The 72089-nt window shown below is 30.9% G+C and overlaps 4 protein-coding genes across 7 annotated transcripts; 1 reads left to right on the top strand and 3 right to left on the bottom strand.

Moving 5' to 3' along the window:
• Positions 1–2304: 2304 nt before the first annotated feature.
• On the top strand, positions 2305–7396 carry LOC129907676 (uncharacterized). Its single transcript, XM_055983995.1, has 4 exons — positions 2305–2987; positions 3057–3206; positions 3268–3417; positions 6849–7396. The coding sequence occupies exons 1-4, from the start codon at positions 2801–2803 to the stop codon at positions 7031–7033; spliced, it is 672 nt and encodes a 223-aa protein (XP_055839970.1). The 5' UTR covers positions 2305–2800; the 3' UTR covers positions 7034–7396.
• Positions 7397–26513: 19117 nt separating this feature from the next.
• On the bottom strand, positions 26514–58166 carry LOC129907673 (uncharacterized). Of its 4 annotated transcripts, XM_055983992.1 has the most exons (4): positions 57252–58156; positions 57041–57190; positions 50637–50749; positions 50292–50583 (listed from the first exon to the last, which is right to left on the bottom strand). In XM_055983992.1, the coding sequence occupies exons 1-4, from the start codon at positions 57298–57300 to the stop codon at positions 50560–50562; spliced, it is 336 nt and encodes a 111-aa protein (XP_055839967.1). In that variant the 5' UTR covers positions 57301–58156; the 3' UTR covers positions 50292–50559. The 4 variants fall into 4 exon arrangements, with proteins under 4 accessions (XP_055839965.1, XP_055839964.1, XP_055839966.1 ...); XM_055983990.1 differs by lacking the exons at positions 50292–50583; positions 50637–50749 and adding an exon at positions 26514–27760 and having other exon boundaries at positions 57252–57942; XM_055983989.1 differs by lacking the exons at positions 50292–50583; positions 50637–50749; positions 57041–57190; positions 57252–58156 and adding exons at positions 26514–27760; positions 28305–28454; positions 28516–28615.
• LOC129907675 (uncharacterized) lies at positions 32513–40661 on the bottom strand. Its single transcript, XM_055983993.1, has 4 exons — positions 40319–40661; positions 40131–40253; positions 39920–40069; positions 32513–34135 (listed from the first exon to the last, which is right to left on the bottom strand). The coding sequence occupies exons 1-4, from the start codon at positions 40602–40604 to the stop codon at positions 33744–33746; spliced, it is 951 nt and encodes a 316-aa protein (XP_055839968.1). The 5' UTR covers positions 40605–40661; the 3' UTR covers positions 32513–33743.
• Positions 58167–58931: 765 nt separating the features above from the next.
• LOC129907678 (uncharacterized) lies at positions 58932–60059 on the bottom strand. Its single transcript, XM_055983997.1, has 3 exons — positions 59691–60059; positions 59338–59629; positions 58932–59158 (listed from the first exon to the last, which is right to left on the bottom strand). The coding sequence occupies exons 1-2, from the start codon at positions 59893–59895 to the stop codon at positions 59361–59363; spliced, it is 474 nt and encodes a 157-aa protein (XP_055839972.1). The 5' UTR covers positions 59896–60059; the 3' UTR covers positions 58932–59158; positions 59338–59360.
• Between the last annotated feature and the right edge of the window lie 12030 nt (positions 60060–72089).

Below are 72089 nucleotides of genomic sequence, written 5' to 3' on the forward strand. Positions count from 1 at the left end.
CCATTACGTAGAATTTTAAATGAAGTCGTTCGTTGTCTTTTTTCAAATTGTTTTTCACAGAATTAACTTCGAAATAATCTATGAATTTGTAATGTGTACCATCTAAATAGTACACTTCACATTTTTCTAGTTCTGACAAGCTTATGTTGTATTTACTTGCACTACAGATTTGACTGAGGATAGCAATAATTATTGCTAATAATAATAATTGATATTTAATGTTCATCTTTTTTACCCCGACACGATCTTGACTAATATGAGACTGATCTTGAATGGCTACTTTCGAATTGGACTAACATTGGGTTTTGCAAGAACTTCTTATAGATATGAAATTTATTTTCGTGTTCTCTTGATAATAATAAATAAAATATTCTTTTGGGTTATTTGCGGTCAACTAATAATCTACATACAATGTAGATTATGATGTTTCGAATGATAGTTTTTTTTTTTTTTGTTTACATTGATAGTCTTCCAATGTCATCCAATTAAAATTGTTTCTATACTTCTTTCTATTTACTACTAAATTAGTAGATTAGATTTATTACCAGAGCCGGCTATTTATTGCCTATTGCCAATTAGGCTATTTGAACATTTCACTCGCAACTCACTCCTTAAAATTTTGTTTTCCGATTTATCAAAATTTGGTTCTTTTATTCTAGAACTTGATGGTGATCAGTGAGCATAAAATCCAGTATACCTTTATCAACAAAATGAAAAACAAATAATTATACTTGAAGACTTATAACCAAAAATGATCTGAAAATTTAAAAAAAAAAAAAACAAAAATATTATTCCAAAAAAATTTGTTTGCGTCTTTTTGCCATCTGAGACCTTTGTAAATAGAGAATATTTTACTCTTAAACCTATAAGAAAAAAGAACATGATAAATATGATAAAAAAAAAAGTAATGTACATCGCCTCAAATATTATTATACAAGCTCTCCAGTCCTGTTCAACATGTCCAGAGAAGATAATTATAACTGAACATATTGAAATCTTGACATTGTCAACCAAAAATATTTGATTTAAAGAAACTTTATATACCTACAAATTATTCATTTTGTTGTAGATTGTAGGTCTCCAAGTTGTGTGTGAATTAGAACGTAAGAAAAAAAAAAAGACATTTGATAACTTTCGAAACTTTAGTTTCTACAGCGCCAGATGATGAAAATACAAAAATAAATTAAGTTGTGATATAATTTTAAAAATAAAAATTTTATCAAGTTATGTATTTACATATTTAAATGTCTGTTTTATTTACGTTCTAATTCCCACGCAACAATTTTAATCGGAAGACAAAGAAGAGACATCACTCGAAACATTATAATCAATTTATTTAACACTAGGTATCGGTGTTGCCAGAATAATTTGGAATCAAGGAGCTGATTTTGAAAAATCTTGGAGCCAAAAATAGCCGCTTTCAAAACTTATCCCAAAAAACGCAAACAATTTTTTTTTTTGGTATGAGATTTTTGTTTGTTTGTGATAACCAGAATATATTGACAAAATGAAATACAAATAAAATTAAACTTGAAGTCTGCTTAGCTAAAGTTATCTGAAAATTAAAAAAAAAAAAAAACAAACAAACATTTTATTAAAACACATTGATTGCTAATTTTATTCATTGAATATTATATATAAACATTGTATTTGAGTGAAAATTTTATTGGTTTTTTTGCTAATTTGTTCAAAATAAACCAAATTTTGAAAAAAGTTCGATGGGGATAAGTGTGCGCAAATCTTTGGAGGCAAGTGTGCGCACACTTTCACTTGGAATGACACTTGGAATAAGAATAAGAAGTAAACTCTGTCAAAAATATATTTTTGTGGGTAAAGTCTTAAAAGGCTAACGACAAATGATTTTTTTTCTTTGGTTTAAGATCATTTTTATTTAAAATACAGTTACAACAAGTATTAAAAGTGTCCTCCTTGATTTTGTGTCTATGACAACGCCCGTCTTTGGAGTTTCAGAACTTTTAGTGTGATAAAAAAATATATTTACATTCAAAACTATATATGAAATTCGATTTTGCGGTTTCTATATGAAATAAACTATTTATGTAGTTTTTAATTACTAATAAATAAAACCTTGTAAAATTAGTGTCAAATTGCGTTCGTACACTTACCCCAACCCATGCGTGCACTTACCCCTATGTAGGGGCTTGCTTTCGTTTTTCATTAATAATGTAATTAAAATGAAAAAATAATACAGTTTTTTTTATGTAATGAGTAGCCAAAATATGCAGCTTTGCAATTTGATAACGCTCTGTATTATTATCTTCTATATTTCGCTTGGAGTCGTGCTTCAAAATCGAAAGTGCGCACACTTACCCCGTCCGACTCTACGCAAATTGGATGTCTCTATTCCCATCTCTGGTGGATTTTTGTTGTAAAATGCTTGGATTTGAAAGGAGCTTTTAATCAAAATTTTAAGGAGCGAGTAAAATGTTTAAGGAGCCTGTTTGTCGATAAAAAAGCCGGCTCTGGCAACACTGCTAGATATGTTTATTTATATCGCAACTTGACCTAATTAGCTAAACTTATCAACAGAACATGAAATCGAATATCATATCTGTAGCATTCAAAAGCAACCATTGACGATCAGTCGATCACGATTTAGTCAAGAATACGGTTGAAAATATGAACTTTAACTACCATCATAGCAATCATTGCTATTCTTAGTCAGTTTTGTAGTGCAAGTGAATTCGATATTAGTCGGTCCGATTTGGAAACTTGTGATTCCCACAATATAGAATATTATAGATTGTATGGTTACAGAGATTTTTTCGAAGTTAATTCTATGAAAACGAATTTGAAAAATGACAACGAACGATTGCATTTGAAATTCTACGTAAAAGCTTCGATGGAGGCTCACATATTGCTATCAGAAAATAATAGTTACAAGTGGAAATTTCCTGCTTTTAATTTTCAAATTGGTTATTTTCAGTTTTCTTTCGGGAAGAATCCTGGTCGTGGTTATGAAATCGGTAACATATTAAACTCATCTTTAACAAATTTCTTAAAAAAAAATTCACAAATTCTTTAAATTGTTACAGTTATTGGTGGCCTTAGAAATACGATTTCTTGGATAAGTGCTGGAAGAGATATAGGTGTTAGATTAAAAAGGGCTAGAAATACTAAAGTTGATTCTCCCAACATCTTATCGTCCTCGGATCCAATACCAATTGAAATAATTCAAACCAATGGTAAAAGTGATTCACTTAAATAAAAATGTTTGAATTTAATTGTGTGTGATTTTATTTACAGATGGTGAACTTATTGTAAATATACCCGGCTATTCAGTACCCTTTTTGAAATATTGGGATACAGATCCCGTAAATATCAATTATTTTAGTTTTGCTACTTATGGAGGAAATTCAGCTGAATGGTTCTTCAACTGTCCATTCGATGTTATTTGTGAGTAAAGAGTGATTTCGATTTTAATAAGATCTTTATGTACAAATGTAGTTCGTATAATTGGAATTATTTCAAAAGGGGGACATGTTTTAAATTTGATGCTATTATTAATTACACAGGTCAACGAAGTTTTTGCCACAAGAACCAAAATAAATTTTTCTATAGGTTTTTGATGTGCAGAATTCGAATCTGAAACCGTTTATGAAATATTTCTGTTAGAAAATGCCAAAAAACGTCATTTTGGCTGTTTTCCAGGTTATGTTTTTATGTGAAGTAATTCATTAAGAAAAATTTTTTAAAGATGCCTATAAGAACTGGTTTTATTCTTTCAATCTTTCCGATATCTTTTTTACTGCCCGAAATATTTAAAATCTAAGAAGCGGAGCGGTCTTTGACTCAGAAACAGCACTGGCCAACCAAATTAAATTTTTTTTTGGCACAAGAACCAAAATATACTTTTCTAGAGGTTTTTTTGGGTTGTGAAATTGAATCCGCAATCAGAAAAATTCTACAAGAATTTTAGATAACGTTATAAACTGCAAAAAAGGATTTTTTTACAATGGTTATATTTCAAGAACGGAGGCCAATAGAATTTTTCTGATTGCGGATTCGAGTTCAGCAACCCCAAAACCTCTAGAGAAGTATATTTTCGTTCTTGTGGCAAAAATTCTGTGATAAGTGACTTGAACTTTATATAAAGTTTAGTTTCTCTTTGGCTTATTAAGGGGGGAAATCCATCGGGACGACAGCTTTTTCAATAATTTTTTTTGGAAAACTGAAAGCATTTATTGAAATTTGGGAAAGTATTTGATATTATTGACATTATAAAGTATTGATACAATTTTTTTGAAGTACAAAAAAAAACAAAATATCGGTTCTACAGCTCTTTAAAGTTGACGCCTCGAGTTTGCGCCGTGCAATGTCCAGGTCCAGAAAATTATTTATAATCAAAAAAGACATTTTTTCCAATAAAATATATTTATACGCATTGCATGAACCTAAATTTAGTAAAAAAAAGTGTAAAATAAAAATTAGAGACTAAAAAAACGAAAAAACACAATGTTTTTTTATAAACAAATTGTTAAAAAAAATTTGTATTGTCAAAATTTTGTTGAACTTTTAGGTTCATGCAATGGCCAATAATTAGGGTTGCCAGGCGTCCGGGTTTTCCCGGACATGTACTCTTTTTTGGCTGTGTGGGGGACGTCCGGGATAGTTTCTATCAATTGTCCGGGATTGTACTTTTTTCAGCCTTTAAGTATCTCACTACTTGTATGCTACTCTTAATTCATTTAGCCCTAATTTTTCAATCGTCAGTTAGACTATTATAAGAATAAATGTCAATATAAAAAAAAAACTTTTATTCCTAGGAATAAGCTCTGAGGTTTATCTGACTATTGAAAAATTGGCCCTTATTATTCAAAAAACGAGCGAGGCGTTTTTGTTTTGGTTTATTATCTGCTCAATTCTGTTTTGTATTCTGTTCCAATATAATCAAAACTCAAAAATATAGAATATGGCAAAATTTTAAACGATTAAGGAAAATCTAAAGCCACTTAAGTAAGTTGCTAAGTCAAAAAGACCATTTCTTTACTTAGTAACTTACTAAAAATTTTATTTGCATTTAACTAAATCGTTTAAAATTTTGCACTGGAATTGCATTTCAACTTTTGTAGTATTATAGCTCAAATGTTTATTATAATACTATACCGAGAAGGCCAAACTTTGTCTCAGAGTTTTTTATTTATTTTTTTTTTGTGAAAAAATAAGACAAAAATGCTACGGGAACAAGGGTTAAAAATGTGATTTTTAGTAAAAAGGATTGTTCGGTTATTTTTTTTTTTTATAAAATTATGCATTTTTTTGTCCTAGTTTTGTACTCTTTTTTGTGTCCTTATTTGTCCGGGAAAGTCCGGGATTTTGCATCTCGATTACTAGTTTCGTCTAAATATATCTGGCAACCCTACCAATAATTTAAAGAGTAATTTGCAATTTATTTCAAGTCGATAGCTTCATTAGTTTTTGAGTTACGTTGCACGGCGCGGAAATAAGCGCGTTTTGAGGAAAAAGCGTTTAAAGTTTTCGTTTTCGTACTGAGGTAGGTTGAATGGGCATGGGTTTCGGGACTATCTTGGGGCATTTGAGGCTTCATTTAAGGCTTAGACCACTGAAAATAGTTTCTTCGGTTGATAAATGAATTTATAAAGCAAAACAAAATTAATGCAAAAATAAAAATTTCCAGAGTTATTTCCCCCCTTAATTGAAACTTAAGATAAGATATCTCGAGCAATAAGAGAGATATCGGCAAAATTTAAAAACAGAGGAGAATATCTGTTCATATAATCATCGTTACAAATAATAGAACCTCGAAAACAGCCAAAGTGACGTTTTTTAGCATTAATATTAATAATAACGGTAATATTTCAAAAACAGAGGCCAATCAAATTGTTCTGATTTCAGATTCGAGTTCAGCACATCAAAAACCTCTAGAAAAGTATATATTGGTTCTTGTGTCAAAAAAAAAGTTCAATTTTGTTGACCAGTGTTATAAGAACATTTAGGAAATTTTTCGTCCTCTATCGTCTTAAGCATTTAACTACAGAGGGTCAAAACTTTAAAACAAAATATTTTCTATCAATTTATTTTAAACGATTTAGGTGGGGAAATGCTGCAGAAATGCGGCAATGGAGACAGAGGCGCATGTTGAACTACCGGGGCCCCAGGGCAAACGATTTTTTTCTTTTAAGCAACTGACAAAGGTCTCTTTAAGTTTTATCCATAACTGCATATTTTCAAAAAAAAAAAAAAAAAAAATTTAAAAAAAAATATATTTAAAGAAAACTTTCCATATTTATCGAGTGACACATGAAAACAAAGGTTTCTTTAAGCTCTATTCATAGCTGAAAACCAAGAATTTTTATTCGAGATCTGGTTGCAGAGTTATATTTTATTTAATAAAAAGGTTTTTATCACTACATCATTTCTCGAGCGTCCTAAGCATCCGTTGGGGGCTCTGGGGCAACGCCCCTTTTTCCCCAACATGGCATATATGTTTACGCCCCTGGAAGGAGAAAACGATAGTTTATATTTTTATGGAGAACCGGTGTTTGCAATCCAATATTATGACCTAAATTCTGAATATGAATCAAAAATTCTACATGAACATAATTTTGTATTCCACAATTCTGAGTTTCTAGAATTCTGTAAAAGTTTCACAATTGGAAATGAAAACTAATATCGATTTTGATAAACTTTAAATTCGTTGTTTTTTTTTTTGCCTTGGAAAACAAAACTTTGGAATACATAGTTGAAATCAATTTTTTTAGTTGCAGTATAAGTCTTTTAAAAGAAACAGAAACTTTTTCAAAGTTCAAAGTTTAGTAATAAATTAATAGCATTATAATGAGTGTGTGTGTCTTCTTCCATTTCAGCTCACATAAAACCCCAAAAGATGATTGATCCACGACCAAAAGAAGAACAACAGTTGTTGCTAACACTTTTAGCTAAAATAAATGATTTGGAAACAAAACTTAAGCAAGTACCTCAAACTACAACTCCAACTCCAACTACAACAACTACAGTAAAGCCGAAGATAGATATACGAATTGGAAAGTGAAGAATCTTTGCGATCATGTTCATAGATCGTGAAATAAATGGTATAATTGTAGGAAAAATCTTCCGGCAGTAACCTGGAAAGTTTAGTTATTGTTCTTTTATTTATTTTTTGTGATCAATTCTTCGTGAACTTATTAAATAAATATTTGGGGTTTCCCTTTGAACATTATAGTAATTTATAATTTGTAATAATGTATATATTTTCACATGTGCACACTGTACAGGTAATATTTTCGTGGATGGGCTTTGAATTCGATGACTTAAGTGTTAAGTGATCTTTCTATGGTTAAAAGTATCAATGTAGGCATTGCTTTTGTCTATATCATTCTTCCATAACTTTTGGGTCCTTTCCTTAGTCCTTCAAAAAGTGGAAAATTAATTTATTGTTACCCTTGATATGTAAAAATTGTAACTCAAGAACTTCTTTTTTACAATTCTGAAAGAAACATATTTGAATAATAAGCACATTGTTGTTGTTGATAATTGGATGTTAAAATCGACTGTTTACGATAAGGTTAACAGTATTAGTAGAAAATTAAACTGGAATTATATGTACCTACATATTTGAATTCATAATAATAAAATAATAATTGAGAACTAATTTAAGTTTACTAAATGACCGTTCACAAGAAGCTGACGTCACAGGATCGGTTAACATATAGAGAATGAAGACTACCGGAATTACATTTCTTAGTTTAAATACCTCTTTGGTAATGTGTCGTCGAAATTTGAGCATTCGTTGCACGAATAAAAAGAAGAAATTACAATTCAGATAAGTAGCATGCCACACCTTCTTTTTATAAAAAAAAATAGCATCCAATTTCACAATAGATTCGATTAACTCTATAGTGGCATTGGCTCTAAAAGCGGGTATTTTAAAAAAATTAAAAAAAAAAACTGCAAAATGGTTAAATTACACTGCCACAAGAACCAAAATATATGTACTTTTCTATAGGTTTTTGATGTGCTGAACTCGAATCTGAAGTCAGAACATTTTTATTGCCCTCCGTTTTTGAAATATTACCTTTAGAAAATGCCAAAAGATATCTCGAGTAGTAATAGAGATATCGAGAAAATTTAAACAAAATTTAAAATATCTGTTCTTATAATCACCGTTACAAATTTGTTTATAATAACTTATACCCCATACATAAAAACAGAACCTCGAAAACAGCCAAAATGACGTTTTTTGGCATTTTATAACGGTAATATTTCAAAAACGGAGGCCAATCAAATTTTTCTAACTTCAGATCTCATCAAAAACCTGAAGAAAAGTATATTTTGGTTCTTGTGGCAAAAAAAAAAGTTCAATTTTTGTTGACCAATGCTATGTGTTAAATTATCTTTTACGTGTGACGTAAAAGTTTGAAAAACCATTTTGAACTCTTTCCTAGAAAATGTTTCCAAATTAAAAACAAAAGCGGTTTCAGGATTTTCATAAATTTTCTTTGGAAACCCAAGAGTCACGAGTTCCATGATGTTTCAAAAAATAATTTTCAGGATTATTATATATCATTTTTCAGCAAATGAAGATGAACTTTTGATTAATGCATTTATTTGAGTGTCATCATCGTTCATTTGTGCTTCGAATCAACAATGAAGCACCAAAAACGTTCAAATCTTCCGCTTCTATAGATTTTCTGTTAATTTTTTACTTTGAACATGACAATTTTGCAAAGATATGTACAGTTCTGTTCAAAATAATAGTAGTGCCTGCAACAAAATAACATTTTTTATATTTATATTTGTTTCGGTTTTAATCTATTTAAAAATCGAAGAGCAAAACACTGCAGTTCGGATAACGGAAACTTATACTAAAGCTGCTTGAAGAAGGGAAAACCTACTTGGAAATTCAAGGTTATATTAGGATGCTCCCCTACAATGGTAGCCAATGCAATAAACTAAACGAAAGACCCGAAAAGCGCGGTAGAAAAAGAAAAAAGACCGTCGTAGAAGACAGGCGTATTGTCCAGATGAGCAAAGTTGAGCCTTCTGCATCGTCGTTTCAAATCCAGAAGGCTTTAAGCCTGGATTGCAGTGCGGTGAATATTCGGAGGCGACTGTTAGAGACTAATTTGTACGCTTAAAGTCCACGAAAAGTTCCGCGAAACATGTTAAAAAGCGTATCCAGGATGTAAAAGACCACATTAACTGGCCAGCGAAGTAATAGCGTAACATATTGTTTACTGATGAGAGCAAATTTGTTCTCTTTGGTGGTACTGGATCTCCACAATACGTCCGACGTCCACCCAATACGGAATATGTTCCAAAGTTTACGACGAAAACAGTTAAACATGGAGTGTCTAAAATTTTTAGCATATTTCTTTGTTAACAGCGGAACTTTTCGTGAACTTCAAGCGTACAAATTAGTTTCTGACAGTCGCCTCCGAATGTTCACTGCACTGCAATCCAGGCTTAAAGCCTTATGGATTTGAAACGACTATGCAGAAGGCTCAACTAGTTTATTGCATTGGCTACCATTGTAGGGGAGCATCCTAATATAACCTTGAATTTCCAAGTAGGTTTTCCCTTCTTCAAGCAGCTTTAGTATAAGTTTCCGTTATCCGAACTGCAGTGTTTTGCTCTTCGATTTTTAAATAGATTAAAACCGAAACAAATCGATTTTGGTTGAAAAATTGTTCAAATTATATGAGTACTTACTTTTAAACCAAAAATAAATATTCTAAGTTATAAACCGCTTTTAAATTCTTCAAAAATAACTTTAACTACCTACTATTATTTTGAACAGGTCAAATTAGAAAGAACAACCAAAGGTCAATGACAAATTATTTGGCACCTTCTTTTTCATTTTAAAACTACGATACATTTAGGTATTAGTTATTGACCGTTACAAACTTTGACATCAAAGAAATTAAATTTTTAACCGTAGAAGCACCGTAAATATAAAGAATGTTATTTTCTTGCAGGCACTACTATTATTTTGAACACAGCTGTATATAGAACTAATAAAATCAAAATCAAAGATTCTTTTCAAGGTTCATATGGTAAATTCTTTTTCAGAATTCTTTACTTAATGTAACGTATTTGTAGGTTCAATTCTATCAAAATTCCTAAGGAAAAGGATTCCAACGCGCCATCCGCACATCAGAATAGGTACCTACATTTGATTTATCATTCCATTTCCAGATGAACATTAGCCAGCATATTCTCTAGGTATTTTATTTTGCGTTCAACAAATCTTTTATGATTTTAAGTTAAAATCCAAAAGTTTTGTCGCATTTTACGCCAGATTACAAACTTTTATTGAGGAAGCTGAGTTGTTGTACAATTTTTGGAAAGATTAAAAAATTTTTTCCCGAAAATTTCCAAAAACTCGACTTACCTAAGCGATATGCTTTAAGAAGCAGACGATTTTTTCCCGACAACGCTACTTGCACTTCCCTTTCTAAACCGTGCGACACCAGCTGGGTTAAAAGAACTTTAAGCCCGTTGAGGACCACTCTCCCTCCTCCCCCCCGATATTTTTTCGTTTTTAAATAAAAATGTTATAATTTCGCTATGTGCATGTGGATTGATTGGTGGGTCCTGGATGAATAAAAATTGAAAACTGATAGATTCAAGCCATTTTTTCCTAAAAAAATACAAATGTTTCTTATTGTTTCACTAAAAGTGATAAGCCAATTTTTTTGCTTTTTAATTAAAAATACAAAAAAAAAAGAGTGTGTGTACACATGTACACTCGACTGAAGTTATACTTCTCATTCAGTATACATATACATATATAAATGAATTTCATTTGATATTTTTAATTTCTATTATTAAATTAATTAATCCACACTTCGTTTTTTACATTTTTATCAAGTGAACAATAAATTAATTCTTTCATCCTCCTTGCGTCCATGTAGTTTTCAATTTAATCTGTGAACTTTACTCATGTTGTGCGGTTCAGAACGTACTATATATGGTTAACTCATTTGAGCTGAGCTGAAAGTGAGCTGAGCTGATGGTTGAGCTGAGCTGTTGGGTGAGCTAAGGTAAAGTGAGCTGAGCTGAGCTGTGATGGGTGAGAGGATACATTGATTTTTATTTGGAAAGTATAATGAAATATGAAGATATTTTAAACTTTTATAAAACACCATAGCTTAAGATGTTTGGTTCTAGTTATTAATGGAATTATTTTAACACATAGATATTTTTATAAATAAGACAGATAATTTTTCGTGATCTTTTCTCTTGGTGTTTTTGATAGTAAATATATTTCTATTTTTTTAGTAAAATATTTCTTTTTTTATCATAAAAAAAAAATTCCGGTAGAATCCGGTTTTTCGACTTTTTTCAAAATTCCGAGAAAATCGCGTTTGAAAGTTGGGGTAAAATTTTTTTTCGAAAAATCCCCGAATCTTTGAACGCTCCTGGAAGCTAAACCGCTTGAGAGCAATTTTTGGGAGTGATGCCAAATGATAGCTTGTGCCATGGGCCTACGCTTTGCACATTGTCAGATTTTTAAAAAATCGCCTTCCATGTTAAACCGCCACATCATGCCTATTTTTTCAGAATCGTGCCAATTTTTTTTTTTACTTTTAAATTCTCCCGGTTTGAGAACGCGTGGGAGTACAGGGATGGGAGTTGTACCCAAATGTAGGTTAGAGTCCCCGCTATCTCTTGGCATCAAAAATTTTATTTTCATTTTCTTCAAAATTCCGCGATATAGGCGTTGGAACGCTTTGATCTAGAGACAGGGGAGTGGTGCCATATGAAAGCTTATATTCTCAGCTAGCCGATAGTGGTATAATCGGGTTTTTCGATTTTTTTCAAAATTCCGAGAAAATCGCGTTTGAAAGTTGGGGTAAAATTTTTTTTCGAAAAATCCCCGAATCTTTGAACGCTCCTGGAAGCTAAACCGCTTGAGAGCAATTTTTGGGAGTGATGCCAAATGATAGCTTGTGTCATGGGCCTACGCTTTGCACATTGTCAGATTTTTAAAAAATCGCCTTCCATGTTAAACCGCCACATCATGCCTATTTTTTCAGAATCGTGCCTATTTTTTTTTTTACTTTTAAGTTCTCCCGGTTTGAGAACGCGTGGACCTACAGGAATGGGAGTTGTACCCAAATGTAGGTTAGAGTCCCCGCTATCTTTTGGCATCAAAAATTTTATTTTCATTTTCTTCAAAATTCCGCGATATAGGCGTTGGAACGCTTTGATCTAGAGACAGTAGAGTGGTGCCATATGAAAGCTTATATTCTCAGCTAGCCGATAGTGGTATAATCCGGTTTTTCGATTTTTTTCAAAATTCCGAGAAAATCGCGTTTGAAAGTTGGGGTAAAATTTTTTTTCGAAAAATCCCCGAATCTTTGAACGCTCCTGGAAGCTAAACCGCTTGAGAGCAATTTTTGGGAGTGATGCCCAATGATAGCTTGTGTCATGGGCCTACGCTTTGCACATTCTCAGATTTTTAAAAAATCATCTTCCATGTTAAACCGCCACATCATACCTATTTTTTCAGAATCGGGCTTAACTTTTTTTTTACCTTTAAGTTCACCCGGTTTGAGAACGCGTGCACCTACAGGGATGGGAGTTGTACCCAAATGTAGGTTAGAGTCCTCGCTACCTTTTGGCATCAAAAAATTTTTTTTCATTTTTTTCAAAATTCCGAGATATAGGCGTTGGAAGTTGGGGCGCTCACTTTCAGCTCAGCTCAAATGAGCTTAGCTATGGTACCTAGCTCAAATTTGAGCTGAGCTGTGAGCTGAGCTGTGAGCTGAGCTGAAATGTGAGCTTTTTGCAACCCTGGCAACTTGCCACATGGAAATTACCACATGCAACTTGCCACACGCAACTTGCCATATGCAACTTGCCACACACAACTTGCCACATACAACTTGCCACATGCAACTTGCCACATACGACTTGCCACATGAAACATGTAACTTGCAACGTGTTGTGTGTTTTATGTTTGCCGTACTACGGCGTACTGCATTTTTAAATACTAAAGTACTGCCTACTCTAAAGGTGAAACGACAGCCCTGCTACCCAGGGTGATCGCGTCATAATCCCTTTGACATTCTTGTCAAAAAGTAAATTTTCATACCCACCCTCCCATAAGAAGTATAACTTCAAAAAATGGTAAGTATTGAAACTATCCAATCTGTACGTCTATTATCGCCATCGGTTCTTCTGTAGTTGTTGGAATGTTCTTGAGTTTTTTCATCAGCTCAATAACCCCGAGTTGAAATTCTATTACATTATCGTCATGAAAATTATTTAATGTTGGCAGTAAACCTTGGAAAAATTAAATATGTCTGTTAATGGTACTAGTTTCTTTCTGTTTAGCTGCATTTGCTCCTGTATCAATACTGCTGACAGTAGTTGATTCTGGTTGTGGATAGAATTGTGGTAGGTTAACATTTACATCAAAAGAGGCTGAAATAGAACATAAACACTAGATATACAGGGTGTCCCAAAAGTAATGGATCAAACGAAATATGCTGAGAGGCCAACTTTAGGGCTCTCAGAATTTGGTAACTTGTTTATCCCAAATCCTTACGGTTTTCGATTTAATGCAGTTTTTGTGAAATTTCGAAAAATCCCGACTTGGCAATAGTATTTTGCTTCCTCCACTCATAATAGATTTCTGTTTTTCACAATTCTTTCAATAAAACATTGTCTAATATTGAGAAACAATTAATTGATCAAAATATTTTTTATTTCATGCGCCATTTTGCTGAAATTTAAATAACAGTTCCATGTTTTATAAAAACTCAATTTCTTACTTTTATTTCAGAGCAACACCATGAAAAAAATTTTTATGGTGTGGCACTGGTTTAATATTTTGAAAACTTGCCGTGTTATTGCAGTTTTCAAAAATGTATAAAAATTTCCAAAGTTGAAATTAGAACAAAAGATATTACAATTTGAATGCGAAAAAACAGAGGATTTCAGAGCAAAATAACAAACAAAAATCGAGGCTTTTATTCAGAAAGAAATAAACAAAGAACAGTCGACAAAATGTGTTTATTTTTCTTTGTTATTTTCTCTGAAAAGCCCTGTTTTGCTACTTTTAAATTGTAATATCTTTAGTTCTAAGTTCAACTTTGGAAACTTTTATACCTTTTTGAAAACTGCAATACCGGGACAAATTTTTTAAATAATAAACCAGTGTCACACCATACAAAATTTGTTCATGGTGTTGCTCTGAAATAAAAGTAAGAAATTGAGTTTTTATAAAACATGGAACTGTTAATTAAATTTCAGCAAAATGGCGCATGAAATAAAAAATATTTTGATCAATTAATTGTTTCTCAATATTAGACAATGTTTTATTGAAAGAATTGTGAAAAACAGAAATCTATTATGAGTGGAGGAAGCAAAATACTATTGCCAAGTCGGGATTTTTCGAAATTTCACAAAAACTGCATTAAATCGAAAACCATAAGGATTTGGGATAAACAAGTTACCAAATTCTGAGAGCCCTAAAGTTGGCCTATCAGCATATTTCGTTTGATCCATTACTTTTGGGACACCCTGTATAAGCTATTAATTTATGGAACACTGAACTTGAACAATTTAAAATGAAAAAGGTTTTGTTAAAAAACTTTAAACTTCTTCAGCTGCATCTATAAGTATAAATTGATTTAAATACACTGAAAAAAAAATTATTTATTTTAAGTGATTTATTTAATAAAAAAAAAGATTACTATTAAAATAAAGCACTTCGAAAGTAAAAAAAAAAAAAAAAAACAAAACAAAAAAACTGTTTTTTTTTCAATATTTCTTACTATAGCTGTATAATAAGTAATGTTTTGCTTTGTTTCAAAAAATCTTAAGTATGAATGCAGATGGCATCTTTCTTTTAGGTATATCTACGAAATTCTTGGACATAGGAAGTTACTATAAAGGGTCAAAACTGAATGATAAAAGGTTTAAATTTTTAAGCTCCAACAGAAATAGAAATTTTTTTTCAAAAAGGCTAAAAATGGGGAGGACGATTTATGGGGAGATGCCTACAACTTGGATTTTACAAATTGCAGAATAATAAATTTGAATAAGTAAAAAATTACTTTTTTGGCAACTATATGAGTCTTTAAATTAAATAAAAGATAAAGAATTATTTTCTTATACTCATATAAGAACTATCGATAGTTTATTTAACAAACGTTTTCGGGAATTCTTCCCATCTTCAGGTTCAAGCAAATAATAAATATTTTAAATATTTTAAATTTAAATTTACATAAAAATCAATTTATCAAATCTCTTAAATTTAAAAAATTAAAGTAATTTTTTAAAAAAATATCAAATAAGAATGTATATAATTTTAATTTGGTTTTAATACAAAATAAGATAAATGAATAAATGCGTTTTAGAATTTTGTCTCAAATATGTCTTTAGTTGTAAAGGGTTTCAAAAACGCATGTAAGGAAGATCGTTCAAATAATCAAGGGGCACGGTAGTGCCCAGCCAAGTTCTCTAGCAACTTTGGCACTACACCCTCTAACTTCCACACCAAAGATGCTACAAAGGGATGTATACAAAGGGAAAAATCGAAAATTTGAGATTTTCAATTCAGGGGGCGTGGCATCCGCCCATTTCCGCTGAATTGTCATTAAATATTATAGAGCACTTCTGATTATCCTAGAATCTTGAAATTTGTTAGAATGGTAGAGATGGTAGTTTGTACAAAGGAACAAATTTTAAATTTGAGAATTTCAGCCAGAGGGCGTGGCAATCGCCCATTTCCGCTGAATTTTCATTAAATATTATAGAGCACTTCTAATTATCCTAGAATCTTGAAATTTGGTACAATGATAGAGATGGTAGTTTGTATAAAGGAAAAAATTTAAAATTTGAGAATTTTAGAAAGGGGGCGTAGCAACCGCCCATTTTCACTGAATTTTTATCAAATATAGAGATTTTCAATTCCACAGCCATACCTTGCAAAAAGTATTGAAATCACAACAAAAACATTACTGTTAAAAAAAGAGCCAAGTTCCCCTATGTTGAAATTATGTTGGCACAAAAAGTACTGAGATGTAAAAGTGTACCAAGTTCTAAAGTTTGGGTTCAAATTCGTATCAATAAAATTTTGATTGTTTACTTGGCAATTTTGTCAAGAGAACAATCAAAATTTTATTGATACGAATTTGAACCAGAACTTTAGAACTTAGTACACTTTTACATCTCAGTACTTTTTGTGCCAGCATAATTTCAACATAGGAGAACTTGGCTCCTTTTTTAACAGTAATGTTTTTGTTGTGATTTAATTTACAGAATAATACCAAAAATTACGAACTACACACGAAGATCTTATTAAAATCGGAATCACTCATTACTCACAATTTTCATCAAACCGGCAGTTGTAGAACCATTTAGCTGGCTTTTGTCCATAAGTACCAAAGCTAAAAAACTTAATATTCACTGGATTTGTATCCATATATTTTAAAAGGGGTTCTGCATAACCGGGTATATTTATTAATATTTCACCACCTGAAAATATAATCACACTTAGTTTAGTTGAAGTATTATTATTAATTCAATCGCTTTTACCATTGGTTTGAATTATTTCAACTGATATTGGATCAAATGTCGATAAGATGTTCGGAGAATCTACTTTTGGTATGAATACTGGTACTGTAGAGTTTCTAATCCACGAACGTGAGTTCCGAGCTCCACCAAGAACTGTATAATTAGATGATAAGTTGAATTTGCTTTAAAAATGTTTCCATGATTCAGATGTAAGAACTAATGATGGTAACTATCGAATAAAAACTATCAAACTATCGATAGTTGTAAAATATTCATTCATTCGATAGTTTTAAATCATTCATTCATTCATTTAGTTATACTATTTTTATTCTAATAGTTTTTTCATTCGATAGTTTTTTTTATTCGATAGTTTTTTCATTCGAATAGTTTTTTTTATAAGATAGTTTTTATTCGATAATTTATTCGATAGTTCATTCGATAGTTTTTATTCAAATGCATAAATGAATGAATGAACTATTCGATAGTTCAAATAATTCAGTTACTAACTATCGATGGTTCAAATCGTTCGATAGTTCCAATCACTAGTAAAAACTTTAATATATGTTACCGATTTCATAAGCACGATCAGAAAATGAATTTTCCCATCTGGGTTTATCAACTTCTGAAAGCAGTATGTGAGCATCCATCGATGTCATTACGTAGAATTTCAAATGTAATCGTTCGTAGTCTTTTTTCAAATTTGTTTTCATAGAACTAACTTCAAAATAATTGCTGTAACCATGTCCTCTCTCTGGTAAATAGTACACGTCACATGTATCCAATTTAGATAGGCTTATGTCAAATTTACTTGCACTACAAAACTGAATAGCAATAATTACTATAATTTGATATTTAAGGTTCATCTTTTAACCGCGTTCTTGACTTAAATGCGACTGATCTTGAATTACTACTTTCGCATTGGACTAAAAATTTTTTTTTTCTAGACCATCCTACTACAGATATGAAATTCGATTTCATGTTCTATTTATAAGTAAAATAGGTGAAGGTCAACATGCTACATAAATATAGTGTCACCCAAATTGATTATGATGTTTTGAATGATAGTCTTTTTTGTCTTCCGATTGAAATTGTTTTCTTATTGAAGTATGTATTAAATCTTTTTTCATACAGTAAAGTATATAATGCAGGATAATAAACATGTTTTAAAGTTATTATAAAGGTCACATGACGAAATAAAAAGAAAGGTAGGCCTAAAAACTCCTGGTACAAGCAAATGCAAAAACACCAGCATTCATTTGGCCTCAGAAACGGAACAATACAAAACCGGGAGGCTTGCCGCCGACTTCTGAGGTCAACCCGGCGAACCCCACAGGCGGATCACTAGTGTGAAGCAGTAACGTGGGAAGGTTATGATCCCCTCGACATCGAGATCATAAAAGCTGAAACACAATCACGCTTTGCCGTCGATTTTGACAACTGCGAAAAGTTCAACTATAGGAAATCCTGTGTATCCTCACACAATGACGCTTTTCTTACGTACGCGTTTTTTGACAAACGTAAGGAAACGTAAGAAAGCGAGCAAAAGTTCAACATGACTGAACTTTTGCTCGCTTTCTGACATTTAGGGGAGAGTGGGGCCAAATGTAACACTTTTTTCTAAAATCGATGGTTCTCCTACAAATTTGAAAGTGGGTCAACCAGACCTTTTTTAAATTATAGACCCATGTTTTAGCTCCAAGATCCATCATAAAAATTTAGCAAAACATAACGGTAATGTTGAAAAATAAAGCTTCCAAAAAAAAAAATCGTGTTGTTTCAACTTACCCCACATACGGGGCAAAGTGTAACACATACCGGGGTAGGTTGTACCAAGAACTAAAAATAAGAGAAAAATACCTTTATTTGATGTTTATATTTATTTATTTTTAATTAATAACAATAAAAACAAACCTCAGTCATGAAATTTTGGTGCAAATTTGTTAAAAGTGGAGCAAATCCAAGATTTCCACAGAAAATTTGACAGTAGTCTTAAATAAAAGTTATTCGAATTCATAAATTGTTTTATAAGCTTTATGAATTCAAGTGGTGGTTCAAAAATGTGTTTCCAATTTCAAAATAAATACAAATTCAATTACAAACATTCATATCCAGGGTTATTTATTATATTATTTAAACAATTTTTCAGTATAGGTAGGTTTTTACATGGTACAACTTGCCCCGGAAAAATGTTACAACTAGCCCCAGCATGAAATTTGGCACATAAAATCAATTTAAAAAAAAAAGCGAAACTGATATAGACATAACATATACACGCAATTTGAGCCAAAACACAGTTGCATATAACAAAAAAACACTTAGCACTCTATCTTTTTCGGGTAAAGAGGTAGACCAAAAATAAAATTAAAAAAAAAAGTTACAAACATGCATTTTTTGGGCACCACTAGTGTAACTTCTCACCCTGTCGTCTAATCTTCATCTGAAGAAAATGTGCCGGTAGATATGCAAAAATTGAGCATTTTTCTCCTTTACGCGTTTCTTAATATTGAAAGGAACATCGCTTTTTTTAGCTGTTAATTCTTACCCCTGTTACATTTAGCCCCACTCTCCCCTAACAGACAAAGTTACAGTCACCCACATTATTATTGCGCCAAATGTGAATAAAAAAAAATAAATTATTGCAAAACTATGTGTGTTTTTTAATTTCTCTATATAGATTTTGCACAAAAAAACGACATCGAGATATTTTAAATCAAAACAATTTACGTATTAAAAACAAAAAAAAATTTAATGATGTTTTAGACTGAGTTTTATTGTTAAAAACAATATATTTTGATTGGTTTTGTTTTTATAACTATAGGATTAAAGAATAAACAAATTTCTATGCATTTTTTAAACACATTAATATCCTTTTTCATTTTTCCACAATTAAATCAAGATAAAGACTTGGCCCAATAATTTTGTGAGTGACTGTGTTTTTTTTTATTTGACAGCAGATTTTATGTTGCAATCAGCTGTTCAAAGTCAAAGTGACAGAAGCGCGCTTTGAGGATTTCTCAACGTAACGCAACGAAGCGACGCACGCCCTAAAGCGTGATTGTGTTTCAGCTTTAACAGCGCCGAGAAAAAGGAAGAAGAAGATAAAGGTCACATGATTTATCTACGTATAAGTCAGCTATTACATGAAGCCTCAAGAGGCGCACCTCTTTTCAAAACCAATGAGTGCAAAAGAGAAAGAAGATAAACAAAAAATTATCAGACCGGAGAGTCGTGGGCCAAAATTCCGAGACTCTTTTTTGACGTTTCTTTTTCCACTCTTTCTTTTTTCAACATTCCCTTTCATTTCTTTTTGCTTCTTGGTGGAATACAACAACAACAATACTGAAATCAAAAAAGAAATGTCAAATTTGAGTCTTTGACTCAAGAGGCATCGTGTAATAGTACGCGCCTCACAGAATGATTATCAAAAGAAAATTCGAAAAAAGAGTCAAGCCTCTTGAGGCTTCATGTAATAGCTGACTACATACACATATGTTATGATTATATTTTTTAATTTCTTTCATAAGTATGGCTATCTTTCGAATATTTGAGGGAAAGTGAAAAATACATTTTTCAAAAAATCCTGTCTGTCTGAACTAAACTAAACTAAACTAAACTACTGTATCGTTTTAGGTGATTCCCTATATTAGATAAAATAAAATTTTATTTTTAAAACCAAAATTTCAGTCGCAAACAATATCGTACTTTTAAATAAGAACGAATATTTTTTGGACCAGTCATAGAACTGTATCTTGATTTCTGACTTGATCTCGAAGACGACTGAAACGATTTCAAATGTGAAAGTTGAAGAAAGTCTAATGGTTGATTTCATAAAAAGTTTTTGTACGGAACAAACGTCTTTTTAGGGTGTAAAAGCCTTATAATTATTCACAAGAACTCTATGAAATTGGCCAAGATTTCTCTAAATTCGTTTGGAGGTTAAGATGCCATAGCGTGAAGGTATGTATATAAATATGATTGGTGTATTCTCAAACGGTTTCCGGTATATCCGCGGAGGAAAAGTACCTGCTCTTAAGTCTTCTCTGTTTTGTTCAAGTTTAAAAATTAATTTTATACAAAAAAAAAAAGAGGTGTGGAAAGGTGTTTTTTTTTTCACGGGAGGCAAGTGATGATGATCAACAAAACAATAAAAAAAAATAGTATAGATACTACCGAGAGAGTATTTTTTTGAGGGGTTGAATTATGTGATAGAGAGGTTTCATAACAGCCGACATAAATAAATTTTGTTTATTTTTTTAAACTTGGTGAACAAGCTTCGATGGTTTTATAAGAACTAAGAATTTATAAACTCTACAAAATTATCCTTAGTGAAATGTTGTTTTTACTTGCTCTATAGGGCAAGTATTGGTTTCGTGTAAAAAAAAAAATTCGAGGTTTTAATCAAAACTAACATTACGATGATGGAGATGTCCAAAAAAGTAGGTTTCGTCATGACGTCCGACGCGTCGGTCTGTGCATCCAAACGATGTAAATGGGACCAAACGATGTAAATCATCTCAAAATTCCATAACTTTTTTGTTTCTTAATATTTTTGTTTGAAATTTGGCACAAATATACTACAATGTATATGCTTCAACATGGAATAAAAATCAGAACTAAAAAAATTATGTATGTATTTATTATAACATTTTTAAAAACAGAAATTATGAAAGGTTTCATTTTATTATTGGTTAAGAAATCAAATTTAACGTTTTTACTAAGGTTCGAACGTTCGAAGACGTTCTACACTACATACACGAATCATTTGCTTTTTGGGACTTTTTATAGAATTTACTCAGCTTCGAAAAAAAACACGCTTCCACACAATTTGTTATTCATAGACTCTTTATATTCTTCATCCTTATCTGGAGATATAGAGATAGGTAGGTTCCTCAATTTGAAGTGATATAACAATTCACCATTCTCTGGTATAATAACCTTTCAGTCGTCAGACACTGCTATCGGACATAACCTAACCATGGGAAAATAATACCAATTTATCCTCCTCTCGATTTTAATGTAATAGGGTCAATGTGGGTAAATGTAAACAGGGGTAAATGAAAACATGGCTCATAACAAGCTTCAGTTAAATCTATTTGATGCATACATAAGTACAAATCGCGGAGGCATGTTTTTTTTAACTTATACGTCAAGCTCATTGCTGTCAAGAAAGAATTCATTCGACGAGCGTATTTTCCGTGAAAGATAATTTAAAGTGCCAAACAAGTCGTTAGTCTTTCAGAGAAATTAAATATTTTTACAGATTCAATTAAGTCAGTATAATTTGCAAATACTTTTTTGTTTTTAATTTTGATGTAGATTCTATGTGATACAAGCTAATTTTAAAATACAGGACATTTATGTCTATTTGCATGTGTTTACATTTACCCCAGAATATTTTTCATAATGGGTAAATGTAAACAACGTATTCTGGGGGTAAATATAAACAAACATTTTTGGTGAAATTATTGGTTTTAATAAAAATAACGTATTTTTAGTCAATTACTATTGCTAAAGTGCCGCGGAGTCACATTTTAAAATAGCCAACACCATCATTTTCAGTGGATGATGTTGCAAAATCGGTCGTTGACGTAAAAAAACAAAAAATATGACGTTCAGAGCTGCTCAGGATGCATATTGGGCGCCTATATAAAGAATCAAAGGAAGAAAACAAAAACTTTTATTGGAATTTGAAAAAGTTTTTGTCAAATACCTTCTTGAACGTTTTTCAAGTTGTTATCCATATGATAAAGAGGAAATTCTAAATTTTAAACCACCGTTTACATTTACCCCGAATTTGCAAAAAAACGCAAACATGATGGGGTATTTGTAAACATGCCATATTTGACAGTAATGTAAACAATTTGGGAAATATTTGTTTATATTTATAAAAAAGAATTGCTATCATTTCATATTTGCATTTGAAGATACCATTCAAGTTGTTCCGTGAAAACATAAAAAAAATCTAAAGTCGAAAGAAAAAAAAGACATGAAATTGTTTACATTTACCCACATTGACCCTATATCGCACCTCCGGTGGTACAACGACGTAAGTGTAAAAATGTTGATTCTTCAGAAAACTCGATTAAACATTTTGAAAACGTTTGAAAACAATGTAACGGTCCAAAGACATTTCTGCCCCCTGGATACAAATAGAACATTTTCAATTGGGTCTTTGTTTCATCGGAAGGAAATACCTTTTCTTGAAACTATGGCATACTTAACTCAGAAAATTCAAAATTTGCACTTACGTCGTTGCGTCTCAAAAATCTGTAACTTTGTTGTCTTTTGTGATAATTGCTTCAAATTTGGAACATAATGCCTTTAATATATAATGAATCATTCAACTTACTTTTTTTTTTTAAAATAGTCAAAGTTCAAAAAGTACGATTTTCGCTTGATTTGGGTATTTAAAAATATCTGTAACTTTTTTGTCTCCTGAAATAATTAAACCAAATTTGGAACATATAATCTTTAATGTATCAGAAATCATTGAGCGTAGCTTTTTTAAATGCAAATTATTTTTGAGCTTTGAAAAGCTAGGCAAAGTTCAAAAAGTACAATTTTGGCTCGACTATGGCGTTCCAAAAATCTGTCATTTCTTCGCGCCTGATAATAATTAACTCAAATTAGGAATATATTAGGTACATGAAATGTTTAATAAATTATTTGACACACTGTTTTTTTAGCTTATATTTTTATTTAAGTATTAAACGTTTATTCAAAGCTAAAAAACTACGATTTTGACTAGGCTAGAACGTCTCAAAAATCTGTAACTTTTGTATCTTGTATAAGATTATTTTCTCAGATTTTGCAAAATAAGATAAAACTGGTTTCTTAATTTTTTAAAGGCCTTCCCTTCGTGTCTTAAAATTACTTAATTATTTTTATAAATATAAAATAAAGAAAAAATACATTTCAATGTAGTTTGTTTGTGTTGCGTTATTTGAAATTAAAGCTATTTTATTGAAAAATTATAAGAAAAATATTGATTATACTCATTTTAAATAAAGTCATTTGTAAGGCAAAGTGAAATTGTAGAAAAACTACGCTTTTGAGAAAAGAGCAAAAAAAAAGAAATCACAAAAAAAAATGGTTGTCAATTTTCACGAAAATCCTTCTTAATTAAATACTTTAAACGGCTCTTTTGAAAATCTTCGAGTAAAATCAAAATCAGTAAATAAAATCTCTATGTAACTTTTTCCATAGATGAAATTTTTTTCAACAATTACAATATTAAATTCTAACATTTTTCTGCTACCTTAGACTTTTTCTAATAGTACAATGACTGAATTGTTCAAAATACAAATATCTTCAATCTCGGGTGCATATACTAAGTCTAAGAGCCCACAGCAAATTTTGGGAGTTGAGGTATAGCGTATAACCAAGATGTGAGAATGCAGTTTTATAGCCTTATGCGTTCTAATAACGAATTCAAAAGTCTGACAGCTTTAAATCGCGGCTTTATATGGTTTCCGGGAGGTTAAATATCGCGAGTTTTCCAATTAATGTGAGTAGGCTAAAATAACACAAAATCACATTCTGAATATAAGGACTGATGTTCTGTCATTTCCCCAAGGCCTGAAGACATCAATCTTGACAGTGCGATCAAGAGAACTCAAGATATGTATTGAAACAGGTCAGGATGCACCTAAATACGTTTTTTTGTACTATGTCTTTCGACAGATATATCGTTCTCTATCAAAGAAAAGCAGATAAAAGCAGCCAATTCTTTTTGTATCTTTTAGTACATAAACCAAAGAACAAATTTGTGAAAAAAAGTAGACAGCGGAAGACAGCGGAAACATTTAAAACTCAATTCGAAATTAAAAAAACTGCAAATAAAAGCTTATTGTGTGAAAAAAATAATATTAATTAAAAATATATTTTTAAAAATTTTTATTTTCAGCAATATAAATAGCAATTAAAATAAGCTTTCCAACGACATACAACACTTATATAATTTATTCAAATATAGTTTTGAAAACGTATCGTGAAGATTTGGTTTATTTTGTTACTCAAACAAAGTATTTTCAAGTGGAGACTTCAGATACAATTTTGTAATAGAGAAACTCATTTTAAAAATCAATTTTTAATGAAAACATATAGATTGACTTTCCCTTGATTCATTTCCGTAAAGAAATTACCAAAAATTAAAATTTCATAAAAACCATTTTTGAGACGCAAATGGTCCTTTGGGCCCATTGTGCGGGGGTGCGATATGTTCATATTTATATATTTTTCCTACATTTTTGAAAATAAAAAATTTAAAAAAAAAAGAAAAAAATGTCATGTCCCATCAGGACTTGAACCCTTCACTCACCGACCGAGTGCTTTTCCTTCAGACCAACTCGACCTGGAAAATTGCGTGTGAAATAATACAATTTATGATGTTCTTATGCCTCAATGTAAAAAATTCCCCTTTTGTGTAGTTTTTTTGACATAAACTTATTATAACAATAAATAATGAATCGATAATTTTTTTATGAATAAGAATTTATGCAAAGTTGTATATCTAATGACTACATAAATCCTATTCACCCGTTGAGTGGATTCTAATGAATAAGAATGAATGTATATAGGGTGATAGGTATATAGGTGCCAAAAAGCTAGAGCGTTGAGAAAATTAAATTCTAAAAATCAAAATTTTGAAAAAAGAATTGGAAAAATTTCAAACTAATTTTTAGTAGGCTTTTATTATCTTCGCTTGTAACTATCTAACAAACTAACTAATTAACAAAGTTATAAAATCTTAGAACTAAATTTTGACCCACTTCCACTTATCGTATCGAACTGAAAGTTTGTACATATATCCTTGGCGCAGGGTACAAAGGTGTTAAGTCAGAAAAGGTAGTTTTGAGGAAAATGAAACTGAAGTTTCAATTTTGGTTTGTAAATCTGAACACTGTTATTTTGAAAAAATAATGATAAGGAATAAAATAAACTATAAGATCTTTTTTAATACCCGTATGCTGTTGACCAAAAAATGTATGATCTTTTTATTATGTACCAGTACCTACCACTTTGCCATACAATTTTTTCCATAGGACTTGTAGTTTTGCCGGAAATCGAAATACCTATACCATTTTTTACCATTAAAAACTCAACCCAACCATTTCCCATACTCGGCTCGCCCGTAATTTATTTTTCCTTTCGTTTTTATCATAATCACCTCCTTTTCCAATAGATTTCATCCTACTATGATTTTTTTTAACTTTTTAATGTTTTTGAAAGCATCGGCACTGGTCTATAATGGCTAAATTTCAATAGGGTACCACTATTATTTTCCCAGTTTTTGTGGTAGGGGAGAGTGGGACACTTTTGAACACGGGGCACATTTGAACACTGCATATAAAATTTCAGTTTATCAATCTTTTTTAGAAGCTATTCGATATTTGAACCCGTCAACACCATATCCATAAACGTCAATGATTTTCTTTATTATCTCAGATGGCTTTCAGATTTATAACTGGAAAGTGATTTTTATAGTAGATTTGCATTGTTTCAGTTTTTTAGTTGTAAGAGTTTAACATAAATTTGGCACGTGATTTCAAAACGCAATACAATTTTTATTAATGTTTAGTAAATTTTAAACTAAATCGCGGTGAATTTTTGAATGAATACATTAATGTTAAATATTTATTCAACATTTTATGTCGTTGACACAGTTGGGCCACTTTTGAACATGTTTGTATCAGACATTTTAAAGCTTCTCAAAATCGTTGAACAGTAAGTGATTACTTAAAAGCCGTCAATTACCTAAGACTTTTCATTCCGTTTTTTTTTTTTGGGAAAAGTCTCATCTTTAGTGGGAATGTGTTGCAAGCTACCGGGAATTTGGTGCTCAGTGTAAGTCATAAAGAATTATTTGCCCATTTCCGTTGAAAGAAAATTTAGCTAGGTTAACCATTTTTATAAGTGGTTTGATAACCTTTAATTCGCCAGACACTGTTATCGTACATAATCTAACCATGGGAAAATAATACAAATTCAAAAATACATTTGGAAATTCTTAACAAAACATATTTATTTAATTAATTTACGAGAGTTGATCGAATCGTATACACAAACAAAAAATTAAAGACATAATAAAGCTTTCCAAGTTTCGGAGAAAAAGAAAATTAAAATGACTGGAAAAGCTTTTCCTTCAAATACCATCTATTTCACGATCTATGACCAAAAATACGAAAGATTCTTCAAACTCCCATCCGTGCATCTATCATCGGTTTCGGTTTTTCTGTAGTTGTTGTTGACGGGTGCTTGATTTGTTGCATTAGCTCAATAACTCCTGCTTGAAACTTTATCACTTGATCGTCATCAAAATTATTGAGTGTTGGAACTAAGCCATTAAAAAATGAATTATGTCTGTTAAAGGGTCCAGTTCCAGACAAAAAAGAATCTATCAACTTTATCATGCTAGGATCTGTGGACGATAACTTTGAAGTTAATGATTGATCTTCATTGTATTTTTCACTGTATTTTGTTTGTTTTTTAACAAGATCAGTCAAAAAATAATCTGTCAAGTTTGTAATACGAGAATCCATGGCCGATAACTTTGAAGTCAAGAATAATTGATCTTCATTGTATTTTTCACTGTAGTTTGTTTGCTTTTTAACAAGATCAGTCAAAAAATAATCTGTCAAGTTTGTAATACGAGAATCCATGGCCGATAACTTTGAAGTTAATAATAATTGATCTTCATTGTATTTTTCACTGTATTTTGTTTGTTTTTTAACAAGATCAGTCAAAAAATAATCTGTCAGGTTTGTAATACGAGAATCCATGGCCGATAACTTTGAAGTCAAGAATAATTGATCTTCATTGTATTTTTCACTGTATTTTGTTTGTTTTTTAACAAGATCAGTCAAAAAATAATCTGTTAAGTTTGTAATACGAGAATCCATGGCCGATAACTTTGAAGTCAAGAATAATTGATCTTCATTGTATTTTTCACTGTAGTTTGTTTGCTTTTTAACAAGATCAGTCAAAAAATAATCTGTCAGGTTTGTAATACAAGAATCCATGGCCGATAACTTTGAAGTCAATAATAAATGATCTTCATTGTGTTTTTCATTGTAGTTTGTTTGTTTTTTAACTAGATCTGTAATACGAGAATCCATGGCCGATAACTTTGAAGTCAATAATAATTGATCTTCATTGTGTTTTTCAGTGTAGTTTGTTTGTTTTTTAACAAGATCTGTAATACGAGAATCCATGGCCGTACATATCTTTTGGGCCTCTTTGTTAGCTGAAATGTAAGATATACATATTCAGTCATTAATTAATAGAACACTGAAATTTTTAATATAATTTTTATATAACGTTAATTTCAAACTCCGCATTGGTAACGAAAGTGTGTAAATTAAGATTCTATGGAGGCAAAGAGCCAGAATAGACCCCTAATCCAGATGAGTTCCCTAGTGAACTGAATTAGAATCTGTTTTGCAATAACAAACAGGATCTACTTTGGAATTTATTGTTCTATGAAGCGTAAGGCATGAACAAAAAACAAAACACATACTTGGGGGTCATAATACTGTAAGTGCCAAAATTTTGTTTCTAAAATTTTGTATTCAAATATTTAGTTTTCCAAACAAAAATAAATAAAACATTGTTTTTTATAATGAATTTCCCTAAACTCGTTTTTTTTTCCTATTTTTTACGTTAAAGATACAATCAAAGTAGGTATCAAACAGTAAATTCAATGATGTAAAACCTTATACCTAGGAAGCTTAATTAAAAATAACAATCACACAAAGATTTTATTACAATATGAATTACTATTTACTCACAATTTTCATTGAATTCGCAGTTGTAGAACCACTTAGCTGGCGTTTTATAAGGAGAAGCAAATCTAAAATACTTGATATCCACAGGTTTTGGATGAAAATATTTCATAAGAGGTTCTGCATAACCTGGTATATTTACAATCAATTCTCCTTCTGAAAATAAAATCACACATTAATAAGTTCAAACATTTTTACTTTAGTGAATCACTTTTACCATTCGTTTGAATTATTTCAACTGGCATTGGATCAAAAGTCGATAACATGTTGGGAGACTGCTTTGTTTTTAAATACATTCTAGGAAATTTTTTCATAATCGATGACACTTCATTACTAAGAACTGTAAAATTATAAGAACAGTTGAATTTACATTGAAAATGTACCCAGGATTCAATTAGAAAACTTAAATACGTTACTGATTTCATAACAAACATCTTGACAAAGTGGTTTATGTGTAAGCTGTATGTTGGAAACGTTGCTAGCCATTAAGTAAAATTTTAAATTTAATCGTTCGTTGTCTTTTTTCAAATTGTTTTTCTTAGAATTAACTTCGAAGTGTTCTTTGAACTCATTATGTGTATCATCTAAATAGAACACTTCGCAATTTTCCAATTCTGCCAAGCTTATGTTGTATTTATTTGCACTACAAATTTGACTGAGAAAAGCAATAATTATTGCTAATAAAAATAACTGATTTTTAATGTTCATCTTTTAAACCGCGACACGATCTTGACTAAATTGCGACTGATCTTGAATGGCTACTTTCGAATTGGACTAACATTTGGTTTTGCAAGACCTTCCTACAGATATGAAATTTAATTTCATGTTCTCTTGATAATAATAAATAAAATATTCTTTGGGGTTATTTGCGGTCAACTAATAATCTACATACAATGTAGATTATGATGTTTCGAATGATAGTTTTTTTTTTTTTGACATTGATAGTCTTCCAATGTCATTCAGTTAAAATTGTTTCTATACTTGTTGCTATTTACTACTAAATAAGTAGATTCGATTTATTACCAGAGCCGGCTTTTTATTGGCAAACAGGCTCCTTGAACATTTCACTCGCAACTCACTCCTTAAAATTTTGGTATCCTATTTATCAAAATTTGGTTGTTTTATTCTAGAACTTGATGGTGATCAGTGAGCATAGAATACAGTATATATCAACAAAATGAAAAACAAATAATTATACTTGAAGACTAAAAAGCAAAAATTATCTGAAAATTAAAAAAAAAAATTATTTGCATCTTTTTGCCATCTGAGACATTTCTAAATAGAGAATATTTTACTCTTGAACCTTTAAGAAAAGAGAACAAAAAAGAGAATATTTTATTAAAAAAATTATAAAAAATAGATAAGAAATCTGAATTTCTTCTGCAATAAACTTTATAGCAATACAAAATTTTTCTTCTTAAAAAGTTGAAATATAAGCAAGGACTTTGAACACAGAACAAAAAGGACGTTCATTCAATATGAATAACTTTTCCAAGAAATTATATGCAATATAAACGTCTTGTACATGTAAATTTGTACATCTCCTCAAATATTATTATATCAGCTACATTCCTGTTCAAGATCTCCAAAGAAATTAATAATAGCTGAACATATTGAAATCTTGACATTGTCAACCAAAAATATTTGGATTGAAGGAAACTGAAGAAATTATACCTAATCTGGCATCCATCCATTGAAAGTAAAAAAAAAAGAAAAAAAAAACATCGCATCTTTACACCAAACGAATTTAGAAAAACCTTGAACATTTGGAATTTCCGAATCATTTGGCTGTCTTAAAAAAAAGTGATAACAACTGATAACTGAAGCAAATCAAAACTAAGTTTCAACCGTTTGGCTTAAAACTTTGAAGATTATATAAAATTAAGTCCAATAATTCGGATTGAGGCACAAGTAAATGTAGGTAAAGGAACTAAATATTTAATAACAATTAAATAAAACAAATTAACAAAATTAAACATTATTAAATTACCTAAATCAACAATTCTGTCGGCTTTGGGATCTGTGACCCAACTTATTAAATAATTAAACAGCAATTGAAAAATAATTTAAAATAACAAAATACCGATATTTGAAAAGTAAGTAAATAAGTATCAGAAATGAATATCGTAAGTGTTTTAGCAAAGTATTGAAAAGGCAAAGTAACCATAATGGTGATTAAGTTTGTCTGATAGATGGCAACAAACTTACATACATAGGGTAAAAGCGGGTGAGATGGCGAACTTTGAATATCTTGTACATTTTTTGCTCTAAAAATTTATGAAAAATATTTTTAGCTTTCTTTAAATATTTTAAATCGAAGTAGCCAGAATTTCAAAGCAAATCATGTGATGATTTTTTTCGAATTTTTTTTTGGCTCTTTTTTTTGTTCCGATATTTTGTGAGTCGTTAGGATCTCAGATGCCCTTGATATCCCAATACATACAAGAGAGTATAAGTTATACATTACCTACATGTAAAATTTGAGCTCTTGTTCTATCTGCTTATTATGGGTGCTTACGAACAGGAATTATGCGAAAAAAGGTCGGATGGCGCAGTTTTATGCAGGTGAAATGGCGCATTCCGTACTAGAATTTTTCTTGAGTATAGTTTTAGCATGTGCCATATCACCCTCAAAATATTTTTTTTAAGTAATTCAGCCAAGTTCAAGTTTTCTTTAAACACAATTTATCAATCTTTTATATGGCATGCATTGGTGCTTGACTCCTAAACATCGTTCAACCATTTGGAAATGAATGTGGCAATAGAAACCTAAAACAAACTCATGCACCATCTCACCCACCCTATAGGGGGAGATGGGTTTTTTTTTAAACTTTTTTGCTAAATTAATTTAAAAATATAAATTAAAAAGATAAAATTCTGTAAAACAAATAATACATTGGATATTGAATATAGAAATTTAAAATGTGGTTTACTTTAAAAAATATGCCAAAAACAAAAGAGGTATGCCATCTCACCCGCTTTTACCCTATGTTTTTTTATATTCACAATGCTCATTCGACTTAGACAGTTGCGTCTATAAATGATTTTTGTTGGAGGATCTTAACAGAGATTTTCAATTTCTTCGACTTTAACATTAACATGGATCATGGATGGTATCTATTGAAATTTCAATAATTATTTCTTGTAATTTAAAAGTACGATATTGTTCGCATTACACTGAAAAAATTTTAACTATAACCGTTTCAGCCGTTTTTGAGAAAAGTAAGTTTTTTGCAGCACCCCAAAAACCTCCAGAAAAGTATGTTTTGGTTCTTGTGCCAAAAAAAAAGTTAAATTTGGTTGACCAGTGCTATTTTTGAGCCAAAGACATATTTGGAGGTTTCACAGCTGAAACGGACCAAGTCAAAAAAAGAAAATAAAATCCAAATCTAGTGTCTTAATCTGTTCAAGGTTTGATTCTACTAACGTCTTTCATTAGTTTGATCCAAAAGTGTTTCTATTCAAATTGTCATTTGTTCGAAAAAAAATCTTCACCATAAGATTCAATGGAAACGTATTTACTTTGACTCGTTATATCTCCTAATTCACTTTTTGTGACTTGGTTCACTTCAGCTCTTAGCCCTCCATTTAATCTTAAGATATCTCAAGTAATAAAACAGCCAAAATGACGTTTTTTGTCATAATAACGGTTATATCTCAAGAACGGAGGCCAATCAAACTTTTCTGGCTTTGGATTCGAGTTCAGATTTCCAAAAACCTTTAGAAAAGTATTAATTGGTTCTTGTGGCAAAAACCTTGTTGACCAGTGTAATTGAACATTGAAGGAAATAAATTTTGTTATTTAGTTAATAAACAAAGCATAAAATATTCGACCTTATAATTATTATCTTTACAAATGTGAAAGTTATCCACTAATTTATGAACGTTGAGCCGTGTATGTAACGGTACACGTTCTGCAGACACAATTGAAACTAAATAAACACCTTAAAGCTTCTTAAAATCGATGAACAGCAGGTGATTACTTAAGAGCCATCAATTACTTAAGACTTTTGATTCCGTTTTTTGGGAAAAATCTCATCTTTAGTGGGAATGTGTTGCAAGCTACCGAGAATTTGTTGCTTAGTGCAAGTCATAAAGTATTATTTGCCCATTTTCGTGCATTTTTATAAGTGGTATGATATGATGACCTTTAATTCGTCAGACACTGTTATCGTACATAACCTAACCATGGGAAAATAATACAAATTCAAAAATACCATTTGGAAATTCTTAACAAAACATATTTATTTAATTAATTTACGAGAATTGAATCGATTCGTACACAAACAAACAAAAATTAAACATAACAAAACTTTCCAAGTTTCGGAGAAGAAAAAAATTAAAATGACCGGAGAAGTTTTTCCTTCAAATACCATCTATTTCAGGGTCTATGACAATTAGGGTCTCCGTTATTTCCAAAAGTGATGTTTTCGGGGGAGACACTCCCTAGATCGAAAGTTTAGGACCTAAGTAAGATTAATTTAGTAGAAAAAAAAAAGTATTTTTTCACGTCATTAACCCGTGCCTCTAGGGTCCTACTTTCCTTATACAAATTTGTAACTTTTACATAAAATTTTTTTTCTCTTGAGTTAAATCATATATTCTTAAAATGTTTGTTGATTCTGGTTGGAAAATAGTTTCATTAAAAGATCACATTAAAAATTTCCCGTTAAAAATTGTTTTCATATTTGAATCATTTATTTGCAAAACATGATAAGTCCACTTTTTTTCAAAATTCGTTTTTTTGACTAAATTTGTACTCCAGGGATGACCACGTCTGTCTTTAAAATATCAACTATCTACTCCATCTATATCCGATTTTACAGCTACGCGAAATATTTTTTTAGTATCAAAAACAGAATAAGTCCCGGACTTATCATCTTTTGAAAATAAACAACAGTTTCTTTTTGTGTAAATGGTATATTAGATTAATGGCTGAAAATCTTAAGTTTAAAGCTACTTTAAAGTTAAATTAGCAGTCCGGACATTGTATTTTATTCTCAAATACAATTGTTTGATAGACTGGGGCTAAAAGCAAAATTGCATATCCATTTAAAAACTAATTTCACATCCGTTTATTTTCAAAGTATGATAAGTCCAAAAGCGTTTTTATTTTTTATCTTTTGAGCTATCGCTCCAAAAATTAAAAACGAAACGGTATTTTGTAGCTAGGCAAGAGTTCTACAGAATATATTTTTTATAAATTTTTCTACGCATATCAAAAGAAAATAGAACGTTTTTTTCTTCTCCTGAAAAATTTAAAATCATGGACTTATCATGTTTTGCAAATAAATGATTCATTTTATTTCGATTTTTGAATGAATTGTATGACCCTAGAGGCACGGGTTTCTTAGATCCCAAACTTTCGTTCTAGGGGGTGTTTCCCCCGAAAACAACACTTTGGGAAATAACGGACACCCTAATAACCATGAATACGAAGATTCTTCAATATCCAATCCGTTCATCTATTCTCTGCTGGTTTTTTGTTGTTGTTGTTTCCGGGTTCTTGATTTGTTGAATTAAGTCAATAACTCCTGCTTGAAACTTTATTACTTGATTGTCATCAAAATTGTTCAGTGTTGGAACTATGCTATGAAAAAATGTTTTATGTCTGTTAAAGACTCCAGACCAAAAAACATCCATCAACTGTTTCGTATTAGGATCTGTTGCCGATAACTTTGAAGTAAATAATAATAACTGATCTTCATTGTTTTTTTCTTTGGAGTTCGTTTGTTTTTTAACACCATCTTCTTGTTTAAATTCGCCAACTGCTCCTGAATTAATACTGCTGACATTTTTAGCTTCACAATCACACATCTTTTGGGCCTCTTTGTTGGCTGAAATGGAAGACACACATATTATGTATATAAGGTATTTATATATGCGAAACACTGAACTAGAGACAATTTTTATATAACGTTAATTTCAAACTTCGCCTTGGTAACAGAAATGTGTAAATTAAGACTCTATTGAGGCAAAGAGCCATAATAGACCCCTAATCCAGATGAGTTCCCTAGTGAATTGCCTTAGAATCTGTTTTGCAATAACAAACCAAAAAAAAAAAAAACATGCTGATGGTCGTTCTGAACAGGATCTAGGTACTTTGGATTTAATTGTTTTATGAAGTCTAAGGCATAAACAAAACACATACTTTGGGGTCATAAAACTGTACCTGAGTGCGAAAATGTTTTTTCTAAAATTTCGTATTCTAGACTTTAGTTTTACAAGGAAAAAAAGAAAACATTGTTTTTATAATAAAAAAAAAAAAAAAACAGATAATGGAAAAGAGAAAATTTTTAAATTTTTATTGCAAATTTTGACACATTTAAGGTTATTTTAAAAACCAGAATTATGGAAAAGCTGAATAATTATGGAATACAAAATTATGTTATGAAGAGTTTTTGATTGATATTAAGAATTTTATGTTTGACATAATTTTAAAATATGTACAGAATACCCGATCTCCATAAAAATATAATATTATTTATAACATATTAAAAATATTTACTTCTGCACCATTTCTATACAATTTTTACTGAACTCGAGATAACAATTAGACATGACATTACGATAATGGAGAGTTCCAAAAAAGTGGGTTCGGCAATTCTGTATGTCTCTATCCGCCCTTCTGTCTGTCTGTATGTAGGTACCTCAAGCTACAGCCTAAATTTCCGAAGCGATTATCTTCAAACTTGGCAGTAAACAGTTTTCAGTGAGACCCTAGAGGACAAATTAATGTTTTTTTTAAGCAGCAGACGGTCACGGTACCTGTCTTATAACGGAAATACAAAAGTTATTTTTATTCAAAATCGACTCTAACGATTAGGGCCAAATAGGGCCATCTTATGAAATGAAAGAAAATATTTTTTGCACCGTTCTTAACGGTGCCTGCCATAGAACGGTTTTTTTTTCATTTATGAATTTCTCGTAGATGACTAAACCAATTTCAATTAAAATTTTTATACAAGGACATTGAGGTAATGGTTGTATAAAAATTTCTTTAAAATTAGATAAAATCACATTTTTTGGATTTTTAAAAAATATTTCAAAACTTTTTTTTTTTTGAAAAATCAATTTTGTATCAAAACTTCGTTTTTATGTGTTGAATAATATTTTCTTAAAAATGGCATAGGTTCCAACTTTTTTTTTCAAAAATATAAGAACATTTTTATACATACAAAATTATTTTTTTGAATAACGGCTATAACGATTTCCAATTTTTTTTTCTAAAAATTCTTTTTTATGCAAGAAATCAAATGGCATACTTGGTTCTGTGTAAAAAATCACGTAAAACGAGTGTAATTAATAATAAAAAGAGATTTTATTTTTTTTTTATATTATGTAGGTACCTACCTACATTAGACTGATTCAAAATAAAATTTTTTTTTTTGTTCAAAGCATTGTTGAAAATATTGTTGGAAATGACGAAAAAAAAATACTGTAAAAGTTTCAGCCCTTAATGTTAACATTTAGTACCGCCGCCGCATCGCAAATTTCTATTTCCCATACGATTTGTATGGGAAAGATTGTGTATTTGTGTTTAGAATTTTTTATTTTTTTAATGGTTCATCCAAAAGGCTTGCAAAATCATTTTCTTTTATAAAATTGTCCGCTCTACAAAAAAGCTCTTATTAATTTTTTTGATTTACCCCCGCGCACACTGGTCGATTTTGTACATCGTAGCTGGTCAAAAGTCTAAAAAAAAAGTTGTTGTCAACATAAAAAAATACCGTTAGGCCGAAAGTAAATATTCTTAAACACCAAAAAACAACAAAAAAAAATTTTTGATTCCGTTATTTTATTCATGGGAAGCATCTCAATGTAATCATGTTTACAAAGTGATAGTTTATGATAAAAGTGAGTAATTGAGTTGAACAAAAAAATGCCAGAAAATGCTAGTGGTATGTATTTTTAAATTCAGTTTGTTTTTTTTGTAAAAAAAAGTCGGATTCAATTTCTATTAACTGAATGTTGTAAGGCATTTTTTTGATAGTTTTCAAATGTTTGTTTTTTTCTTCTTGGACGATTAAAAAAAGTGCCGAAGAGTGCCATCGTGAATTTTTTATATTTTGTAGTTTGAATCATTACCTTTAATTTGATGCTAAAATTAAGTGCCGAAAACCGCCGCAAACTATTTTTTTCGTCTCTGTCAGGTACCAATCCGCTGTTTTTAAGGTGATCATTTTTTTTACGGAAGGAATTTGTTTGAGATTGTCTAGCTTGTAGAGCACGAACTGTTATGTGTGATATATGAAATGAAAGGTTATATTATCTCTTTTCAAAATAAAAATAAATCAAATTTAAAAATGCTCTATGTAAAAAGATATTACTTGTCAAAAAAAGACCATCTTTTTACCGTTATCTCAAAAATGTGACTATGAAAATGATTGAAATTTTGCACAAATATAGTCCTGGCTTTAATCTATATTTCCTGTTAATTTTGATTAATATATCTATCAAAACGAAAAAGATATAAATAAAAAATGGTAAAAAGGGCTCGAAAACGGTCAAAAATTTAGGAAAAAGAAATATTTTTTCCCATTAAAAATATCTCGGGCAATAAAAAAGATATCAGAAAGATTTAAACAGGCATTGAAAGATGGAAAACAGTTCTTATAGAAACCGTAATTAAATATGTTCAAACAATTTTCCTTATATAAAAGAATAAGGTCCGAAGTACCCAAAAAAAAACGTTTTTTTGCATCGTCTAACGGTAATATTTCAAAAACGGGAGCTGATCAATTTTTTTTAACTTCGGATTCAAGTTCAGGACACCGAAAACCTTCAGAAAAGTAAATTTTTGTTCTGGCAACAAAACCCTTGTAAACCAGTGTAATAGTTCTAGCTGTATATTGATAATGAATATAGCAGCTAAGGTGAAAAAACTGCTAACAGGCACGGGAAGAACGGGAGACCAGGTTTCATCGATTTGTGAGACCTTATCACATTAAAAATAATATTCAAAGCCAATAAGACATAAAAAAGAATTAAGTCCACCTAGTGACTCAAAATCGACCACTGTGCCGCGTTTCGAAGTTATTCAACTTTAAAATATAAAAAGTAATTTTTTCTCATTTTTTTCCGATTTTTTGACGAAACTATTAGGTTTTTCAAAAAATTTGGCAAAATTTTCGAATATTTGTATTCTATGCTGTGTTTTGGTTTCACTGATCCTTTTATATAACTCTAAAACCCCTAGAAATAGACATTTGCGATGCGGCGGTACTAAATGTTAACATTAAGGGCTGAAACTTTTACAGTATTTTTTTTTCGTCATTTCCAACAATATTTTCAACAATGCTTTGAACAAAAGAAAAAAAATTTTTTTTGAATCAGTCTAATGTACATATCTACTTGAAATTCCTTAAAATAATCAAATTTTAAATTTCCTTAATTTTGTTCAATGGAAAGCTTTATAATAAGAGTTACTTTTACCATAAGAGCAAGTACGTGCGACCCAGTCGTGCTTTTTATTTTTATAGGGGAAGTTAGGGCAAGACCGTTTTTGTACTATGTTGCATGAAAAAAAAGTTAAATAGGTGCCTTTTGGTATGATCGATCACGTCTGTAAGTTTAAGCAAGTTTGGTTGCGACGCCGAAGAGTTACGGTAAATTTTGTGATTTTTCATCAAAATGCTATCGTTCATTTGAAAAGTCAGTGGTATTTTTGACGCTGAAAAAATTGAAATTTTTAACTTTTCTTTTTTTATAATAGAAAGTGAATATTCAAGAGTCCTTTATGACTCTTGACTTAAAAAAAAACCACAACAGCATACATGATATGACTGGGGCAAGACCGCCCATGGCCGAAATTGGAGGCTCTGGTAGATTAAAAAAAGTGAAAAAAGAAGGTAACCGTTAAATCTTCCAAAAAGCTAAGCGACAGGCGCCAAATAACAATATAAGTGATGATTCTGAGAAAGAGGACTTTGCAGACAGTATTTTGTACCTTCTACCTGCAACTGTTTTCTGGACCCAATTGTTGGATTAAGCTCAAAATGTGTACCAAAAGGTACCACGAAGCTTATGCTGGAATGAGAACAATTGAAAATATAGCATAAGTAGGTATGTTATTATTGCAAACACACTGCATTTAAAACGAAAGAAACGGTCTTTCTACCAACAAAATTCGTTCTTTCTACCCCCATGTGGGGGCAAGACCGTTTTTTATTAGATATTTTTTCAAAACATTGTCTATCTTTTGTTCATTATTTTTTATTTTTTTTAATAATTAGATTTCCTACAATAAACAATTAACTAAATGAATAAATACTTTATTTTAATTAAAAGTTGTTTTTTTATTGGTTTTTAAGACATTCAAACACTAAAGGGACGGTCTCGTCTTGCCCCCACTTCCCCTATAGATAGATGAAAAATAATTAAAGGGAAATAAATATGCATACATTCTTAGTATTGAATTTGTTATAGGATTTTTGGTTAATGCTCTGTATGAAGTTATTTCTTAAGAAAATAAAGGGCGGGAATTTCCCTTAACTCGTTTTTTTTTACTATTCTCTTTCCTTTCTTACACTTTTTGAAAAATCGATTTTTCTCGGGCTTAAAAACTATTTCAACTGTAAGATTTGGCTCCTTAAAGTAACTTCTCATGTGTAAGGATTTCGTTCTAGTATTAAAAAGAAAGACGCAAAAGGTATTCATGCTAAGATTTTACAAAAAATGACATATTTACAATCTACAACACACAAATATTTAAAAATAAAATGCACGACTGGGTCGCACGAACTTGTTCTTTGAGTTCAAGTTGCTTAAATTTTTAAGACTTTTTATATAGAAATTTGGAAAAAAAAATAAAATTCGTTTTAAAAAAAAAATATATTAAAATCTGAAATTAAATTGCCCTCCAAAACAAGTATGCAGTTCTGATTGATATATTAACATGCATTTTTTAGAAAAAAAATTTTCAAAATCGTTAGAGCCGTTTTTTTAAAAACTAATTTTTTATAAATAATTTTTTGGAAAAAAAGTTTTAAAATAAAATTGGTATGCCATTTTGTAGAAATCACTAATCAACATCTAAAAACAAAATTTCAAAAAAATTCAATGTCCCGTTTTCGAAAATTTGATTTTTCGAAAAAAAATTTTCAAATTTTTTTTTTAAATCCAAAAATTATTTTTTTCAAAATTTTATTTTGAAAAAAAAAAACGGTTCTATGGCAGGTACCGTTAATAATGATTTTCAAAAAAAAATTTTTTTCATCGGAAGATAGACCTTAGCTTAAAACTTACATTTGAATTTTTTAAACAAAATCGTTAGAGCCGTTTTCGAGATATTTCAATTTTAAATTATAAAACATCCGTTTAGGCTGCAGCTCCTTATAGAGACAGACAGACAGACTGAAAGACAGACAGACTGACAGACTTCCGGGACCCACTTTTCTGGCATTGTCTACCATCGTAATGTCATGGAAAAATGTTATTTCAACTTTTTTTTTGTACAAATGCATAACTTGATATATAGTACCTATTTCATGCCATTGTTCTTTTTTCCTTTTTTATACTCTGTTTTTATACAATTCTTATATTTTTTTGAATAAAGAATTAATAATAATAATATATAGTACCTATATCGCAAGTAAACATATGAATCACTATTTACTCACAATTTCCATCGAATTGGCAGTTGTAGAACCACTTAGCTGGGGTCTTACGATGAGAAGCAAATTTAAAATACTTGATATCCACAGGATTTCTATCCAAATATTTCATAAGAGGTTCTGCATAACCTGGTACATTTACAATCAACTCTCCATCTGAAAATAAAATCACACATTTATAAGTTCAAACATTTTTATTTAAGTCAACTATTTGTACCATTCCTTTGAATTATTTCAACTGGCATTGGATCAAAAGTCGATAACATGTTGGGAGACGTCTTATTTTCTGCATAAAACTGAGGATATTTTGTCACAATTGACGACTTAAAATCACGAAGAACTTTAAAGTTATATGATAAGTTGAATTTATTTTGAAAATGTTGCCAGAAAACTTAAATACGTTACCGATTTCATAACAATGACCATCACAAAATGTATTATTTGAAAGCAATATGTTGGAAGTGTTGCTAGCCATTAAGTAAAATCTCAAATGCAATCGTTCGTTGTCTTTTTTCAAATTGTTTTTCACAGAATTAACTTCGAAGAAATCTATGAATTTACCATGTGTACCATCTAAATAGTACACTTCACATTTTTCCAATTCTCCCAAGCTTATGTTGTATTTACTTGCACTACAAATCTGACTGAGAATAGCAATAGTTATTGCCAAGAACTGATTTTTAATGTTCATCTTTTTAACCGCGACACGATCTTGACTAAAATGAGACTGATCTTGAATGGCTACTTTCGAATTGGACTAACATTAAGTTTTTCAACAGATATGAAATTTAATTTCATATTCTATTGATAAGTAAAATATTCTGTAGGTCAAGTTGCTATATGTATAAATAAACGTAGTGTCAATCAAATTGATTTTGACGTTTTGAATGACAGTCTTCTTTGTTTTCTGATTAAAATTGTGTTCTTATGTATTTCTATTCTCTATTCCATTCTCCACTGAAAAATTCAATTTTTTCATTACAGTACAGTATAAATGCAGTATAAAAACAGATTTTAAAGTTTTAATGAAGGTCACATGATTTATCTGCCAATAGATTTATTATAAAGCAGAGGCAGGGGAAAGGCTTAAATTGGGGCCATTTTTGGGGTGAAAAATATACATAATGGGCCTTATCAATAACACTGTGCAAGTTTTTTCAAATTTTTTGAAGTTATACTTCTTATGGGAGGGTGGGTATGAAAATTTACTTTTTGACAAGAATGTCAAAGGGATTATGACGCGATCACCCTGGGTAGCAGGGCTGTCGTTTCACCTTTATAGTAGGCAGTACTTTAGTATTTAAAAATGCAGTACGCCGCAGTACGGCAAACATAAAACACACAACACGTTGCAAGTTACATGTTTCATGTGGCAAGTTGCATGTGGCAAGTCGTATGCGGCAAGTTGCATGTGGCAAGTTGCATGTGGCAAGTTGTATGTGGCAAGTTGCATGTGGCAAGTTACATGTGTCAAGTTGCATGTGGCAAGTTGCATGTGGTAATTTCCATGTGGCAAGTTGCCAGGGTTGCAAAAAGCTCACATTTCAGCTCAGCTCACAGCTCAGCTCAAATTTGAGCTAGGTACCATAGCTTAGCTCATTTGAGCTGAGTTGAAAGTGAGCTGAGCTGAAAGTGAGCGCCCCAACTTCCAACGCCTATATCTCGGAATTTTGAAAAAAAATGAAAAAAATTTTTTTGATGCCAAAAGGTAGCGGGGACTCTAACCTACATTTGGGTACAACTCTCATCCCTGTAGGTCCACGCGTTCTCAAACCGGGAGAACTTAAAAGTAAAAAAAAAAATAGGCACGATTCTGAAAAAATAGGCATGATGTGGCGGTTTAACATGGAAGGCGATTTTTTAAAAATCTGACAATGTGCAAAGCGTAGGCCCATGACACAAGCTATCATTTGGCATCACTCCCAAAAATTACCCTCAAGCGGTTTAGCTTCCAGGAGCGTTTAAAGATTCGGGGATTTTTCGAAAAAAAAATTTACCCCAACTTTCAAAACCGATTTTCTCGGAATTTTAAAAAAAGTCGAAAAACCGGATTATACCACTATCGGGTAGCTGAGAATATAAGCTTTCATATGGCACCACTCCCCTGTCTCTAGATCAAAGCGTTCCAACGCCTATATCTCGGAATTTTGAAAAAAAATGAAAAAAATTTGTTTGATGCCAAAAGGTAGTGGGGACTCTAACCTACATTTGGGTACAACTCTCATCCCTGTAGGTCCACGCGTTCTCAAACCGGGAGAGCTTAAAAGTAAAAAAAAAATAGGCACGATTCTGAAAAAAATAGGCATGATGTGGCGGTTTAATATGGAAGGCGATTTTTTAAAAATCTGACAATGTGCAAAGTGTAGGCCCATGACACAAGCTATCATTTGGCATCACTCCCAAAAATTACTCTCAAGCGGTTTAGCTTCCAGGAGCGTTTAAAGATTCGGGGATTTTTCGAAAAAAAAAATTTACCCCAACTTTCAAAACCGATTTTCTCGGAATTTTAAAAAAAGTCGAAAAACCGGATTGTACCGGAATTTTTTTTATGATAAAAAAAGAAATATTTTACTAAAAAAATAGAAATATATTTACTATCAAAAACACCAAGAGAAAAGATCACGAACAATTATCTGTCTTATTTATAAAAATATCTATGTGTTAAAATAATTCCATTAATAACTAGAAACAAACAACTTAAGCTATGGTGTTTTATAAAAGTTTAAAATATCTTCATATTTTATTATACTTTCCAAATAAAAATCAATGTATCCTCTCACCCATCACAGCTCAGCTCAGCTCACTTTACCTTAGCTCACCCAACAGCTCAGCTCAGCTCACCGATAGCTCAGCTCACCCAACAGCTCAGCTCAACCATCAGCTCAGCTCACTTTCAGCTTAGCTCAAATGAGCTGAGCTATGGTACATAGCTCAAAAGTGAGCTAGCTCAAAATTTGAGCTGAGCTGCGAGCTGAGCTCAGCTCACTTTTGAGCTTTGTAGCAACCCTGCAAGTTGCATATTGCTACTACTAGTGCTGAAGCACACACAATCCTCATAAAATTACCATATAGCATATTTTATGCGCAATTTGTTTACTTTCGTTAAGCATATACCGTACGTTCTGAACCGCACAACATGAGTAAATTTCACAGATTAAATTGAAAACTACATGGACGCAAGGAGGATGTAAGAATTAATTTATTGTTCACTTGATAAAAATGTAAAAAAACGAAGTGTGGATTAATTAATTTAATAATAGAAATTAAAAATATCAAATGAAATTCATTTACATATACTGAATGAGAAGTATAACTTCAGTCGCGTGTACATGTGTACACAAACTCTTTTTTTTTTTTGAGACAAGTGCGCTGTTGACTGTTTCCCCCTATTTCGGACCTGAGTAATCGATTGGCATCATTAGTTTTTCGATTTATCGGTACGACATCGAACAAAATTTTTGTCGGAAGTTTTTTGTCAATAAATTTTAAGCCTTTTGCCCTTTTTTAAGTCTTTTTTCTTTTTTATATTGCTATTTTTTCTGCTCAAACGTTATTTACTACCAGCATAAAGGCAAATAAACAATTTTATGCAATTTATTTAACAATTTAGCAAGTTTTTGTTGAAAAAATTCAAGAAATTTGGATTTTTTTGCGTTGTTATGTTTTAGTGGAGTTTCTAAAGCAAATTACAGATCCAATTTTGATAATTTCTCTTCTTAAACATCGGTAATAAAAAATACTTTGAAGTCTATGTGTTAAAATTTGCCGGTGTTACCGTTTTCTTTTTAAACTAAAAATAAATTTTTTTTTCAAAACTTTTTTTTTTTGAATTTCATAAATAAAATGATGAATAAAGATTATTTAGATTATTTACAGAAAACAATTATATGGGAGTGAAGGATAAGATTAAATCGTTTAGGCGGTAGAAGCAATTTCCTCACAAATCGGCTTCAAATGTAAAATAAAAATTATTACAACACAACGGCAACACATTCATTACTAAGATATATATTTTTACAAAGCCAGTAGTTTATGTTGTTAGTAAATAACGTTTGAGCAGAATAAATAGCAATATAAAAAAGAAAAATGACTTTGAAGAGGGCAAAATGCTTAAAATTATTGAAAAAAACTTCCGACAAAAATTTTGTTCGAAGTCGTACCGATAAATCGAAAAAATAATGATGCCAATCGATTTCTCAGGTCCGAAATAGGGGGAAACAGTCAACAGCGCACTTGTCAAAGATTTTGACTTGCACAGTGTAATGAATCGCTAAACACACGTTTAAGTATCGCCGGGTTAAACTTTACCGTCGGGTTAATTTGTGTGTATAGATACTAATAATCAAAATAAACACGCGTTTAACTAATTGCTCTTCTATTACAAGATCTATTACATTTGCTGTCAAAATGACAGCATTGAAATGAATTTTGTTTGTGATTAATCTAATAATGAACAAACACATACCTACCTACATATATTTTTATTTTGGTTGTAAAAGTAAAAAACTAGAGCCCAAGCTAGGAGGCCAAAAGTGTATAAAAAAAGTTCAACTATCATGAATTTGCAGATCTATTTCTATTTAAGTTTTCTTTTTCAGGCTTTTCTGAAAATATGTTGATTTATTAATAAAACAACTAAATTTGTACATTTCCTTATTTAATAAATTGCCGCCAATATAATTAACTTTTCTCAAGTTTTTTTTCTGTCAAATGCCAGTGCAAACCGTGAGTTTATAACCGTGCGTTTATGGTTGAGTTTCCCAAGCCAACTATAAATTTAACGTGCCGTTAACCCTTAACCTGACTATTAAATTGGTTATTGGTATGAAGAAATATTTAAAGCTCAGTTAAATATTTAACTGAGCTTTAATTTGATTATTGGTAAGGCCCAATATGAACTACGGGAAAGTTAGACTTGTAAATTTTTTATAAAAAAAACAAAATGGCGGCCAAATGACTCTAAGGTGCGATTGTGCAAAATGTGGTTTTCAACTCTTGTTTTGATACTGTTCGAGTCCTGAAGTCAAAATACATTTTGGAATTTTTTCCCAGACCCCATATAATAAAATCTAACCTTCTCGTACTATAAATACAATCAGCCATATTAATAAACGCGTCATAGTGAATGCATAACCCTAGGGCAATGGTCTTATCAGGTAGGGCATTGGTAATCGTTTGCATTTTTTTTTTCTCAGTAAGTTCTCAGCCTATTCTCATAAAAAAATACCTCGTTCAATTTGAAAATAATTATATTATGTATGTATAAATATTAGCAGCCATCATATAATAAAACGGCAAACACTTATTTTGTGGTACAAAATACGCGGCCCACAAAAACCGAAGGGGCATAAATTATATACCGAAAGATAGGAAATTTTATCTAGATGTGCAGAATGTAAACATTATTTATTTTTTTTACCGAAATAGATAAAAACAATAAATTAAAATTGAGGAAAAAAACAAAAACAAATGTTCTGAACCACGCCCTCTCTCTTCTGGAAGTAGAAACTTCTAAAAGTAAAGACGAGAACCTTCGAAGACATTCTCGAATTTCGAATAAAATTAAGTGTTGCATATTCTTAGTAGTTAATAAAGTGATTTATATAGTGTGCTTATTTGAGCATAAATAAAAGTTACAATTAGCACTCGAATTTTGAGTGCGGGGTCGGCTAGTATTCATAAACGCGTCATAGTGATTGCATAGTAATAAATAACTCTATGCACTACTTTAAATGCCTCTGAACACGAATGCCTTAGATATTCATGAAACTTATGCAACGTTGAAAAAAGACATTATAAGCTAAACGCTTTTGGTTGTTGAATAGTGCCTACACAAGGAAATTTTGAATCAAAATCATTATTTTAACATTAAATTAAAGAGTTATAGTTGCGGCCAATGTGTTCAATAAGTTCATATTTATTTAATTTCCCTACAATTTTAAAAATAAAAAATAAAAAAAAAAGAAAAAAATGTCATAGAAGACATAATACAGAACTTTGTCAAATTGATATGCTGCATATTTTGGCTACTCATTACATAAACAAAATTGTACAATTTTTTTCATTTTAATTACATTGTTAAGAGGCCTCCGGACAAAATTTTGAGAAAAACGAAAAATTCGGAAATTATATTTCAATAACAGTTTTTGCAAAATAGCCGAAAACAACTTTTTTCTTGTATAGTTTATGAGAAACTGAAGTGGAAAACACATATGATATATATGTCAATTTAAAGGTAATGAATAAAATTAGAACATGGTCTGAGCGGATTTTTCATTTTTGGCCCTATTTTTGAATAATCATTTCATGAAAAACATCAAAATTGCTCATTTTCTCATGCATTTTTAAATGTGTAATTGTATGAAAAAAGCAATATAATTTTCCCCAAATGACAAAATACCTTCTTTTAATTGATCCAACAAAAAAAAATAATTATTGCAAAATGACACAATTAATAAAACTCTATTTTTTATCAAAAGTGGTTACTTTCTGTTAACGGCTAATTTTAGTTCATGCGATTTACCACCAGGGTTTTTTTTTCGAAGATACCCCTTTTTTTGTTTGAAGTTGGAACATAAACAAGTTGGAAGTAAGAAGATACAAAAAAAGGAGTATGATGTATGACGATAGAAAAATGTAGAATGCGACAGGTGATAGGTTATTTTTGTTTTCAATAACATTGCGGATCTGCGGATGTTAGACAGAGACATGGATGTAGGTACATAGATCTTTATATGGATATGGTGTATAACTTCTAAAAGATAATAATAACTTCTAAAAGAATATTTTGTCAATAAAAAAAAAAACATTTCCTGATATAGCTTTTCAACTCGACAAATACAAGCGGGAACTAAAAAAAATGACAAAAAAATTTTAAAACTAAAGCCTAGTCTTGAAGTGAAACGAAAATTTTCATATAAAACCAGCACGACAAAATACGAAAATTTAGTTTTTCAATGCACATTCACGCAGCTTAACCACCGAAATTCTTTACGTTGCTAGAATATTTGGAGAGTTTTCAATCGTTTTTCACTGACATTTAACTGTCCAAGTAATTTTTCTTACTCTAAAAGAGTTTTTTTTTTTACTTTGGAGACTTATTAGAAAAACTTCTTTCTTGTTTTCCGTACAAAGTTTTAAAATTTTGAATAAATAATCATTTTTATCAAAAAAAAAAAAAAAACAAAACCGACTTCCATGGATCGAAACTAGGTTTTCTCATAGATTCTATAGCCAGAACTGGACCACACTGCAAGCACCAGCTTTCCAATACAAAAAGAATTATCAAAATTGGTTCACTCCGTCCAAAGTTATGAGTTAAAAAACATAAAAAAATAAATAAAAAAAATACAGACGAATTGAATACTTCCTCCTTTTTGGAAGTCGGTAAAAAAAAATTTAGAAAATGTGCAAATACGGGACAATCACGGGACAAATTACTAAATACGGGACAATTATACGTCCCGGGTTTCTTAAATAAAAACCCGGGACAAGCTGTTGAAATACGGGACAGTCCCGGGTAAACCGGGACGGATGGCCACCGTAATTATGGGTGCTTTGTTTGTGTAATGAAATTCACAGTTTCTTATGTGAAGGATTGAAGAAGGATTGCTTTTCATGTACTTGTTGACTTTTGGGTTGGTAAAAAAAAAGTATGAGGATTGAAAAAAATATGGAATGCGAAATTAGAGTGGTAATTATTGTAGATACCATCAGCGATGCCAACTGAGGCATAATTATGCCTTTTAGGCATAATTTTATTAGCTAAGGCATTGAGGCTTATTTTTTGCCAAAAAGGCATAATTTTTTTCTTTCTACTCTTGATTTATATTTTAAGACTTTCTAATAATTTTTTAAATATTTTGATAAAAATACTAAAAACTTATATTTTCTATATCTTTTAAATAAAGGTTGTTCAAAACTTTATATACAGAATTTGTTTTTACCATTTAAATCTTGGTAGTGTTTAATTTTTCGAAGAATTTTGTTCACACTTATAACTTTTACTAGAAAAGAATCTAATTTAGTTGCTGTAAAAAGGTCTAAAACGCTTGCAAATAGGCTAATATTTTTTAATGGTGAAAAAAATTGGCCGCTAATTTCTTCTAATTATATGAAGCAACGTCTTGAAATATTCCTTTCGAAGAAAAAAAGTTTCCGTTACGTGACAAATAAGTTGCCTTTTTAATAGTCAGTTAGACTATCAGAAGAATAAATTTCAATATAAAAATTTTATTCCTAGGAATAATCTCTATCTGAGGTTTATCTGACTATTGAAATATTGGCCCTTAATGTATAAATTTATTAAATAAACATTTCGTTTTGTGTACTTGTGTACTTTATGTATATAATTTTTAAGCATAAACTAAGAAATTTAAGTTGAGGCATAATTTATTTGAAAAGGCATAATTTTTTTTCAAGTGAGGCATAATTTTGACTGAACGGGTCTTGACTGAAGGCTGGATACCATGCCGCAGCCCGCCGCGCCGATACGCTGGTGTGGGTATATGGTATATATTCTGAGGAAGAAACGTAACTGCCTTCCTAACTCATTGATTGAAAAACCCATGTCTGTCACAGTTTTGAATGAGATTGCACATTACACCAAACAGACAAAAAAAAAAAAAACAGAAAATATTTGAATTCATCCATTTTCTTCTGTGGGTTTCCTTATTGGTATTCCACGAGGAATTCGAAGATCAACAAAAAATTCAGGAAGAAGCGAATTAGCGAAAAATTTTCAAAAAATAATTGTTCCAGAAATCATCGTCTCGTTTTATTTCCTCTACATATTGCGGTCGCAGCAGTGAGCAGTAAATTGTGTCAATATCAGTTTGTAACACTAATGCAAAAAAAAAAAAACATAATTATACTAATTTCAGTAAGCGCAAGAGTTAGGTTTATTAGTATTATACGAAAACATAAAAGAAAAACTATTTCCTTATCTCATACATAAAATCATTTAGTGTTCCTTTCCATATTTAGTCCCAGAACAAGACTGCAAACAAAAAAAAAGAAAACAAAAAAGTACCTACTTATCTAAAATCATTCGCATCCGCATGCAATAATAAATGAAAATATTAGTTAAAAAGAGGTATGGTAGGTATTTAAAAATTGTAAATGAACTTATTCAATAGTTCAAGTTATTCAGTTTCTTATTATACTTACCAACCTAGATATTAAATAATTTAAAAAAAAACCCTACAATAAAGAAACACCTAAAATTGAAAACATGTCCATACCTACTTTGCTCCCTTACCTACCACAACATTGTCCTAAAACCTAACCGCATTCTAGTTAGAGTGTTCGAGATAAAATTGCAAAAAAAAAATTACTCAACTGTCATTACCTACTTCATAACGAAAAAAAAAGAACATGACAAAAAGTGCTTCGCGCACCACATTACAAAACCAAAATATATAATGTATCCTTTTTTCCCAAAAAAAAAAAAAAAAAACGAATACATACACTTGATTTCCTATGCCCAGACGAAATGATGTGTAACAATAAAAACGGCACACTTTACTTATCACTTACCCACACTTTGGTGTGGGCACCGCTTCTTCTTCTTCACAAAAGAGTAAATCGTGGAAATGAACAAAAAAAAACTGGTTGTGCGAGCTCTAATAATCTTAAAAAAAAATAAATCATTTGTTGTTAGCCTTTTATGACTTAAACCAGAAAAATACATTTTTTACAGAATTTACTTGTTATTTCAAGTGAAAGTGTGCGTACACTTGTAAAGAAAGTTTTTCGCACACTTACCCCCATTGCACACACGTACCTACTGCGAACACTTACCCCGTCCGACTCTACGGCATTTTACCAGTTTTAAATTATTTTGGCAGCCATAATGGAACGCAAGCCTTTAAGTTATACATCTATAAAGAGGTAAAGATTTACTTAGATAAAAACAAAAGTTTCGTTTATTCCAGAAACGACATAGGTGCAGCTACTTTAAAGGCTTAAAAACCCGCTAAAAAGTTTATATTTTAATGCGTCTTTAGCTAGATTATAGCTCGGCATACTCTAAATTTGAAGTGCTGTGGAATTTTAACATAAAAAACAGTTTTTTGTTGCTCCTAAAAAGTTAATGCTCATGGACTAATGTTGTTTCTCAAATAATTATAGACTCTTTTTATTCTTCATCCTTATCTGGAGAGATAGATAGATTCTTTAGATTCAAGACATATCACAATGCGCCATTCTCTGGTATAACGTCGTCCTTTCACTCATCAGACACTGTTATTGTATATAAGCTAAACGTGGGAAAATAAAACAAATAAAAAAAAAAACCATTTGGAAATTCTTAACAAAACATATTTATTTAATAAATTTACGAGAATTGATCAAATCGTACACAAAAAAAGTAAACATTATAAAGCTTTCCAAGTTTCGGAGAAAATTAAAATGACCGGAGAAGTTTTTCTTTCAAATACCATTTATTTCACGATCTATGACCATGGATACGAAAGATTCTTCAATTTCCCATCCGTACATTTATCATCGGTATCGGTTTTTCTGTAGTTGTTCGAGTGTTTTTGTTTTTAATTTTTTTCATCTGTTCAATAACTACCTGTTGAAACTCTAGCACTTGGTTGTCATCAAAAGTGTTCAGTGTTGGAACTAAGCCATTACAAAATGAATTATGTCTGTTTAAGGGTACAGTTCTAGACAAAAAAGAATCCATCAACTTTATCATGCTAGAATCTGTGGACGATACCTTTGAAGTTAATAATAATTGATCTTCTTGTTTTATTTCTGCAGCTGCTCCTGAATCAATACTGCTGTTATTTTTAACTCCACAATCACAAATCTTTTCGGACTCTTTGTTGGCTGAAATGGAAGATTTACATATTCAGCCATTAATTTATTAGAACACTGAAAATTTTTATATAACGCTAATTTCAAACTTCGCATTGGTAATAGGGCTCTTGATATTACCCGGGTAATACCCGTTTCAATAAATACCCGGGTACCCGGGTACCCGAATATGCGGGTATTACCCGAATGTGCGGGTACCCGGGTATTTTAAGTGGCGGGTACCCGAGAAACCGGGTAACGTGTTCTTAATAGTATAAAATGAGGGAAAATATCAGAGAAGTCTAGTTTAATTTATTTATAAGTAATTAGTCGTTAATAAGAAAAATTCGTTTTGAAAAATATGAGCCTTTAAAAAATTACCCATAAGAAACACGGTTTAAACAATAATAATTGTTACGTTTTTATAAAATTAATTTTCTATTTCTCAAAGGAACCATATCTGCGTTGGTAAGGTTTTAACAAAAAAAGTTGATTTTGAAGAAAGTTCTTTGTTTCCGTCATAAGAATACATATTACACTTTGATGTTTCTTATAAGCGTCGTGCATTGTATTCTGATACGCGAATGTTACATAATCTCGTCAATGCTCACGAATGTACTCATCCTATGATCGTACAATCAAGAGAGGCTGTGCGGTCAATGTGAATATAAGGAATTACTCACTTCATTCATTGATATTATTTTCTTTATTTGGGCTTAAGATCAAAGTTATTAGCTGAGTTAACAATTGTAGCATTTATTTATTATTACTTGGAAGTTTTACGCGCGAACAGAGACAGCGTAAGCCCTCTTGGTTAGGGGATATCGCCCTGATGGTTGCTCTAATGATATGTCCGCTCCTGAATTTTATAGTCTTTAACTACCTTTAGTCTGAGCATAATAAGATCTTGTTTATTAAAATTATTGTCAATGCTCTTAACAGTAAACTGTTAGTTTTTGTACTTGAGTTGTATGAAGTTATTAAGAAAGTGTTGTGTTTCTTCGTTATTGTAGAAAGTGAAAATATATTGTGAGAAAATGAGTGAAAAAAGAAAAAGTTGGATTTGGCGGTTCTCTACATTAAGTGAGGATAAAAAGGATGTTATCTGCAAAGTTTGTGGTAGTAGAATATCCTATAACCAATCCCCATCAGCTATGAATAAGCATCTTCGATTTTTTTTACAAGTTTGATCCAAACTCCCAACTAAAATCAGATGTTGATGTTGACAATAACGACGAAAGGTAAGATAAGCGCGATAGTTTAAACGTGACTCTTTTCTTGTCGCTATTAAGAAAAATATTTCAAAGTGGGATTAAAACGCCCTTTGCGAGAGTTCCGTGAAGCCAGAACTGCGACCTCATAATTTTTGAATTTGTCTAATTCGTTTGTCCACCGTTTGTCCATGTTTGTCCACCAACAATTTTCGTTTGTCCACCCTTCAAAAAAATTTTAGAGTGATTTTTTTTTTTTTTTTATAGGAAGTCTGAAAAATGAAAAATTGTCTAAAACGCTCAAATTTTGAGATAGAAGAATAAAACGAACTGCAATCGTTTGTCCACCTCAAGTTCTATATACATACCAAATATTTTAGTTTTTCCACACCCCGTTTAGGAGCAATTTCCAAAAACAAATTTTGCACTGAAAAATTGAAATTCCCCTAAAACCCTAAAATCAATTTTTATAAAAAATTCAAACTGTCGTTTGTCCACCTCGAGTTATTTACGTATACCAAAAATCATCGTTTGTCCTCCCTCTGTTTAGGAGATATTAAAAAAAAAATTATAGCAACTCTCAAAAAAGTACGCATACACCACAGTGTACTGAAAATTAAAAAGTCCTCAAAAATTATTATTTTTCAAAAATTCAAACGGCAATCGTTTGTCCACCTCCAGAAATGTATACAAACAAAAAATCATCGTTTGTCCACCCTTCGTTTAGAAGATATTCAAAAAACAAAATGTGTACTGAAAAATTCAAAGTCATTTTTGGGGATTTAAGGGGACTTTGAATTTTTCAGTACAAATTTTGTTTTTTGAATATCTCCTAAACGTATGCAGCTGTTGGCTGCAGTGTGGTCCCATTTCAATTTCGTTCAGTTATAGCCATAGAAACTATTAGAAAAACCACAAAATCCTGTTTTGATCCATACAAGTCGGTTTTGTTTTTTGATAAAAATGATTATTTGTTTGTATACATTTCTCGAGGTGGACAAACGATTGCAGTTGGTTTTATTCTTCTATCTCAAAATTTGAGCGTTTTAGACAATTTTTCATTTTTCAGACTTCCTATAAAAAAAAAAATCACTCTAAAATTTTTTTGACGGGTGGACAAACAAAAATTGTTGGTGGACAAACATAGACAAACGGTGGACAAACGAATTAGACAAATTCAAAAATTTTGAGGTCGCAGTTCTGGCTTCACGGAGCTCTTCGCGAAACGAGACCTTAACAGACATTTTTCTTTTGTTTTGATTATTTGTGTTAGTCCCGAATCCTTGGAACCCACTCCTTCTTCATCGAATAATTCCAGGCCTATGACTAGTAGTAGCAGCAGTAGTGCAGAGCCTCCAAGAAAAAAAAGACGCCGAAGCGACGAAAGTTATAACGCTCAGCGACAAGAACAAATTTCGCGAGCAACAGCCTACATGATATCTGCAAATGGGCTTCCAATTTCATTCGTGGAAAGCATTGGATTTAAGCATTTTATGTCTGTTGTTGAACCCAATTATAAAGTTCCTGTAGCTTCAACTATTTTGTCCCGTTTACAATTTTTGTACAATCAGGTTCATGATAAAATTAAAAATGCGATCGGTCCTGTTTCTTTTGTAGCTTTAACTACAGATGGTTGGTCGTCCAGGGCGCAAGACTCATTCATATCGGTTACCCTGCACTATGTTAATGATGACTGGGAGCTAAACAACTTCACATTATGTGCCGAATACATAGAAGAAAGGCACACTGCCGAAAATTTGGCTTTAATATTAGAAATGGTCATAGCAGAGTGGGACTTACAAGGCAAAGTCAGTGCAGTTGTAACCGATAACACAGCAAATGTTGTAACGTCAGTACGTTATGTTGAAGAAATTCAAAGTAGTTATTGCTGTGCAGCACATACCTTGCAAATCTGCATTAAACGCTCTTTGCAATCAGTACAAGCATACCAAATAATACTAAAAAAAAGCAAGCACTTTAGTAAGCCACTTCCACCATTCTAATTTGGCTGCTTCTGAATTAAGTAGGAAACAATTACAACTAGGCTTAAAAGACCTAAAATTGATTCAAAGCTGTCCAACAAGGTGGAGTTCATCCTACTTCATGTGTGAAAGGCTGATTGCAAATCGTGCAGCTGTTCTTGCGGTTTTGGCTGACAGGACTGTTACAAGTTCCTCATTGGCCTTGAAATTGGAAATAAACGAGAGAGAATGGACTATATTAGAAGAACTGACAAGAATCCTAAAACCATTCCAGGTTGCAACCACAATTTTGTGTCAAGAAAATGTAACCATTTCCATTTTAAGACCAATTATTAATGGGCTCATAAATAAACACCTTGTTATAACCGATGATGATGATGAGAACACTGTCAGTTTCTTGGAAATGATGAAAACTAATTTACGCCAAAGATTCAAAATGGGTGAAGAGATAGTAAATGAAGTTCTCACTGAACAAATCTCATCGTTTTTAGACCCAAGGCACAAAAACTTAGAAGCCGAGTGTGAAATCATGAGAGATGTTGTAAGGAGTCATGTTAGGAACCTAATAAAGGACATTTCGCCTAACGAGAATGAACAAATCGCTAATGAACAACGAAGTGCCATGGATTTTTTTTTAAAAGCAAAATCAACTAATGAGCCCTTAAGCGAATTTGATAGGTATTTGAGAGAGCCGCAGATAGACTATAATGTTTCTGAGCCGTTGATGTGGTGGAAAAATAACGAAACCAAATATCCAAGCTTAGCGCTGCTGGCTAAAAAACTTTTGTGTATACCAGCCACATCGGTATCATCAGAACAATGCTTCTCTGCAGCAGGTAACGTTGTCTTATCAAAAAGAGCAAGCCTTTTACCCCAAAAATGTAAGTTTATTGACATTTTTGATGAGAAATCAAAAATTGTTGCAAATAAGTGATAATTAAATTTATTCTTGTAATTAATATCTTGTTGAACATTATTTTAATTTCACAACGAAAACCCATTTTTTTTTTTAATTATAAAACATTGATGTTTCTTGTTTTCGAATAATTTTTCAGTTTTTGTGTTAAGTAATTGATATCTTGTTGAACATTATTTTAATTTCACAACGAAAACCCATTTTTTTTAATTATAAAATATTGAGGTTTTTTGTTTTCGAATAATTTTTCAGTTTTTGTGTTAAGTATTTTTAATATTAGTATTACACCCATGACTCATGAAACTTGGCAAAAAGTTTGCTTTTGGGATAAGAAGCAAGGATCAAAAAAGTAAAAAATAAATTTTGGGTGGAAGGGTATTTTTCCGCGGACAAGGAGGAGGAATTGAAGGTCAAAGTACTTATAGTGAAAAAATTGTTTGTCGAACATCATCATATGACACCAAAATTTATTTTTTACTTTTTTGATCCTTGCTTCTTATCCCAAAAGCAAACTTTTTGCAAAGTTTCATGAGTGTAACAATTTTTTTTTTATTTGTTGATTTTATGTACTATTGCTTATATAAATACTGTACTATAATACTGTTTTTCATATAAAAGTCTAAAAGAAATAAAGTTATGTTAAATTTATAATATTGTTAATGTTTTTTTTTTTAACCTTGACTATAGTCGAATCGATCGAATCGATCGAATCCAACTATACATTTACTGATTTTACAGTGTGGTAAAGAAATGTTCTTAAATCTGTTTCAATCACATTACTAATGCCTAGATACGAAAATATTGCGGCTACCCGAATATGACCGGGTACCCGTACTATAACGGGTACCCGTACTATAACGGGTACCCGAATTAATGGCCCCCGGGTAATACCCGGAAATGCAGGTACCCGGGTACCCGGGTATGCGGGTATCAAGAGCCCTAATTGGTAACAAAAGTGTGTAAATTAAGATTCTATGGAAGCAAAGAGCCAGAATAGACCTAGGGTTGCCATACGTCCGGGTTTTCCCGGACATGTACTCTTTTTTGACTGTGTGGGGGACGTCCGGGATAGTTTCTATTAATTGTCCGGGATTGTACTCTTTTCAACCCTTCAAGTATCTCACTACTTGCATGCTACTCTTCAGAGTTCATTTAAAGCTCAATTTTTGCATTTTCTGTTTCAATTTTAATTTACTATATTTATTAACTCAATTATTTTTATTTTCTTTTCCAATAAAATTTGCTGATCAAAAAAAAAATAATCTTTATAAATGCTAGTATTTAGAAAGAGTTTTTCTGAAGGTCTTCCGAATTTTGTATCCAACTTTAATTTTAGAGCTACAAAATCAACACTGAACATAAAAAAAAAGATGATTCTGAAATCTATAGAATATTTATACCTACATTTTTGTAAGTGGGAAGATTAATTTTCCAATTTTATTAGTAATTTAATAATCTCTTATGGTTAAACACATTGGTTTTTAACGGTATTTTATAATTTTATTTTTTTTACTAAAAAACGCGTTTGCAACTTTTTTTATTATTATCTCAAAAGTTTACTAATAAAATGATATTACTAGAACAATAATGATTTTTTTCCTTCTGCTTAGCAGTCAGGAAATGCCAAACCTTGCCTCAAGGTTTTTCGTATTTTTGTGAAAAAAAAATTAAAAAAAAAAAAATGTTGGGAAAAAAGGGTTAAAAATGTGATTTTTACTTAAATCTTAAAAAGATTTTTTTTTTAAACCGTGCATTCGATTTGTCCTAGTTTTGTACTCATTTTGAATTCCTTATTTGTCCGGGAAAGTCCGGGAATTTGCATCCCGATTACTAGTTTCATCAAAATATATCTGGCAACTCTAAATAGACCCCTAATCCAGATGAGCTCCCTAGTGAACTGCCTTAGAATCTATGAAGTGTAAGGCATGAACAAAAAACGAAACACATACTTGGGGGTCATAATACTGTAAGTGCCAAAATTTTGTTTCTAAAATTTTGTATTCCAATATTTAGTTTTACAAACAAAAATAAATAAAACATTGTTTTTTATAATGAATTTCCCTAAACTCGTTTTTTTTCCTATTTTTTACATTAAAGATACAATCAAAGTAGGTATCAAACAGTAAATTCAATTACGTAAAACCTTATAGGAAACTTAATTAAAAATAACAATCACACAAGGATTTTATTAAAATATGAATCACTATTTACTCACAATTTTCATTGAATTCGCAGTTGTAGAACCACTTAGCTGGGGTTTTATAATAAGAAGCAAATCTAAAATACTTGATATCCACAGGTTTTGGATCCAAATATTTCATAAGAGGTTCTGCATAACCTGGTATATTTACAATCAATTCTCCTTCTGAAAATAAAATCACACATTAATAAGTTCAAACATTTTTACTTTAGTGAATCACTTTTACCATTCGTTTGAATTATTTCAACTGGCATTGGATCAAAATTCGATAACATGTTGGGAGACGGCTTTCCTGTTGCATAGAACTCAGGATCATATCTCCAAATTGCCACATTTTCACTACTAAGAACTGTAAAGTTATAGGATAAGTTGAATTTACTTTGAAAATGTAGCCAGGATTCAAAAAGAAAACGTTACCGATTTGATAACAATCATCTTCACAATATGGACGTTGTGTAAGCTGTATGTTGGAAGTGTTACTAGCCATTAAGTACAATTTTAAATGAAGTCGTTCGTTGTCTTTTTTCAAATTGTTTTTCTGAGAATTAATTTCGAAGGGATCTTTGAAATGACTACTTGTACCATCTAAATAGAACACTTCACATGTTTCCAATTCTGCCAAGCTTATGTTGTATTTACTTGCACTACAGATTTGACAGAGGAAAGCAATAATTATTGCTAATAAAAATAACTGATTTTTAATGTTCATCTTTTTAACCGCGACGCGATCTTGACTAAAAAGCGACTGATCTTGAATGGCTACTTTCGAATTGGACTAACATTGGGTTTTGCAAGACCTTCTTATAGATATGAAATTTATTTTCGTGTTCTCTTGATAATAATAACAAGTTAAATATTCTTTGGGGTCATTTGCGGTCACATAATAATTTACATACAATGTAGATTATGATGTTTCGAATGATAGTGTTTTTGTTTTTTTTTTTTTGACATTGATAGTCTTCCAATGTCATGCAAATAAAATTGTTACTATACTTGTTGCTATTTACTATTAAATAAGTAGATTTATTACCAAAGCCGGCTATTAATTGGGCTCCTTAAACATTTCACTCGCAAATCGCTCTTTAAAAATTTTGGTTTCCGATTTATCGGAATTTGGTTCTTTTAATCTGGAACTAGGTGATCAGTGAGCATAAAATCCAGTATATATCAACAAAATCAAAAACAAATAATTATACTTGAAGACACCAAAAATTATCTGAAAATTAAAAAAAAAAAATCAAAAATCTTATTCCAAAAAAATTGTTTGCTTCTTTTTGCCATCTGAGACCTTTCTATATAGAGAATATTTTACTCTTGAACCTATAAGAAAAGAGAACAAAAAACAGAATATTTTATTAAAAAAAAATATAAAAAACAGATAAGAAAACTGAATTTCTTCTGCAACGTAACTTTATAGCAATACAAAATTTTTCTTCTTAAGAAGTTGAAATATAAGAAGGGACTTTGAACACAGAGAACAAAAAGGACGTTCATTTAATATGATAAAAAAGTTACTTTTCCAAGAAATTATATGCAATATAAACGTTTTGTACATGAAATTTGTACATCTCCTCAAATAATATTATGATATCAGCAATTTTCATAGAAAACATAATATTCTTTGTCTTTGAACCATTCTAAAGATAGGCTTGATTTTCAAGTTAGATAAAAAGAAACTGAAAACCGACCAGTGTTGCCGATTTTGCAGAAATATCTACACAAATGGATTTAGTTGCACATCTTGGTTGAAGCAGATTCGTAACAACCGCTGTATCAGTTGTATCACATTTAGCAAGGCCTCCGGGATATAGGGGCCTTAAAAGATACAGAGTACAAGACGCGTATAAAAGCATTCACAAACTTAAAATATAATTTTATTATCAAAAATGTTGTGATAATTCGAATTTTCATTATTTTTTTGGGATAAAAAGTCATAAAGCAACGCAAACCACGACTAAAGTGTGTCTCGCAAGTTCGTCTTTCTGTCTATCTGTATAAGGAACTTTGGTCTTAACGGATGGACCGATCAATTTCAAACTTGGCACGTAGCGAATTATTTTGGCCACTCTCCAGAGGGATTATTCCAAATAATTTTGTATGACCAAAAAGTAATGGTAATTCCCATTTCCACACCTGAAAAAAGAAAAATTTTCTCAAAAACGATTCAAATGATTTAGATGAAAAACTTTAAATGTTTGTTTCTAAACAAGGTCTATCTCTTGAACATTGTTGACGGTACTTGCCATAGAATGGTTTATTTAATTTCTGACATTCTACCAACTTTTACATGTGTGATTTTTGAAAATACATACCATTACAAATTAAATTGCTGCAACTATTTGTTGATTCCATAAATCGTAGTTGTTTGGTTAAAATAATAAGTATTGTTAGCCACTACAATGACATCAATTCCTCCTCTCTTTCCATTTGACACAGCATAAGCTTGGCTATCAGTAGAGTTTTGTTTAATATCAACTTGAACATAAGTCGTCTCAGATTGGTATTCTAAACGCATCTGAATGTTGAATGGACTCTCACTTGGACCAACTGAGCTTGAAGACATTCTAAGTTGTTTATCATCGGAAATGTAAATGTTTTTGATGACTAAATAAAAAAAAAATATAGTAAAAAATAAAAACAAAATTCTTACTTCAAACACGACTACCCAATGTGTATCGAATTATTCCTTCAGTGCTTAAGTCTTGATTCAAAGGAATCAATTCAACTCCTTGGGGAAGTCCTTTAACTTTATCGACATCAGTTGAGGTAATTGATACAGAAATCGGAGGAAGGATAGCTGGAAACGCAATTATTGCTGAAGCAATAAATGCTAGTACAAGAAAAACACTTGTCCCAGTTGAAGAAAACATTTTGATTAATTAGAAAAAAAAAATTATAATTTCAAACTATTTTTATACACAGAAGATTTGGTATAAACCAAAGTTTAGCTAAATACCGATAAACATTCAAACAGAAAATAAATTTAGAAAAAACTTCCGGCACATAAACTGTATAATTCGGAATCATCTGAATTTGAATTAACTTTAAAATGTGATAACTAATAACAAAAACAAAAAAATAAAAATAAATTAATAATCAAATTGCTTATTTTTGTGTAGCTATGTATATGAAATGTATACCTAAAGGTGAAAAAATAGATAATAAGGTCTTGAATCTTGATAGTGGATTAACTAAACAATGTATAATTTTTGTTCACTCTTTCGCTAGTATAGAAAAAAAATCATGTGTGCAATTCACACGTGGTAGAAGTGAAACCTTAAAAAATCATTTTTCTTGCAAAAAAAAAAATAGAAAAAATTTACCTATTTTTATTCTATCACCTTCAAATCCATTTTTTTTATATGACAACCTATATAAATTTTATATCATCTAAGCTCAAAATATATATATCGATCAGGTCTATAAGACATCTACAAAAAGAGCTAGATTTTTTTAAACTCGATGAAATTTCATCAAAAAAAGCAAAAAAAAAACATTTATTTTTATGTTCTCATGCTATTAATTCAATTTTTTTGTTTGACAACCTATACAAAATTGTATACCATGTGAAAGCTTATTGTTTTACCTTGTATAATGATGCATAAATCTTATTTCAAAGATGTCTACAAGAGAAGTTAGAATTTTTTAAAGTCAACCATGTCAAATTTCCAGACTGAGATTACGGTACTTCCTACCATAGAGGAAGGAATACCTAGAGAGCCGACTCGTACCCCCCTTACCTTAAACACCCGCAAATTAAATTTCAGATAATCTCTCTTATTTTTCTCTTGTTTTCCTATCTGTGAATACGTGTAAAAAGTACAATTCGTTTAATACCATCCTTTCACCAGTAGATGTCCTCACAAATTTTGAATTTAAACATGATTTTGGTTTGTACATGAACTTGAATAGCTCAAATAGCTCACTCCAGACACCCACCTTTCAATAAATATGTACAGAAATAAAAAAAAAAGGTTCGTGTTTTGAATTTATTATATTATTTTTTTATGAATTTATTTCCTATGAGCACTTAAACTGTTTTTAATTGTTTTGAGCTCAACTCCACAGTTGAATGTGTTGGTGCCATTTAAAATGCACGGGAAAACTACCACATATAAGCACTGTGGAGTTTTTCCTCTCATTGCAGCTTGTAGGGTGGAAGAGAAAAACCAACCGAAGTCGCGTCTCTAGGTATTCCTTCCTCTATGACGATACTAAAGAAGTTTTCACTTCAAAAACATTTATTTTTATGTTCTCATACTATAAAATCAATTTTTTTGTATGACAACCTATACAAAATTTTATACCATGTGAAAGCTTATTGTTTCCCCTTGTATAATGATGTACAAATCTTATTTCAAAGATGTCTACAAGAGAAGTTAGAATTTTTTATAGTCAACCATGTCGAATTTCCAGACTGACATTACGGTACTTCCTACACTGGTAGCTGGTCATCGCCAACAGATCTCCACAGGTGTTTTGAGGTATTTTAAAATTTCAATTTCAATTTAAGATTGTGTAATTTGTAGAGCACGTAACGTTGTGTGTGATATATCAAATAAAAGGTTATGTTATCAGCATGCGTATTAAAGTTAAATAAAATTTGTATGTGCACTAAATCAAAAGATATAACGTGTGTTGGAAAAGAACATCTTTCTACCGTTATCTCCGAATTTTGAATATGAAATTAATTGAAATTTTGTACAATTATAATTTACTTAATTACCTATCTACAGTACAAATTTCATTTGTCTATCTATTAAAACAAAAAAGTTATAACAAGTTGAAGTCGTGTCGCGTTTTCGTTTCATCTTGTTTCAAATCACTACGATACTAAAGAAGTTTTCACTTCAAAAAAAAAAACTTTAAGATTGGTCCTAGCTTCAAAAAACTCTTAAAAGTTATGAATGTAAACAATCTCAAGAAAATTTCGATATGAGTATGAGTATGCATTTTTCGCAAATCGAATTAGGAATAGTTTATTATTTTGTTGCTAATTAATTGCTTCGGAAGTTTTTGTGATTTGGGTATTTCGCTCAGATTATATGAACTTAGCGAATCTATGTAAATTAAGTTTATATTTTGTTGCTTTTTTGTTGCTGGATAGTAACATCAATTTTAACTTTGTTGCTTTGATCGTCTTGGTTTTTTTGAGTGTTTTGCTAAATTTATATCAATTTGGTTTGATGACTGATCACTGATATTGCAGTCTAAAAAAAAAACGTAAAAGTTTGAAACAAAAAGAAACTTAAAGCTTAATAAATAGTCGTTCCTACTTTCTTTAGAAAAAAATAAAAATAATAAAAAAAAAAAATTTTAGTTTTTGGATAGTTCCAATGGTTTTGGTATTTCACCATTTTAAGTAAAATATTAAGTACTTAAATCCTAAGGTCCCTCTGAATTTCACCTGATATGATCTATTTTGAAGGTAAGAAGAAATCTATTTTAAACCAAAACTTTATAATGTCATGAGAAAGTTAGTACAAAACTTTAGAATAGTTTATATATATGCAGTCGAGTTCCTTTCCATTTTCTAAAGCGAAGAAGCAATTTTTCAAAAATGAAAGTAGATTCGTTACAGTTGATTACTTAGTAAAAAATGATTACATTGAACTACTACATACAATAACCTGTTATCATATCTTGGCGCCGAAGTTATCGTACATGTGCGATGTGCCCATAGCATCTTTCCCCTCGTTTGGCAAGGACTTATACTGGCCATAACCGCCTGTAATTGCACATTCCTTCTTAAAATCGCTTAGACAAACACATATGTATATAAATATCGGCTTTACAGAATAAAGTTTAATTAAATGCAGGTAAACTGCACATGCACACCTTTAAGATTTAAGTTAGTCTGGCAGGCATTTGTGCTTTTCAAAAAAGTCTGTCATTTTTTTTTAACTTCTAAATGGGCAAACTAAATTGTATAAAAGTTTCAATCTTACAAGACCAACTTTTTCTAAACTTTTTTGACGTGAGAACGTCTTATAAATTGATAAACCATGACAGCCACCACAAAAAAGTGACGTCATTTTCTCCCGTTCCACTCTCGCACTTTCGCAGTGCGGCAAAAATTTTAAGCTTTTACATGGTATAATTTTTTTTATAAAAATAAATGTTTTTTTTTTTTGCTTTTTTTAATGAAATTTGATCGAGTTCAAAAAATTCTAGCTCTTTTTGTAGATGTCTCATAGGCTTGATCGATATATATATATTTTGAGCTAAGACAATAAGCTTTCAGATGGTATACAATTTTTAACAGGTTGCTAGGGAAAAAATGGAATTAATGACGTGAGAAGATAAAAATTCATGTTGTTTTTGCTTTTTTTGATGAAAATTATTGTTTTCAATAAATTATTTTTATACTTTTTTCGCATTGTTAAAATTTACAAATGGTTTTATTCTTAAGAAGAAATACTTGGCTTTTAAATTGCATAATTTTTTTTTTAAGCTTTTAAAATTAAAAAAATTAATATATAATAAGGAAATAAAAAAGATATTTTTTTTTGTATAAATTATGATTGTTTGAAATAAGTAAACGCTTCAATTGACAAAATCACACAACCTGTTTTCTGACGACCGACGTTATCACGTAAAATCATCGTCCGTAAACCGGCTTTACAGACAACCTCTTTTTTTTTTTTTTTGTATACTTTTAAGGTCATATAATATACATATATACGAAGGACAGGGCTGAAGCCTGCCAGACCAAAATTATTTTACATTTGCGCATTGCGCTTTCAAGAAATAAAATTGCAGTCGTGCATTTCTTTTTATTTTAGATCAAAAAATGTTAACCAAAAAAAAAACCATATGACTGTAAAAAATCGACAAGTTAAGGCTCAAAAATTCTATGTATTAACATTATAAAAAATTTGGAAAAAAAATTCGATTCTTCAAATCTTTTTTGAAATTTTAAGTTTTATTTCTTGTGATTGCGCAATAGCGTTAAATTATTTCTAAAAATTGAAAACTTAAATACATACATAAATATATGCATATGAATAATTTTGTTTTGACTAAACTGAAAGTCAAACCTTTTTAGGGTCTTAAAATTAATACCAATCCTTGGAAAATTGTGTATATATTTAAAAACTCAAATAAATTGATCTCCCAGCTGACACTACTAAAAACTAAAAAATATGAATTAAATATAAATAAAACGTGAAAAAATTAAATATCAAGAAAACAATTTCTGCATATTAACTTTTATTTTTAAACAATTTGAAAGTAATTATTGTATTCTCTGGCCCTTTTCCATTTCCCCATCTGATCCAATCCGTATATCTATTTTCGGTTTTTCTCTTTTTATTTGATTTTGCCTAAGTTCATTGAGTTCTTTTTGCAGCTCCTTTATTTCTGCCAGGAGACTTAGCAACGTTTTGTCTGCAGTTGCTTTTGGATCAATCGTCCTTTGGGAATCTGTGTTGGCCTTGGCTGAAATAGAAGACGACACACGTATATAAGCAATTAGCACGGACAATTATATACAGATATCGCATTCCATACAAAAAAAATTGTCATCAAAATTTTTTCCAGCCGACACGTTTCAGCCGACAAGAGCTTTTTAAATTGGAATCAAAAAGGAGAAGAGAACTTTTCAGCCGACAAAAAAGCTTTTTTTTTAATTTAAAAAGAGAACAATAAAAAGGATCTCTTACGACCATGACCTTACTCACTCTCCCGCGAAAATTAAAAAAGGAGTGCAAGTGGGTAGATCATAGACGTGATTTCAATTCGTCTTTGACTTTCTAAGCAATCAGCTGCTGTGAAATATTTCAAATAGGTATATATCGTTGGCGTAAAGAAAAATTGTTCTAAGTACATAGGATTCCTTAAGGCGAAGAACAATTTTGCTTTACGCCGACGATATGTACATAAACTATGTAATTGAAAATATTTTATAAGAGGGTGTCGGCTGATTTTGAGATTTCATAGGCACTGGGCACCGATCAGATTGTTCAATTGTGTGTAGACATATAGACATACATACATATGAATTGCAGAGTGTTGGTGAAATATGAACATGAGCATAGTGTGCGTATCTGCTTATACATTAAGCCGATGTCGTTGGGCGACATGACGTCTGCGTGCATAAGGCGGCCGACCCATAGACAAGATACTTGTGTGTTCGCTCCGGTGTGCACACAAGTGTGGTGTCTTGTGTGTATGCGTCGCTTAAATCTGTGAAAATTTTGGTAGATGGATAGGTAGGTAAGCAAGTTATTAGATGAACTTAATTTTTTGATGGAAGCAAGAAAAAAAAGCAGGGTTGTAAAAAATCTTTTTTAAGCACCATCTTTATTGACAAAAACAATATTTTGCCTTAAAACAAATTGTACATATTGCAAATTAAAAAAATTCTCCATAGAAAAAATAAATCAATGCAAAGTGTGGGGGTGTGGGCAATAAATAGTTCATTTTTAATATTCGTCGAACTTCTTACAATTTTAGTTGCAATAATTATTTTTTTTAATGAAAATATTTTTCTGTTGTACCTTATACAATTTTTTTTATTGATGCAATTTTTTTCAGTTGCAATAAACGTTTTTTTTTTCAATTAAAATTTTTTTTCCAAAAAATATTCTTTTAAATTTAAATTCATTTTTTTACTTGCGGTTTACGATTTACGGAAAAGTTAAGAATTCGTAAAAAAATCGAACTCGAGATAACAAAAAGCGAAGATTGGGTCTCGCAATAATTTTGACTTTTACAAACATTTTAAAGAAAGCCATTTTATGGCACAGTTTTTGAAAAATTAATTTTTAAAATAAAAATTTTGAAACAAAAATTTCAAAGTAATTTTTTTCAAAATTTCATGTAATTAAGTACTAATTTAGTTTTTTTAAATTCGATGCTCTTATTCATTTTTAAAGAAAAAACGAAATTGAAAAATATTTTGTGATTTTCGAAAAATTAACAAAAAACCAAAACTACTTTTTTCTCATAAACCTCTTCATTTTTGGTTTTTACATGGCTGGACTTGTTGATAAATTAATTTATGAAACATTAACCATTCGTCAAGTATTTTTTAAACATTTAGACTTAATTAAGGATACAATAAAGTGATACCGTATTGGATTAACCCTGAATTGATTAACTTTTTTCATTGATAACACCTGAAAACTTACCTGAGAATTTTTCTTACTATGTCTGGGGTGCCCGCTGCTCATGGATTCTAGCTTAAAGGGGTTTTAGGCAATTTCTTAATGGAAATTGAATAACAAATAATAATGTACACCCAAAAGATTAATCGAGGACAAGAAATGGCAAATACGAAGGATAAGAATTCAAATGTTATCTAGGAAAAAATGATTCTCTTGAAACCTTTAAAAATCAAAGAATATGATTTAAAAAGTCCTTTTTTTTATTTTGAACTGCTTGCGCAAGTACTATTTCATTGTTTAAAAAAAAAAAATAATAAAACAATTATACTGCCTTAAGACCCTTACAGCTAGAATCCATGGGCAGCGAGCACCCCAGACATAGTAAGAAAAATTCTCAGGTAAGTTTTCAGGTGTTATCAATGAAAAAAGTTGATCAATTCAGGATTAATCCCATACGGTATCACTTTATTGTATCCTTAATTAAGTCTTAATGTTTAAAAAATACTTGACGAATGGTTAATGTTTCATAAATTAATTTATCAACAAGTCCAGCCATGTAAAAACCAAAAATAAAGAGGTTTATGAGAAAAAAGTAGTTTTGGTTTTTTGTTAATTTTTCGAAAATCACAAAATATTTTTCAATTTGGTTTTTTGTTTTTGTTTAAAAATGAATAAGAGCATCGAATTTAAAGAACTAAATTAGTACTTAATTACATGAAATTTTGAAAAAAAATTACTTTGAAATTTTTTTTTTCCAATTTTTTTTTTCAAAATTTTTATTATAAAAATTAATTTTTCAAAAACTGTGCCATAAAATGGCTTTGTTTAAAATATTTGTAAAAGACAAGGGTTTTGGCTTTACAAAAAGGTGTAACACGTTATTATTATATGACCTTTGATTTTTAATAATTTTTTTTCCAAAATAAGTCAATTTTTTTTTAAATTGCCCCTCCCCGCTAAACGAAAGGGAATAGACCCTCCCTCCCATACGATGTTTTTCTTGTCTCGACCTAACCTACACGCTCTAGCTTTTTGGCACATTACTCCTGAATCACCCTGTATAAATCACTTTTGTATGCATATAATATAAGAATATTGCGCGAAAAAAATATTGTTGATTAATGTACTTAGTAGCTGATGCAGAATCAATAAATGTTATGTATTAAATTATCATCTGAATTAAATTGATTAGTGATGTAACTAAATCATTTTTTATGGTTTAGGTATCTTATAATAATTTTCATAATTTTATGGGTTTAAATTTCACTGTAATTGCTCACTACGTGACCGTTCTTCTATAGGTACCTACTTAATATTAAGAGAAATGAAAGATAAGTTCAAAATTCTGAGTTTGGGGACCAGTTTCTCAAATACACTGCTTTCAATTTCCCAATACTTGATTTTGAAATTTGTCAATTTGTTAGAAAATTGCTTCTGCCGCTTTAATAATGTCTTCAAATAACTCAGGCAATCTTTTCATATCATTTAGGAATTTTTTTTTTGAAAAAAAAAACCAACCAAACACAAATTAAAGTCTTAAGTAATTTAAATTTTAAAAGCAAAACGGAAGCCGTGCAATTTTTCAAGCAATTTTTCATAGAAATAAGAGTATTTTTAAATTACCGACGTTTGTAAGAAAAGATCATGAATATCGGATCTGTTTCCGCCCTTTACAACATTTTTTAGCTTCAGTTACTCCACTAAATAGTTTTATTGTTAAATTAGTAATTTTCTTAACTCTAAACAAACGAAACAACAACAAAATTAGAATGTGTAATTCCTTTCGTTTATCTACAAGACATGAAAAATAAAAGAACTAAATAAAGGAGGAATTTATTTCCTTTTTTTCCAATTTAGTAGGTAGTAAGGTTCTGTTTCTTGTTCTTGATTTATAGATAACACTGGTCAACAAGGTTTTTGTTACAGACACCAAGATATACTTTTCTATAGGTACCTAGGTTTTTTGGGTGCTGAGCTCGAATCCGAAGTCAAAAAAATTTTATCACATCACGTTTTTGAGATAATCCCGTTAGAATATCTAAAATGCCGCTTTTTATCAGTTTTCGAGGTTATTTCTTAGCATTTGTTATAAATAAATTTGTAACGGTTTCTAAAAGAACTAAATCTTGTCTTTCTAAATCCGTTAAATCTCTTAAATATCCTTTTCTTCTTCGAGAAATGTTTGTAGTATTGTAATTTTTTTTGTATGCAGCGGTGCCCCTTTTTCATTTTGCCACCCGGGCCCTTTTGCCCCAGTCCGACTTGTTTCACCTACCTAATTAGATACTCATGATTTCATACCCCAGTTCAACAAAAACACAAACCAAATCAATGCACAAACAAATAAAACTGTGCATGCATTCTTTTTTCCTTGATTTCCAAAAAATATCCCAAAACCAGATCTCATTTGTATATTCCTAACCCTAACCTATCCTATGAAAAAATATTAAAGAACAAAATTTCATTCATTGATTAGGTAGGTAGTACTACCTACTTTCTTAAAATGCATTCACAATCCTTTTGCATACCTACACAGAATTACTCAATCGCGCCATCCAAGGAAACAAAAACAAAACTAAATTGCAAAAAAAAAAACAAACAAACAAAAACAAAAAACCAACCCAAATATGTATGTAGATACTATTAGTGCAAGATCCCAGGGCCGCCAGACATTACTTATTTTCTCAAGAAAAAAATGTATGGAATTACGTAGTGCCAGGACATACTATTAGTGAATGGATACTGGCTATCTTGTGCCGACGGCCATTTTACCACTAACAGGTGCTAAAGGTACGAAAAATACGTAGTTAGATTTCTTATTTTCTCAAGGCTGATTTTTATATATGATACTCAGGGAACTAATACATTAATTTTTGTAAGCTGCCAGACCCGTCGGATGGGCCTAACACCTTGCCAGACACGCATTTTAGTATACGGGAAAGTTAGATTTTGTTATATGGAGGTCTGGGAAAAAATTTATAACACATTTTGACTTCAGGACTCGAAAGAGTATCAAGACACGAGTCGAAAACCACATTTTGAACAATCGCATCTAGAGTCATTTGGCCGCCATTTTTTTTTTTTAATAAAAATTTCAATTTTTCACATAACTTATGTATTTTTGAATTTACAGAAAAAAAATGTATTGCAAACTTGAAGATAATTTAATTTACTACAATATATGTTAAATTACTTTTTTCGATTATACCTTCGGATTAAGAGTTAGGGTGGTTTTTTTTTGAAACCATATTTTCGTCATATATCATTTATTTGAGCTTTTTTGAAAATTAACTTGAAGTAAAAGTTGTAGATCTTTTTATTACCTTCAATTATTACATTAACGGTTTTTCGATTTGACAGTCCGTTTTTGATCTGTAGGAAAAAAACTTCAAAAAGGTTGCAATTTTTTAATATAGGAAAAATGTTTTAGTACAGGGTAATTTGCATTAGATATAACAACAACCTAGGCGTCTAGGTTGCACTCAGACAAGAACAAAATCGTATAACTAACACTGCCAGACCCATTCCGACAGCCATTTTTTTTGCCAGACACCTTAAAGCTTTGAAAAAAAAGAGTGTGTGTACACATGTACTGTACACGCGACTGAAGTTATACTTCTCATTCAGTTTTATGTAAATGAATTTCATTTGATATTTTTAATTTCTATTATTAAGTAATTAATCCCCACTTATTTTTTTTACATTTTTATCAAGTGAACAATAAATTAATTCTTTCATCCTCCTTGCGTCCATGTAGTTTTCAATTTATTCTGTGAAATGTACACATGTTGTGCGGTTCAGAACGTACGGTATACGCTTAACGACTTTTTTCAAAATTCCGAGAAAATCGGTTTTGAAAGTTGGGGTACATTTTTTTTTCGAAAAATCCCCGAATCTTTAAACGCTCCTGGAAGCTAAACCGCTTTAGAGCAATTTTTGGGAGTGATGCCAAATGATAGCTTGTGTCATGGGCCTACGCTTTGCACATTATCAGGTTTTTGAAAAATCGCCTTCCATGTTAAACCGCCACATCATGCCTATTTTTTCAGAATCGTGCCTATTTTTTTTTTACTTTTAAGTTCTCCCGGTTTGAGAACGCCTGGACCTACAGGGATGGGAATTGTACCCAAATGTAGGTTAAAGTCCCCGCTACCTTTTGGCATCAAAAAATTTTATTTTCATTTTCTTCAAAATTCCACGATATAGTCGTTGGAACGCTTTGATCTAGAGACAGGGGAGTGGTGCCATATGAAAGCTTATATTCTCAGCTAGCCGATAGTGGTATAATCCGGTTTTTCGATTTTTTTCAAAATTCCGAGAAAATCGCGTTTGAAAGTTGGGGTAAATTTTTTTTTCGAAAAATCCCCGAATCTTTAAACGCTCCTGGAAGCTAAACCGCTTTAGAGCAATTTTTGGGAGTGATGCCAAATGATAGCTTGTGTCATGGGCCTACGCTTTGCACATTATCAGATTTTTAAAAAATCGCCTTCCATGTTAAACCGCCACATCATGCCTATTTTTTCAGAATCGTGCCTATTTTTTTTTTTACTTTTAAGTTCTCCCGGTTTGAGAACGCGTAGACCTACAGGAATGAGAGTTGTACCCAAATGTAGGTTAGAGTCCCCGCTACCTTTTGGCATCAAAAATTTTTTTTTTCATTTTTTTCAAAATTCCGAGATATAGGCGTTGGAAGTTGGGGCGCTCACTTTCAGCTCAGCTCACTTTCAGCTCAGCTCAAATGAGCTAAGCTATGGTACCTAGCTCAAATTTGAGCTGAGCTGTGAGCTGAGCTGAAATGTGAGCTTTTTGCAACCCTGGCAACTTGCCACATGGAAATTACCACATGCAACTTGCCACATGCAACTTGCCACATGTAACTTGCCACACGCAACTTGCCACATACGACTTGCCACATGCAACTTGCCACATGAAACATGTAACTTGCAACGTGTTGTGTGTTTTATGTTTGCCGTACTGCGGCGTACTACATTTTTAAATACTAAAGTACTGCCTACTCTAAAGGTGAAACGACAGCCCTGCTACCCAGGGTGATCGCGTCATAATCCCTTTGACATTCTTGTCAAAAAGTAAATTTTCATACCCACCCTCCCATAAGAAGTATAACTTCAAAAATAGTTTAACTTTAGGTACTTATTTTCTCAAGCTTTATTTTTATATATGATACTCAGGGAACTAATTCAATAAATGTTTGTAAGCTGCCAGACCATCGGATGGGCCTGACACCTTGCCAGACACGCACAAATGCTCGCTATGTGTATCAGCGCCAGCGCAGCGTGAGCATGTTTGTAAAGGAGTTTTATAACAAAGCTTCGTTAGATTTGTTATTAATAATCTAATGGGTCTTCCGTAGTATTGAAGTAAAATGTTTATTCTTAATAATACCAATAATTACCACAATATTAAATATATATACCTACCTTTAAACTCATTATGAAAATAATGAACAAATGTTATTAATAACTGTATCATTATTGAAATTCACTTAAATTCACTGTTTAAACATAAATTTCCCAAATATATCTAGTGAAAAACACTTTTTAACTTAACAACGATTTGTTCATCAATATCAATTTGAGCTTTGAGTTTAAAGGTAGGTAGGTATATATATTTAATATTGTGGTAATTATTGGTATTATTAAGAATAAACATTTTACTTCAATACTTAGGAAGACCCATTAGATTATTAATAACAAATCTAACGAAGCTTTGTTATAAAACTCCTTTACAAACATGCTCACGCTGCGCTGGCGCTGATACACATAGCGAGCATTTGTGCGTGTCTGGCAAGGTGTCAGGCCCATCCGATGGTCTGGCAGCTTACAAACATTTATTGAATTAGTTCCCTGAGTATCATATACTCGTATAAAAATGAAGCTTGAGAAAATAAGTAAAGTTAAACTATTTTTTTCAAAGCTTTAAACCGAAGGTATAAT

The sequence above is a fragment of the Episyrphus balteatus genome, chromosome 1 (genome assembly GCF_945859705.1).
Source record: "Episyrphus balteatus chromosome 1, idEpiBalt1.1, whole genome shotgun sequence".
Taxonomy (NCBI): domain Eukaryota; kingdom Metazoa; phylum Arthropoda; class Insecta; order Diptera; family Syrphidae; genus Episyrphus; species Episyrphus balteatus.

Bases quoted from the DNA above. Each gene is read 5' to 3' on its own strand.
- LOC129907675 (XM_055983993.1), bottom strand. From the start codon at position 40,604: ATGAACATTAAAAATCAGTTCTTGGCAATAACTATTGCTATTCTCAGT. The intron at 40,070-40,130 runs GTACAAATAGTT...TTTTATTTTCAG, and splicing joins TGAAATAATTCAAAGGAATG to ATGGAGAGTTGATTGTAAAT. The intron at 34,136-39,919 runs GTGAGTAAATAG...CTTCCATTTCAG, and splicing joins CTGCCAATTCGATGGAAATT to CCAACAAAGAGGCCCAAAAG.
- LOC129907676 (XM_055983995.1), top strand. From the start codon at position 2,801: ATGAAAACGAATTTGAAAAATGACAACGAACGATTGCATTTGAAATTC. The intron at 2,988-3,056 runs GTAACATATTAA...AAATTGTTACAG, and splicing joins TGGTCGTGGTTATGAAATCG to TTATTGGTGGCCTTAGAAAT. The intron at 3,207-3,267 runs GTAAAAGTGATT...TTTTATTTACAG, and splicing joins TGAAATAATTCAAACCAATG to ATGGTGAACTTATTGTAAAT.
- LOC129907673 (XM_055983989.1), bottom strand. From the start codon at position 28,612: ATGAAAAAATTTCCTAGAATGTATTTAAAAACAAAGCAGTCTCCCAAC. The intron at 28,455-28,515 runs GTAAAAGTGATT...TTTTATTTTCAG, and splicing joins TGAAATAATTCAAACGAATG to AAGGAGAATTGATTGTAAAT. The intron at 27,761-28,304 runs GTGAGTAAATAG...CTTACATTTCAG, and splicing joins CTGCGAATTCAATGAAAATT to CTAACAAAGAGGCCCAAAAG.
- LOC129907678 (XM_055983997.1), bottom strand. From the start codon at position 59,895: ATGTTTTCTTCAACTGGGACAAGTGTTTTTCTTGTACTAGCATTTATT. The intron at 59,630-59,690 runs GTAGTCGTGTTT...TTTTTTATTTAG, and splicing joins AATAATTCGATACACATTGG to TCATCAAAAACATTTACATT.